Source organism: Watersipora subatra, chromosome 7 (assembly GCF_963576615.1).
Source record: "Watersipora subatra chromosome 7, tzWatSuba1.1, whole genome shotgun sequence".
Taxonomy (NCBI): Eukaryota; Metazoa; Bryozoa; class Gymnolaemata; order Cheilostomatida; family Watersiporidae; genus Watersipora; species Watersipora subatra.
In genome coordinates, this window is record NC_088714.1 from 21,669,285 (window position 1) to 21,731,471 (window position 62,187).

Consider the following 62,187-nt stretch of genomic DNA (forward strand, 5'->3'; position numbering starts at 1 on the left):
AAAATAGCATCAACTACATTTTTACTATTTGAAATGAGAAATTATACATTTCACAGGAGTGTATTAAAGCAGACCTAAGCAAAATGATTCAAAAGTGCTATGTAAAAACGACTTTCATGTACAGCAGAATTAAACTAAAAATCAATATACATGTAAAATTGATACAAATGATATGTTACAACATAGCAGCTGTACCTTTGACGGCGTTTTGCTATCCATCTGACCTAACTCTATTCCACCTTTTAGAGTTTGCGCTAGGTTTGGTGAAGCACTGTTGCCTTGCACAACAGCTGAGCCATTACCAGACAAGCCATTACCAGACGAAAACGTCACAACTTTTCGCTGTTTATTCATGGTGGCTCCCAAATGTTGTGAATAAACAGGGATTCTTCATTAACTCATGACTGCAACATTTAAATTCAGGAAGACTACATAGTGAAAGCTTAATAAAGCAAATTAAAAAATGTTCAAAAACGTTCGTACAGTACAACAGGTCTGAATATATACTTAAATTTAACAGCTAAAAGCAAATTTGAACAACTGGATATCACATATACACTGAATGAGAAAAAGTTCAAGTCCTAGCATTTTTAATATTTCATCCGTAATAGGCGTAGCTTTGTATTTTTTGCAAACATGAAAGTATGTTGTTAAGTGTTTCAAGCGACCAATTTGTTTTGAACCGTATAAACGATTGATAAAATTGACTACATTAATTACGCATTATTACAACACTTTTGAGCGGAGGGAGCGTTTGGCCGCCATGGAGCCAGGCATAGCTACGGGTGTTTCCGGTAAAGGCACTGACGTAAAAGTTCAGTGCAAACCCTCAGTAAAGCGTTACCCAATATTCTATGCTATAACCAGCGTTAACAGATGTTAAAAACTGTGTCCGAGTCCTAATGAGCACCCGATAAACCTATTGAACAAAAAACCACGATTAATATGCAAGGTGAAGGATGCATTACTCGTGGTTTCCCAAACCCTTTGGCCAACAAGATTAGAAAAGTTTTGCGTATTGGACCCGTAGTAGGTTTTTGTATATCATCATCATCATCATCATCATCATCATTTCTTATAGCTTAAATAAGTAAGTCGTTAATAAAAATAAACGTAAATTATACCCTGATATTAGACATATACATGCTTCAAATGCACTTCACCCTAGTATCACCTGAAACGAAGCCTAGCACATGTAAATTTAACGCTCTTCATTGAAGCAAAGTTTAGGAGTGTGCATACCTGCCAACTCTCAGGCATTGGGTGTGAGACTCACGCAATCACCCCATAGAAAAAATGGAAATGCGTGAGATTTTTGTCCCAATTTCCACAATTGTATATATACTATAATTGATACATCAATTGCCCCAAAACCAAATCTCACGCATTGCCCCACTCTTGGGTTGGCAGGCCTGGGAGTGTGTCTAGAGTCTAGACCATAGTTTGAAATTGCCTTGATATCGTCGAAAGTGTTAAATATTTAGACTTCGTTCAGTAAAGGCTTATTCTGATCAGTTGCAGTTAATTCACTTACTCGCCTTTCTGCTCTTTATGAAAAACCATGAAACACAAGTGGGTACTAAATGTTTTCGATTCTTGAAAACCTACTAATAATGGCTTGTGGCTAATTAGTGTTTAAATTACAAAAGTTTAATTCAAGTCCTCATACTTTCTATAAGAAATAAAACAATCGTTGTTACTTTCTTACTAGTTACTATTCACATGACCTTCAAGATTCTGAGCTGAACAATTGTTATATTTGAACATATTCACAGCCCTTCTTTTTGGTCATTTTTCATGAATATGATGAAGCCTTACAAGAGCATTTGTAATAATTAAGCAACCATATCTTTTGTTTATAGCTTGTTTGTCAGACAGTAATTTGCTGCTCGATTTAGCTATTAAATCAGACAGTGACTCGGTCACTGGTTCGTGAGATTTGCTGTGAGTGCGTGCATGCATTTAGTTGTGAGTGGAACGATGTAGTGAAAGATTAAAGGTTGACTTGCAACAAAATTCACATTACAGTTATTTGATATCAACAAATTCACCATATCTTACTATGCTGTGTTAAAGGTGCAAAATATGTGGAAATGCGATAACAAGCTTTTAAAAGCTCAAAAACAAACAGTTAATCGCAGCCATCACGAAAACGCCGTATATTGGAATCCCTTTCCAAAACAGTTCAAATGGGATGTAGTTGAACAAGATGACTTCTGTTTACACTTTCATGCAACCTCATTCGTCGAAATATTTTCACAAATATACTTCACGCATTCAATCAAACGATGTCTATTGTTCTTACGCGTCTATTTCATCATAATTTTAAAGCTGTCATTTGAGCACTGATATCTCAAACCCTACCGTAAAAATTCGTTTATTTTTTTAACCTTAGCTCGAAAAAGTGCATATCATCCTCTGATCAACACGAGCTGCCTGTTGGTCACCTGTGATAGTTGAAAAATGTTGCAGAAACTGTTCACGCGATTTGGCAAAAAATATGGGTCGCATGATCAGATTACGACTAGATGATTAGATCAGGCTGAAACCATACTGTGAAGTAATGAGCATTTATATTTGATACGGGTTTTTTGGTAGAACCCGAAGTATTTGTTATAAACTAGTGCATGAACTTTATTGGCCTTTAATTTCACGTGATAACATGACATGTCAAAACAATAACCAAGCTGTTGGAGTTCGTCAGCCAAATAAAGAGATTTCTAACTACGGCGTTTTTTGATGGCTGCGATTAACTGTTCGTTTTTGAGCTTTTCCGAGCTTGTAATCACATTTCCACAGATTTTGCGCCTACAACACAGCATAGTAAGATATGGTGAGGTGAACCTTTTGATATCAAATAACTGTGATGTGAATTTTGTTGCAAGTAAACCTTCAGCTGAAATGAAATCGATCACAGAATTTGTTTAAAACAAATCAATGTTAGCTTTTATCGCCTACGAACTCATCACTTTCACTCACCTTGTATGTCATGCTGGAATACCGAATATAAACATGGTCAAGAAATTATTGTACATCTCCTCCTTGTTATCACATATTAATTAAACTATGATTTGATTACCTTCATGCATGAATAGAAATATTTTGTTTTAATCTCCAGCAGCTTGCTCTTAAAGATGCCTTTGTGTTCAAAATATTGCTTTATTCAGCCTTTGCCGAATCTGATACAAAATAGATTAGAGTGCGCATTTTATTGATAGAGGGTAGATAGTTTTTATGGAGTTTATCTATAAACCATGAGTGGATGTCATGGCTTTGATTCGACATTAAACATCTTTCCTCACATTTGTAGTTGTTTTCTAACAATTATTCCCAGGTTTGGTTACACGCTTTCTATCGATTTTTTTCGGTTTGTCATGACAGAAAATAATAAAAGACTATCCTATTCATTGAAACCTTTACTCAATTATTTGTTAAAACAATCAAAACTTATAAGTTTACATAACAAACAAACAACTGCATATGATGAACCCATGATGTGCTTATCAATTTATGAAAATAGCTTCATCTGATACTTTCCAAGATTAACTATCCGTGATAAAACTTTTGCAATTATATCCAATTTTCATAAATCCATTTTCATTTTAATTTACAATCATCTCTACATGTATACAAATATTTCAAGGAAATATTTACTTTGGCTTATACAGTAATTTTTAACATACGCCTTGCGAAATCTTTCGAAACGTTAGTTTTGTAAATAAAAGGAAAAAAGCTGTTAAAATCAAGAAATAAAACAAAAATAATAAGAAATGCATAAATTATGCTTAAAGAAAATACAAAGATTATGCATTTCATAAATGCATAATTTATTAAATGAACACAACAATAAAACTAATCAGTTTTATTTTTGGGTTTAGAACGAATTTAACAAATTACAACGAATTTTTGTATGATTAATCGCTCAAACAAACAGCAGATTACAGTCACTTCTCAAGGTTTGACTGTAATCTTCAATTACCGTCTTATTTCCAGATTTGATCATAATTGCATTTAAACAGTGCCAGTGTGAGCCAATATAACAACATTAGCTTTGAAACTAAACCCGTATTCCATCTCTCTTCCTAGTTGACACATGTACAGCAGTCGACACAAGTACAGCAGTTGACACATGTACAGCAGTTGACACATGTACAGCAGTTGACACATGTACAGCAGAAGCTTTTGTGTATTTAGCTACATTTATCAGACGCATTTAATTTCCTTTTACAGCAGTATGTTTTTTTGTGTTGCTAATTTCTGGTAAAAGGTATGCCTGCCATGGTAGTTGCACACTTGTCTCTGGAAGATCTATAGTTTTAATTTCATTCATCTTTAATGTCTTTTAAATACAGTCAAACTTTGACATAGAAAATGAATCTGTTTTGAAATTTTTTTTGTTTCTCATAACTGTTCTATATTGGAGCAAATATTCCCATAAAAATGTACTATATTATCGTGTAATTCACTCAACAGCCCTAATTATGAATATTTCAAGTAATTACATATGACGTTAAAATAAATACATTACACATAAACTATGGAAACGACAACATTGAAAAAACTGGATTAGGTTCAAAATTAAATTGATAAAGTAATAATAAATAAAAAGGTTTTCTGTCACTTTACCTTTACATTAGAGACAGTCAAATTGAGGTGTAGCTTTTTAGGTCTCAAAAAGATACATGTCACGGATGTGCGTAAATAAGGATGGTAATAAAGATACAAAGCTAGTTTAACATAGAGTAGGTGAGCTTTAAATTAACGTAACTTATGTATCTTTTTTGGTTTCAAGATAGCAACGCAAAGTTTTAGTAGATTTTATCAGAAAGTATCAGTATTTTTCTATCATTTTCAATTGTTTTTTTTATGTTTGAGATGATCTGACTGCCAGGATGTTTCACGATTAAAATTGACCGAACTTCATCTCGTTTAAAATGCTCAGAAAAAGAAAATGTGCAAAATGATGTCACTATTTGCTATTGTTGATATAGTTGATATCACTATTGCATTCGAGTTGCAGCATTGTGCGTCTCTATTCTGTCAGTCTCTTCGCAATTATAGACATCATAATCACATTTTCACTTGATCTGAGCGTTTCAACTGCAATTCAACGATCAATTATTGTTTATTTTAATCTTGAAGCATCCTGGCTGTCAGATCACATCAAAAACGATTGCGATTGATAGGGAAATACCGACATTTACTGATAAAATCTATAAAAATTTTGTGTAAGTTCATCATCAATATTTTCATATTTAATGGCTCATATTTAAATATATATTAATGGTTGACTTGCAACAAAATTCACATTACAGTTATTTGATATGAAAAGATTCACCATGTCTTACTCTGTTGTGTTGTAGGTGCAAAATATGTGGAAAGGTGATTACAAGCTCTTAAAAGCTCAAAAACGAAAAGAAAATCGCAGCCACACGAGACCGCCGTAGTTTGGATTCTCTTTCCAAAACGGCTCAAATGTGATGTAGTTGTGATAGATGGTTTCCGTTTACACTTTCATGCAACCTTATTCGTCGAAATATTTTCACAAATACATTTCACGCATCAATAAAACTATGTCTATTGTTCTTACGCGTCTATTTTATCGTCAATGTAATGCTGTCACTTTTAGCAGTGATATCTTATAACTTACCGTAAAAATTCGTTTAATTTTTTAGCCTTAGTTTGAAGGAGTACATATCATTGTCGGATAATCATGACAAACCTGTTGGTCACTTGTGATAATCGAAAAGTGCTGCAGAAATTATTTGCGAAGTATTGGGTCATATGATTAGATTACGACTTGCCGATTAGACCAAACTGAAACAAAACTGTAAATAGCGAGCATCTACACGTATATTTGATACGGGGGTCTTCGGTAAAACCCGAAGTGTTTGTCATAAACTAGTGCTACGATAAGTTTTATATTGAGCTTTTTATTGGCCTTTCAATTCACGTGAGAACATCACGTGGCAAGACGATAACCAAATTTCATGGCTACGTCATCGAAATAAAGAGATTCCAATCTACGGCGGCTTTTCGTTTTTGAGCTTGTAATCACATTTCCACATATTTGACACCTACAACACAACAGAGTAAGACATGGTGAATCTTTTGATACCAAATAACTGTAATGTGAATTTTATTGCAAGTCAACCTTTAATATTTATTCATCTTTGCTATTTTTTAACATTTATCTGTAGTTATCATGTGTTACCACGTTTTTTTGTTTCAGACTTGCTTATAATTTTAATTCATATTTGGTATTTCTTTACATTTACCATGTGTTACCTCTGACCTTTTGTCGCTTTGGTTTTATTTTCTCTGCTCCGCTTTATGCTTTGTGATATTCACTAGATGGTTTCATAGATCTTTCAAAGAATTGATCTAAAGACATCAGTCTGTAAGTTTTTGCTTTAATTTCAAGAGAACTCTTTTTCCGCTTTTTACTACTACCACTTACACTAGTTTTCTTGGGTTCCATTGTTCTAAACTTTTCAATATTATTTGAGCGATATAGACTGAAAATGTGTTAATAGTTGAATACGTATGTATTGTTCTGCAAAACTCAAAAGTTTAAAGAAACTTACGGTGTTTTATGTAGGAAATCAGTTTTAGTTTAATTAGACAAGCTTTTAAGTCAAATATTTGCTCAGCCTGTTTGTTAAATCAAATCATGATTTTATTGATCAGCCTTCTGGTTTATGAATGGACAGCTGTTAAACCTTGCGTTGAGGTGTTTCCATTGCTTTGTTGTCAATAATTTATTTTCAAACAGAAATTTCTCCAAATTACGACATACAAGAATTATAAAAAAGGCAACAGGAAGTCAAGACATTTTGACTTGAACTTTCAATTGATGTGATAGGTGGAAATAGTGTTGCTGATTTGCTGTAAGTACAAGGGGTCTGTATAAGCAGAGCATATGTACAGCGTCAATCCATTCTTATGATGCGGCATAACTCGAATGGCATATGATGTGCAATCTGGAATACTTTGAATAAAATATGTACTGTAATTTTGTAAAGTATTTTACTATGGTAAGATGTGACAAATGGCATAAAAATATCAGGAAAAGGAAAAACAATTCTTTATCGCATGAATTAAAAGTGAAGGGCAAAAATAAAAAGTATTCAAACAGGTGAGAAAGCGATGGAATCAGCATGCCCAACCAAAATAACTAAAACTGAGGGCGCACTGGGTGTGTCTTTCTTTTCTACAAGTACAATGAAGGTTATTCATCCTGAAAACTAGTTTACTTTGCTTATCGCATTCTCAGTAGTTTTAAGATATCTTTGTTTTATGAGGTCTTTTTAGCAAATTTTTTGTTTTCAAGCTTTTTTTAGTTTATGTATTCGCATCGTTCATCGCTTAGAATTTGTATGAAACGCAATATGCTTATGTGACATTTTTGCCTCTTTGCAGTCAACTATCCACTTTAGTCTAAATATGGGCAGATAACAGCTGTCACAGCTAGCTAAGCTTTTCTTCATCGTTTGCAATTTATATTCAGTAAAATATTTGTATTATGTTATACAATTTCATCTATAGTACTAATGATACTACCTCACATCAACATCATGCCATAATACAGTTACTATGCATGTAAATATGATAGCAGATATGCTTAAAATTAAAATACATAAGTATGAGTATTTGACGATTCATAAAATCATCGATTGTATAACACTCTGACTATACAATTATTGAAGAATGGTTACAGCGGGTCGAGTACCGATTTATAGATATATAAAGTTTCCACAATCGGTTGTTTTCTTCGCCATTGGGAAATTCATAATACTAATATGTTAAATAGTATCATCCAAACTACTAATAATTTATCATGCACATTTTTTGTCATTACATAAGTTTGGTTTCTATACGCCTTCGTGGCGCATTGAATCTCATTGTGTTAGAACACAACCTGATCACTCCTGAACACTGAACCTGATCTCTCCTTAAATTTAACCACTATAACTATATGGAACTGTTTGCAGCTCTATGATTTTTCATGCTTCTCCTGTTTCCATCTCAGGACATGTTGATTTCTTCTGTTTCATTCGTCTGTTTTGAAACCATGTTTTCACCTAAAAGCACAAAGTTTTTTTTATCTATATCATGATTTAGACTACCATTCAAAATCTCTTATCACATGCTATCTATACTCAGGAAAAAAATGCACATCAAATACTTGTGAATCCAAAGTTCTTCTCGGTACCAACAGCATATATGTATACTTAGGTCTTCAAATGAAAGGTTTCTCAGTTTATCCTAACTTCTACTTAATACAATTAAATGGCAAATGACCTGTTTCTACTTGCAACAAAGCTTACAAAATGAGGATTTCAGTGATACGCTACATAATAATCTGGGCAATTATGCCTGCTGTGGCCTATTATAAGTGCAAAATAAAATACTTTTTATGCTTGTTTTGAACAAAACAATGACGTATGGTCACAAAAGTTCTTTGTAGCAAACGTGTTGCTGTCAAGTCTCTTTCACACCACCGGTAGCTGCCAGTGTCTGTCTCAAAGGTAAGAACTCCATACAGCACTGTACAAAGTGATGCTACAATTTATTGCTCATCATATCCACTAGATAAATATTTATTGCTTCTGGAGCGTATGTGGTGAATTGGAACAGTTAAAAATACGCTTTTCCATCGTAATATCCTGTTGTTAGGCGGGTTTTTAGAGGGTGTGATTGGGTTAATTCGTATATAGTTATTTTATATAAAACAATTGATTTGAGATACAAGAGAATTGACATACAAGCTCATATGTCGCGGTATGACTGTATTAAGTAAACTTGCAACACAATCAGCATTACTCTGGGCTCTGTGATTTTCTACTAGCTTGTACATGACTAGCTTCTCTGATTTCTTTCCGATGCAAGTGTTGACAAGTCATCGGTAAATATCTTATCTTGTATTTATACAGTTGTAGCAATTACATAATAGCACTTTTATTAGTTTGCTCATTTAAGCATCATCAGAAAAGTACATAGTGCACATTTGCATATCCTTAAATATTATTTAAGAATTTGTTTAAACCCGGGTTAAAAAGCATGTTATTAATGTCATTACGCATAAACTGAGACTACTTGCTGACTTCCCATTACCTGAGTATCGGATAGCTTGAGTTGCGTAGCCAACTCGATTCTCTCTGGCGTAGAAAGATACCGTTGTGTTTTAAATTTCTTCTCTAAGCCCTCCAACTGCCCATCACTGAACACTGTCCTTGCTTTGCGTCGCCTTGAATATTTGAGTGACTGGGCCATGTTGGTTAGGGTCATTTGAGCTATTGGGTCAGACATAGGGTGTAGAAGGGCTTTGTGGTTTCGAAATTCTGTTGCTAAAATATAATTAGATCTTTTATTGATTGCTAACTTGCATGTATATACAATAAAGGTGTCATTGACTTGCTGAATTCAGTTATTTCATTTGTCAAGCAAATAGATATTGTGTCATGGTAACATTTTTAAATGTATCAATCACTAAATTAAAAAAAATGCTGCTTAATACATAACTTTCATATATAGTTAATTTCAGTTAAATAATAGTTAAATTTCATCAAATAGTTCATTTTTGTCAGATATTGTTTTACAATTTCAAAACGATTATATTGATTTTTCTACAAAAATCTACTTACAGCACTCAAATTCTCACACTTAAATTCTTCTTAAAGCAGGTGTAATAAGTATCACAAGAGAAGATAGACTTGTGTGTTCGTTGACAAAGAAAATTAGTGGATAACGAGATTAACAAATTGCTCAAATAACTGTTTCATGTCATCTCTGATCTTGGTGATGCCATTCAGATTGGATTTTATTAATTCCAAAATTTAAAAATTTGGTACTAAGTACTTAGTTCCATTATACTAAAATATAAACAGAAAGCATTGAGGCCTTTGGGAGGTTTACGGTGATTATAAGGAAACGTGCAACTTTGCAACCATGTGCCACATTTAGTAACTACCTGGAAAATTGTACATAACAATCATGGCAATCTTTACATTATATTATTCAGTATGAAATCCAAATTGTTAAAAATTCTAAAGTATCTGTTTTTAATTTTAATATATATTACTTTTCTGCTAAGACTAAGCTGTAAGTTATTTTAATTTATTGTAGCCAAAACTATGCTCTCTGAAAATTGTGAGGCTTGCATCTGATCATTTTTTTTTAATTTTATAAACCACTGGACGCAATTGTCTTAGTTGCAGATAGCATACTGATGTAAGAGAGGAAGCCTAAGCACCAAAACTAGCTGATAATGAGAATAACCAATAAAATTGTTTTCTAGTAGAATTTTTAAGCTTCATCACCGTAGTTCTACATATTTTATATCACCGAATGCCACTATGTCTATATTTTTAGAATTTTAATGTTGTTTTTTATAGCTGCGCAATGCTTGAAAATGCCTTTTACATTTCTCAATTAAATGCTTACCCTGCATGCACAGCAGCTGCTGCCAAAAGGAAGGCATTTGTCTCATCTCCTCTAGTCCGAGATGGTCCGGCCTGTGATGTGTGGCTGGCATTGCAGTTGGCTACAATAAGTAGATCATCGACTACATGATGAAATATATGTTTTTATTTTTATATATCATTGGACCTACTTTGGTAAAACCAATCCTCAAAGGTCTCCATTTAAATATTTTTAGAAGCAAACGACACTTTTTCTGCATATTGATATTACACCAAAATGCAATCAATAGATTTCATATAATTTTTATATTTTTAGATCAGCTGTAGTATTCCGAGAAACTTTAGTTTAGGTGTATAAATCTTCGCTATATAGATTAACCATTTCAATACATCGTTATTAGATATTCGTTGGCTAGCCCAAAGGTGACTTTGTTTTCATCTCAAAGAGATACAATGTAATAAATATAATTATTTACTTTACCATTCCTTGATGGAAAGGCAGCTGACTTCTAGCAGCTGTTACATTGGCTGACTGTGTAGGTGGAAATGTGCTGCCAAAGCTGAGTAGACCTGTCGGAGGTGTCTGCAGTGACAATGCTGTCCATTGTCTGACAGTACTTTCCAATGATGAGCCAGAGTCTGCTGTAGTTAGACTCACTTTTTCACCTATTTCTTTAGGATTATTTTTGACCTTTGAACATAAATGTTTTGTAATATACAAACACAAAAATTGTCATAACATAGTTGCAACTTTTTTTCACATTTGTGAGTTTATAATAAATCAATCATGTTTTCGTGAATCTTTTGTCACTTCCAGCATCCTACTGGCTTATGTTTATCGTGACGAAAAACAAAATACAACCCAGTTCAGTCAGAACTGAAATGGATGTCTTACACCGACACTGCCAATTTACATTATAGAACATCAGTATGTAAATTTGTTTTTCTCATTCACTACACATAATTTACTTTATCCTTTGTTTTTTGTCGCTTGCCCTAATTTGCTTCAGGCAGTATCGCTAAGGTAAATAACATTAGTATCCATCCACCTTCGCGCCGGAATGATCTTTAATGTTGCGAATTTTGGTTGATATCAAGGATTATTGCCAAGTTCTTATAGCATGATTGATACATATAATAAGTGCTTTAAAGCTTAAAATTAATAAAAAATGGAAAAGATATATGTGAAGCTATTTCACACTAATTAATGATTGTCACATATAGTAAATAACTCTTACCGTTTGATTTGTGTGTAGTAAATCCTCAATAGAGAATCGACTGTACTTGGGCGGGCTCATTATCCTTCCACAACTTTCTTCAGTCCTCTCCAAATATGCTTTGAAAACTATTAAACTTAAGAAATGGATTTTAATCTTTACTATAACACTTCAAATGAGCCAGAGTGTCTCGCGAGCCTCTGCGAATGTCTGCGTGCTTCCTGATCTTTGGTCTATTGGCATCTGATTGAGTTACAAATGCCAATCATTTGAGTATGATATTAGAAAGCTTTGGAGTTTGAATTACCTCATTGGGGAGTCGTGTCACGCACGTCGACGGTAGCGCCGAGTCGCCCCTCTCTAGCACCTTCGCACCTGCCATCAACTTTCCTCCGCCTCGGTGTCAAGTGGCTAATTTTTCTATTTCCCATTATTTGGAGCAATTTTGTTTGTTTGATGCAATCATGATGTGCTAGGAGAGTTAATTTATGGGTGTGATTGTGATGTTTGCTAACTATTTATAGCATATGGTCTATTTCGTTTATGCAAGTAACATTTTAATGTGCACATATGGGTCATTTAGTAGCAGTCTTTGGTTGATTTTACAACTTTAAATGTCATCAAAATATTAGATGAAATAACCAGACAATCACGGATTTGATAAGATTTCGTAATTTTGCGAACAAAAAATTATTTTTAAGTTTCATTTGTTTCACATTTAAGTTGTAGCTTCTGCTATCAGTCATACTTACTGTCTATTTTTGTTGGTAGACAACCGCTTACCAACTGACAACCCTTACTGCTTGATTTTTTTATATCAACTACAATTATATGAAGAATAATTTTTATTACATTTCGCAAGATTTATGTTAATTATTTGTATCAAGGCCTTTTGCAGATTAAAATAAAATGCATGATAGAATTTAGGAAATATCTTACAGTGATTAAGCTTTGTAAAATATATTCTGTAGTAATTTTTATCTTTGGCAAAACTTGAAAAAACTTATGTCAAAGTAAAAAAAAAATTCCTTAACATTTGCGATACTGATATGGCAACCAACAAAATTCTGCATGCCTTGCAATCTGTGTGTTGGCAGGTCTGACAGGGCCGCTAAGTATCTGCACCTCGTAATCCCAATGTAAATAAGTGATCATACGATTAACTGAGCATTATAATGTTGATACAACATGTGCCACACACATTTGTTTGGCATTTTTCTGTCTTTCATCTTTTCGGCGAACCAATTGAAAACTTGAATATTAAGATTTTTGTCGCTTAACTTGTTGAAAATAAAGACTAAAAGCATACACAATCAAGCTTTTATGTGGTAATATTTTGTATTGTCATAAACCATTATTTAGCTTGGGTGTGATTTATAGTCCATATATAGACCAGTGTGATGGTTGTACGCTGTACCTTGCACGTCATTTGGTGGCTTTCCTCATTATTTTGATTATTAATCATTTCACTCTGGCATCTGTTTAGAACTGAAAAAAACTTCTTAACCCTCTGGGGCCCCTTGTTGCACTGGTGCAACATAATTTTCAAAACTAGATAGAGCAACTACAAATGTTTTATAGCCAAATATTATTCTCAAGTGGCTTCTTACATATCTTTATGCAACCCTAAACCCAAAATTGATTGGATGTCATGCTCGTGATGTCATCACATAACTCTAGAACATTCCATGGAATTGAGAGTTGACCACACATGAGGAAAGCAACTTTTTAGGCAAAGATTTATAGCTCTTTGAGGTAAGTTAGAATAACTCATTTTCTGTTTTTTGGTACTATGTTGACCATATTTTTACACACATTAAATGTTTCGAAGAAGTAAATTTTTTTCTTCGATCTATATGACCTCAAAATTTCTTGTGCAGGAGTGCAACATTGGGCTCTACATAGCTAAGCTGCAAGCCAAGGGGTTAGTATCGGATGTTCCAATAGACCATTGTTAGGGCTAATGCTCTTCATTCTTGTTGATGTGCATAATACTTAGTGTTGTAAAGATGGTAGTAGAGGTACACTGACTACCATTGAAGTAATATTACCAGGTTACCTTCACTGCTACTAGTACTACTGCTATTAGTCATTTACTACCAAAGCAAATTGGTATTTCCGAATGATACAAAATTGTGCAATTATTTCACTTGATATAGCATGATAGTTAGGTGTGTAGGCTTTCTTTTGGGCGATTTTTGGTGTTAGATGAATAGTATTTAAAAGTATTCTGTTTTAGTTTGTAGATACAAAATGCATTCAAAGCCTTCCACTTCAAACAGCAACGGCAATTGCCTTCGAATGAGAAGCAGAGTTGATGGAATGAATTTGCTAGACGAGCTCTGGAAAATGTGACGAAGGATAGGTGCCACATGGAATGAATGTCTATAAATAGAACCCGACAATACATAAAGAGTAAGCCACATCCATGGCGCTTCAAGATCTAGCATCGAGCCGGAGTCAGTGGCATTTTGCATGACTGAAGTATACCAAGGTGGTGATGGTAAGCAGATGGAGTTGGACTAAGAAGCTGATGTTGTGCTCAAGCTAACATCTACTCTACAAAAGAACTGGAGGTACAAAATTGTCGGAGGCAACTTGTTTATTGCTATTCCCTTCATCTCTGAGCTAAATAAAACTGGGATGTTCTATACAGATACTGTTCGAACCAACAGGGTTCAAGAATGCATGCTCAATAATGCAAAGTCCTCAAACGAGATAGTAAAGGATCTTATGACAGCTATGTAAAGGAGGTCAACAATGTGGTTGCTGTCAAATAGTGTGACAACAAAATTATCACCGTTCTCTCCTCATTGACTGGTGTACAGCCCTTTGCTCAAGCCAAACGGTAGGACAAGTTGTCAAAAGAGCATCGTTTCTATAACATGCCTGCTGTTATACAACCACATAAAAATATGGGAGGCAGTGATTTGTAAGATTTATTTTTAGCAGAGTATCGTTTTGCCATGAAGAGCCGGTGATGATATCTCTACCTGTAACGACATTTGTAATGGTAGCCGAAATCAACACTTGGAATATCTACAGAAGTGATAGTCGCCTTCTCAAGCTACCATAAATAAAGTACTAAATAGCAGAGAATTCCAAGCTGAAGTTGCCGGCAGTCTCATCCATGTCAATGGTGCTGCCAAACAAGGACGACCAGCTGCAGCAGGTGATGCTAGTCTATGCCTTACACCAGCTAAAAAATTGGAAGAGGTCCGTGCAATGTTCACTATGACCATTTTGCTCATTGGCCAATAAAGGCTCCAAAGCGAAGTCACGGCAAGTTGTTCAAGAAAATAACTACTACAAAATGTGAAATAGTCTCTGCTTTCTTGATGAACGAAATTATTTTCGTACCTATCACTGCAAGCGAATGGAGAGCTATAGTTACTTTGGAACAGTTGATATTGCTCCAGGATTTAGTCCATTTGTACCAAACAGTGATGTAAACTTATATGCTTGTGTTATATATATATATATATATTTATATATATATATATATATTTATATATGTATAGATATGTGTGTGCATATATGTATGCATATATACAATATATACGTATATATGTATGCGCATATGTATGTATATATACAATTTATATATACTGAATGTATATATATTCAATATATGTACTATATATATGTATATGTATGTATCTGTATACATGTATATGTATATAAGTACATTTACCATTTATTTATTCAAATAAAGTTATTTTACTGGTTCAAATACTTCATAACACTTTTGTCTAATGCGTAATGTATATAGGTAGCATTAAAGCCCAATGTTGCGTGAGTGCAACATTTAATATCTCAGGTCAGGGTCGTTGTAGAAAATAAAAAAATTAGAAAAACACTCATACATATATCTGGAAACTATCCAAAAAGTTTGAAAATTTTTAGAGCAAAGCTTCTGTGTATGGGCCTCACAGGGTTAATTGTTCTTATGTGTGCTCTGAAAGCTTTTGATACACATGAAACAGAAACATATTTTGCTACAGATGCATAGATCTGACTCACTTCTGCGTATTTTTGACAATAGGTAGAGCCATAAAAAATCACAGATTCACTTTTTAGCTGGTAACTTTTACACCATAGCTGACAGTCTTGTAGCATTTCTGGTGTTTTTAAGTGACCTTTAGAAGTGATCGCTAGAGGATTCATAAAATTCATTTTCTCCTACTTATAATCACCAGTAATTACAGTGGCTAGATTGTCTGTTACTGACACGCTCAGCAAGTGCTTGCGTGTCCTTTACGCCGTCAAATTTCACACAAACTGTTCCAGTAATTGTCTATTAATTACACATGCCTAATAATGGAATAAAACATTGTTGGAGATGATGAGAACTTTTATTATAACTTAAACATCTGTGACAAAATCCTGAGCATTTGTGCTCCAAGACTGTCGACCAGTATTAATACATCTATAATTAGCGAATTATTTCACACGGATGCTGTAAGTGGTAATTGCACTGTTTGTGTAACTCAATGATAGAGATTGCTTCTATGGGTGACCTGCTTCAATAAACTGCTGGAGTGGCCTCAACATAATTTTACTAATGCCAGCCGATAGACCAAGATTTCCATTGTAGTCTTGAAAAGATTGCCATTTTTGGCAGTATGTTTACTTGGCTGCAAATAAAGAAGGTGAATTTCTATTTTGAATCCGTCTGCTTTGAGTTTTTCAAACTGCTATCATAACTGACAATTGTTATTTTCATAATCAAACTATTGAGTTGACCTATCTAGCTTTAAAGCTCCGTGTACATATTGGATTATTATTTTTTGAGGACATTAATGCAATCGCATATATGCATTCCAAATTTAATTTACACCATCTCTACATACATACAAATATCTGAAGCAAGTAATTGCTTTGACATGTGCAATAATTTTCAACATGCGCCATTCAAAAACTTTTTGAAAGATTGCACCAGTTTTTTAAGTAAAACTATACATGCCGATTAAAATCAGAAAGTAAAACAAAAGCGATAAAATATACATAGATTAAGTCAAGCTACACTATGTTTAGTGAAAGTTTGGAGTAAGTTAGGCCATTCTATTACCAAATTTAAGCATTCCTGAGTCTACAATTTTGTTCTCTCTCAAGTAAACTAACAATAAAAGCATCATTGTCTACACCCCAGATTCATATTGCATAAGTTAGTGCAAACTAAATAAAATAAAATATTTCAAGTTGTGTTTTTGTGGTGCAACGGAAAACTTGCATTATGTTTAGTTGCTTTTTTATTATTCTGTTGGTGAGCGCCTCAAGCTTTTCAAATACGCTTCAATAAGGATAATTCAACTCAATCATTCAATGTTAGTTTCGAATGAAAAAGATGATCAGGCCATTAGCTTTGCTACACCAAACCACTATCATTGTGTGATCAAAAAATTGTGTGAACTGTTAATGGTTTGCGATGAGGATGGTCGGTATGATCAAAGGCATCCATGACTATATTGCACTCCAGAGTTAGCCTGTTGCCTTTCATGTGCTCACTGTCAAGCTGAGGCTCAGGCCATTTGGTAATTACGTACGTAAATATTTATCCTCAGGTCTCAGAATGGTTGAAGACGTCTCTAGCGTGATACTCTTGTCTGGCCTGAGCAGGCGGTACGTAGTGGGTGTGATTACACGCTACTCATGCCGAGTGTACTTGACTCGACCAAGCACCATTCGATCCCATTGAATGGCATTAATTCTAGCTAACTGCTGCCTATCCTCTTCATATTTTGATGCGATTAATTTTGACACGACTTGCCAAGAATGACAATGATGTTTGCCGAACTGTTTTAGGTGAAACAATGGAATATTTAGGGAGTACAGTAAAGTTCTAAACAAAGTTAGAGCTGAAGGCCTCCTATTTAAATGGGCATGTTACGCATCGGCCTGAGTTTGAGAATTAACGCTCCGGAAGCTTATCGGTAAACCTTTGCAGAGCTAGTTGCTTAAAGCATTTCTTCTTTTTGTAACTCTAACCATGCGCAAGTAATATTTAATGTTTTCAGACACTTGTATTAGAACAGCTCTTGTGTCAATTTATTTCTCTGCAAAATTTTATTTTGTAAAATTGCGCCAAAAATTCTATATGTGCATTAATATTTGCCAGTTAATAATAATATAAATAATTAGAATTATTTGTAAAGTAATATTTGTTATTAATAAATAACAAATAATTATGAATATTTCATGTAACTATTGGGTTGACTTCAGATAATTCAAACTTTTTTAACTTATGCTATATTCATACTGAGTGGACTTATGGGTTTGGTAAAAAGTCTGTTGTAGTGTTACCTCTTCACCACCGGTTTTGTTGACAGAATATCTTGTCTATCTTGTGGGTTGTTATCTGTGATCGATTTATATTTTGTATGATATAATCGGTGACAAATGGACTTTAATAAGTTCACTATATATTTTATATGACAACCGAAAATGTCAACTGAATTTTGTTTAGTACAGATTCCTTAAAGCTTTAGTATGTACCTTTAAGAGACGAGACTGTTTTATGCCATTTTGTTACTATCACGAGATCCTGTTAGCAACTGTCACCTTGGAACATTCTGCTACAGAATATGCTAGGATTTCTTTGCATATGTGCATTGATTTTTCACAATTTTGTTCGCGCTTGTAGTAGCAGCTCGTTTTGTTGTACAGAATTATTAATAGTTGTGTATTTATGTATTGGTTTTATAGTACAAACTTTCCTAGGATCTAGGTTCCTCCTGCTATTAAAGGAATGTGTAGCATTAAGGAGTTAACTGTAATGGAATGAAGTTGCTTTGAAGATGTTACTAAGCAAATAGAAGTTGAACTAAAGGCTGTAATCTTGTTTATGAATAGCGGCTCATGAATTATCCTCAAGTGGAATCTTTTCTTTTATTCTTTCGTATTAGCATTTATCTGAGGTGCCTCCTGCGTTTTGACAGGTCGCTTTTGTGTCATGATGTAAGGCGATCATTGAGGTGGCCATATCTTTTTCTTCGGCTGTCAAGATGATAGAATATATTATCATTGTCTTTTAACCTACATACCATTAAATGTTCTCATAGTCTAAAAATAGTTATATTCAAACCTTCTGAGGTGTCTACTACAATTTGACAGGCCACTTTTGTATAATGCTGTAAGATGGTTATTCAAGTGGCCATATCATTTTCTTCAGGCTTTGCATTTATAACATATGATAGTATTTTAATCCACGTATCAGTGATTATCTAAAGAGCCTAACAATACATTCCTTATATTCAACCGATGTTTTTGCTACCGTTTGGTAAGTCATTGTTACGTAGTGTTGTAAGATAATCGCTAAAATAACCAGATTCTTTTGTTTTTCAATCTGCTTAAGAGATAGTACCACACATGTAATTGTATAAAATGTATAGATTTAAAGTTTTTTATCTGCTAGCAGCTACTGCTATCAGATCAAAAACTTTTAAGGTTGACTTGCAACAAAATTCTCATTACCGTTATTTGATATGAAAAGATTCACCATGTCTTACTCTGTTGTGTTGTAGGTGCAAAATATGTGGAAAGGTGATAACAAGCTCTTAAAAGCTCAAAAACGAACAGAAAATCGCAGCCACACGAGACCGCAGTAGTTTGGATTCCCTTTCCAAAACGGCTCAAATGTGATGTAGTTGTGAGAGATGGTTTCTGTTTACACTTTCTTGCAACCTTATTCGTTGAAATATTTTCACAAATATACTTCACGCATTCAATAAAACTATGTCTATTGTTCTTACGCGTCTGTTTTATCGTCATCGTAATGCTGTAACTTTTAGCACTGATATCTTATAACGTACCGTAAAAAATCGTTAAACTTTTTAACCTTAGCTCGAAGGAGTACTTATCATTGTCTGATAATCATGACGAGCCTGTTGGTCACCTGTGATAATCGAAGTGCTGCAAAAATTATTTGTGAAGCATTTGGTCACATGATCAGAGAACGACTTGACGATTGAATAATGCCGAAACAAAACTGTAAATTAGCGAGCATCTATATTTGATACGGGGGTCTTCGGTAAAACCCGAAGTGTTTGTCATAAACTATTACTACGATAAGTTTTATATTGAGCTTTGTATTGACCTTTCAATTCATGTGAGAACATACGTAACAAGACGATAACCAAATTTCGTGACTACGTCATCGAAATAAAGAGATTCCAATCTACGTCCGCTTTTCGTTTTTGAGCTCTTAAGAGCTTGTAATCACATTTCCACATATTTGGCACTTACAACACAACAGAGTAAGACATGGTGAATCTTTTGATACCAAATAACTGTAATGTGAATTTTGTTGCAAGTCAACCTTTAAATCTATAGATTTTATACAGCAGAATCAGAATTTTATTCGATTTCCTAAAAAGGTCTGATATCAGAACTTGTACCAACTTTTGCTCTACCAACTATTGCGCTATACATTCCTTCAATGGCAAGAGTAACCTAGACCCTAGAAAAGTTTGTGCTATTCACTAATACATATTTGGCCCTGCACCTTGATTAGACCTGCTACTGTGCACGTAGGCCTTCATCACTCCCTATTGTATTATGATTGCTTATTCATATATATGTATATTTATTTAGTTTGTGTCTCTGTGTGCATCTGTTTTTATGATGAAAATAAATTAACATAACATAAATACTTAACTATTAATAATTCTGTACAACAAAATGAGCTGCTACTACAAGTGCAAACAAAATTGTGAAAAATCAATGTACATATGCAGAGAAATGCTAGCATATTCTGTAGCAGAATGTTCCAAGGTGACAGTTGCTAACAGGATCTCGTGATAGTAACAAAATGGCATAAAACAGTCTCGTCTCTTAAGGGTACACACTAAAGCTTTAAGGGATTTGTTCTAAAAAATAACTTGTAGAGTCTACAGGTTATTGTGAGGTAAAACCTAAATCATGATTTGCTTACATTGAAGTTTTTATCATTAAATAGTTATTGTTGTCGTAGTAGCCAATCAAATTGGTTACTATGATAACTATTCCTTTCTGGTGAGTTAAAGCAATAGTGCCTGTATTTCTAATCCCTGGCTCACTATTCAAGGGCATCAGATGAAGCGTTTAAGAGTTTGTGTATTTCAAATAACAATTGGTTTAAAGAAATCCAAAAGTTGGATCTGAATTGTGGTCTAAAAAAATTGTACAATGCACAAAGGACATTTTTTATTTCATGGTTATTTAATACTTTTATGGCGTTCCAATAGTCTTAAATAGAACTGCCTTTTAGACCAGTGACATGATGTGATGTGCATCACTCACTCGATCCTCGCTGGAGACTATCTAATAGCTTACACGATCATCCTTATTATTTCCTATCCTCAAAAATGGTGTGCCAGGCTCACACACCGATCTAATTGATGTCATAAGAATGTTTATGTGGTGCTTCATAGGTTTGAGCATGTCTCTACAGAACTGGGATTTAGATGAGGAGAACCTTCCGGAAACGGAAAACTCAAAGATTACACCCTTGAAAAAAAAGAAGAAGCATACCAATCCTAAAGAAGAATCTATTGCGCAAGGTTGGAGTTGTGATCTTATAGTTCTAAGCTATTGCTATTTGCTATGGAACAGTATGTCAATGTGAATTCTGTGGCCATTTTATTTTTGGAATAAAACCCGCTTTCTTTACTAAAGGAATTCAGGACCTGTTCTTCACACCCTCTGATAAAACATTTTTAGTAAATTTAGGTAGTCTCAGTAAACAGGTCACAAATCTACCACACAACGACTATCAGCATGAAATTAAAGCTTCCATTCACCTTTACTATTAACTATTAAGGTCTTTCAAAAGTATGCAAAGTTGGAGAGTAGGAAATTTCTAATTTGGATTATATCACACTTCAAATATTATGAAAACAACTCATAAGGTCTCTCAATTTCGGTAGCGCCAAAAATATGCACTATTGCATAGTTGACTTTACAATTGTGTCATCAATAGTGTATGCACTTAGCAGACTCAAGTAGGCAAATATCACTTTAGTTTTGACATAAATATTAACAGATTATTACTGAATACAGATTGCAAAATTTTAATGTCACTCCCACTTGAAATAAGTTTTGGATCAAGGGAGGCAAATCTATCTGAAACTGAAATTAGAAGCTAAACTTGTCCATTATTGAATGTTATGAGAATTTTATGCCACACCTTTATTAAAAAACAGTTTTAGACCATTTTAGAGTTGATTGAATACTTATATTGGCCAAAGCCTAATAATAAAATGCAGCATCGATGTTAGTTATTTTACAATTTTTCAGAAATGTATCAAGTAAAAAGTAAATGTACTTATACTAAAAAATGCAGATTTAAGCAACAATATAACCATGGAAAAAAATTTTGAGAAATTTTTTTCTGAATTTTTTTGATTGCAATGCATTTAAATTCACTCCAGTTACAGTACATTTTCTACCTCTTGCCTACATGATCCACATGCGTAGATCTTTTTGGAAATTGCTGAGCTGCACTGGCTTCACATCTCAAAGTTTCTTATCCTTCTGATAATTTGTTGCAAGATTTCTCGTAATCGCTTTAGCATTTTTTCCGAATAACTGTGAGACTTTGGGCGTATGATTAAGGAATTTTGTGTTTCACCTTTTTTCTGCAACTACAAGTCCTTTTGGTCTGCTGAAAACTTTATTTTGGTCTTTTCCAGCTTCAGCAAAAATTATGCAATTTAAACAGAAACCGACCAACTCTTTATTCAGTTGAGGTCTTTATATCAGTATAAACCTTTTTGTTGTAAAAAACTTGAAAAAATGTTAATATCGTCATTTGCAGTACCATCGCTTACTGGTTCCGATGGAAATCTTTATAAAGTTGATTAACTTATTAACTTCAAGTGTATTAACTTGGAATTTAAGCAATCAGCAACATTATTAGTTTATATTTAACCCTCGCTTTAAAAATGTCGCTATGCAGGCATAGCGACATTTTTGTCGTTTTGCGATGCTGATGCTAGTGGGCAGAGCGACTGTTATGTCGCCACACCAACGTTTTTTATAAATTGATTTCTGGTTAGCTAATTGCTTTTTTTTGTTTAATTTTTTTCACTAATAGTAAACTATGATAGACTGGTCTCTGTTAGCAACAAAAAATAAGCCATTTTGAGAAGGAAAAACGATCGTTTTTGCAATACTAAATGAATGAAAAATCCGAAATAAAAACGTATTTAAATAAAATTGGGATATTTGTTTTGTCTCTTGTTTCTGCTTTTGTTTCTGCTTTCTGAATGTTTTCCCAGAGTGCAAAAAACTTTCTTTTACTGCCATGGCGTCCTCCAAAAGCTATAGGCAAAAGCGAGGCTATAGAGGAACAAGAATAAGCACATGGTGTCAAGACTGCGATGTAAGCCTCTGCAAGGTCCAATGCTTCCAAAAGTACCATAGCTAGAGAAACAGTTATTTGAAGAATTGACTTGAAACATGTTTATTTGTATTAACCTGTATCATAAAAACATAAAACATGTATACAATATCATAAATAAGAGTATCAATGATTTTTATTAATCGATTTGTGAAAATTAATTTGTCCGTGGGGTTTCAAATAGCCCAAAAAACTCACCTGCAAAAGGGTTAAAATCAATATTACGAAAAATTTGTGTATTTGTACAAGTCAGTGCACTACTGCCTCGAGTTTGACTCGGTTTTTTACCAGACAATGAAGGAAGTCATTTTATATTGAAAAACTAACCCCTTTTGACAATATTCATGAGCCTATGTGTTTATCGATTGTTAAAGTTTAAAAAACACATGGCGTTATCCGCAAATGCGTTGAGACTTGAGTCATCAATGTTTAGCCCCTTACAAGTGTCGGCAACTCGGTAATGTTTCCTGTGGATCTCTACTTCTTACCACTAGAATATATTTACATTTTTTGCCTCATCGCATGACTTGGTACATGCTTACCACAGCTTATTTCTTGTACTTGTTTACATTGTATTTTATGCAATCTGTTTGGGCTGTCTGCACTTTCTATTATCTATGAGTGTTCTATACACATTCTGGAGTATGTGATTATCATGTTTTTTTACTGCGTCTAACTGTCATTTTCACGTTTCATATATCTGAGTACCATCTCTACACTCTGATATATCTGATTATCATCTCTACACTCTGATATATCTGAGTACTATCTCTACACTCTGATATATCTGAGTACTATTTCTACGCTCTGATATATCTTAGTACTATCTCTACACTCTGATATATCTGAGTACCATCTCTACACTCTGATATATCTGAGTACCATCTCTACACTCTGATATATCTGAGTACCATCTCTACACTCTGATATATCTGAGTACCATCTCTACACTCTGATATATTTGAGTACCATCTCTACACTCTGATATATGTTAGTACTATCTCTACGCTCTGATATATCTGAGTACTATCTCTGCACTCTGAAATATCTAAGTACTATCTCTATGCTCTGATATATCTGAGTACCATCCCTACGCTCTGATTTATCTGAATACTATCTCTGCACTCTGAAATATCTAAGTACTATCTCTATGCTCTGATATATCTGAGTACCATCCCTACGCTCTGATTTATCTGAATACTATTGGTACGCTCTGATATATATGAGTTGGATCGTAACTTCCTGCCATTTTTAGTGTTGTTTGTCGCATTCAGTAACATGCAAGTGTTGTCTTTCCTTTCTGCTATATTTTAGTGCCATCTTTACATTCTACTATATATTAGTGTCATGTGTACTTTCATCCTTGAGTCTTTTCCGTACTCTTTGCTGATTGCACTGCGTTTTTCAATTCATAATCCTAGTCTTTTTCAGAACGCACACCTTGCATTTTATTCATTTTTTGATCAAATGTTGTCACTATGTATATGACATCCTACTTTTACATGTACTGCAGAGTCAGTGAGTGCTTCTATAACAGAGAAAGAGAACGCGGGAGATTCTACTGTGAAGAAAAAGAAACGGAAACTAAAAGAAAAAAGTAAGTAAAACATGACTACTATATAAAGATGTTATCACACATCACCCATCGCTTTGACGATTGCATGCTATGTTGATATGGAAGGTAGGATTTACAAAAGTGTAAGAGAGTACGTACAAACTTAGGTACAGATCACTGTGTCACATTCAATCCATTGAACTTGAGTGAAGGATAGATGAGCTGCAATTTGTGCGGCTATGTGTACTCCTGAACATGCACAAGTGATTGTTTATTGTTGCTGCCATTCGTAAAGTATCAGTAAAGGCTACATATTGGGTGTTAATTTTTGCCAATATGCTCCATGCAACCCTGTGGAATTGCAAATACAATTACAATGGTGATCTTATGCATAAAATCAATATTTCTATGTATTAAGATATTTGCCTTTCATTCAAGGAATGCTTTATTGCAACTTTGTATATTTTTGATTGCCCTGTTGGAACAGATCTTAAGTGTCTATCAACTGCCCTGAAACATTAGAATAACAATTTCCTTCTCTTTCTTATCAGCATTAGGGCGAGAGTAGACAACTCTTTGTATCATTGACTTGTATTCAATTGTTTACCTACATGTATTTCGTTTAGATTAGAAACTTATTTAATACAATATTTAAGTCATTCTGTTAAATTATTTGGTGAAGAGATTACTAATCTTCCTGAGGCCACGTGATATTGTGCCTATTCACCGGAGAGCTTATGATATGTTAAAACGCCTGCCTAAACAAGTACGCAGCTACATGGAGGTCTGCAATAGACAGATGTGTCTTTAACCTGTTCTGTTATAATATAGTTCAGAAAGAAAATGTGAGTTAGGTGACTTTTATCTCGAAGATGAGGAACAGTGATAAGGTTGTGCACATTTATTTCTGTCTTTATTCGCTGCCTTCACTTCTTCTCGCTTTCAATTCTTTTATCCCAAGTTCAATTATAACTGTTATCATTATTATCGTTGTAATAATATCGATCATTATCCTTGGTGGATTAAAACTAGTCTTTCGACTCTTGACTCGCTGCTCATACATGTAAGTGTCGATAAGTTTAATTTGCTCTCTGTGTAATTTGTGTCCATGAGGTTGTGATAGAAGTTAGGTCATTGTAATAACTTCTAAATCACTTTTTATAAAGCAGATTTTATTGCATTCTGCCACCTCCTCCTGGTGTTTCCTATACTCTCTCATTCTCAATTATAGCTTTTATCAGCTGTTAACAAGCTTCTATTTTGGTTGCCAACAAAGTCGTTTCTCAACAAAGGATTAAAAGAATGCTGCCAACATTGACTTAGCGATAGAGCGCACTATTATCAACATTGTCTTATGCCTTGAGCCTAGATCAGCGTTTCAGTTTGTCAGCATTTTTAGACATACTATCTATCCTTTACAGTTTGAAACAGTTTTTTAACGCTGACTGCTTGTACTGCCTCCAAAGTTCAATATGAACCTTGCGTATGACACCTTATGTTTACATGTACAGCTGAGTCGATGAATGGTTCTGTGACAGAGAAAAAGAATGCAGTAGACGCTTGCGGGAAAAAAAAGAAACGAGATATTGAACGTGAGTTGGAAAACAATGAGGTCTATCTTGCTCTGTTTAAAGCTTTGATAAATCCATTTACCACGTACAACTACATCAAGCCCTGTATGATGCTTTATGTTATAACTACGGTTTTATTATTTGTCATAAACAGTTAGTCCTGGAAAAGGTACTGCAACACAAAAATCTCACAAAAAGAAAATAAACCCAACTACAGAAGACACTCTGATTGGTAATTCAATTAAAATTGGTGAGTAGTATATAATAGTAGTACTATATAGTAGTACTAGTACATAGTAGTAGGAATAGTAGTAGTAGTACATAGTAGTAGTACCATATAGTAGTAGTACATGTTAGTTGCATCATATAGTAGTCGTAGTACATAGAAGGAGTACCATATAGTAGTAGTAGATAGTAATTGTCCCATATAGTAGTAGTAGTACATAGTAGTTGTACCATATAGTTGTAGTAGTACATGGTAGCTTTACTATAAAGTGGTAGTACATAGTAGTTGTACCATATAGTAGTTGTACCATATAGTAGTAGTACATAGTAGTTGTACCATATAGTAGTAGTACCATATAGTAGTGGTACCATATAGTAGTGGTACATAGTAGCTGTACCATATAGTAGTGTTACGTTGTAGCTGCAGCGTGTCCGTAAGACTCCATATACTCAGGTTTAAATCATTTTAAGTATTTGTCAATGGCCTCTATCTTGGTTTCATTTTTTCACCAGAAGGTAATGGTTACTTACTATTATTGCACTAAGACATCATCAACATAAAAGAAATATCATTCAGGTATAAATAGTTCTCTGCTTGTTTTCTCTTATATATATGGTATTATTTATTTTTTGTTTGTTATTAGGCAAAAAGTTTCGTAAATCCACAGAGGCAAAGTTTAGTGTATCCTCAGATCCTACTGAAGAATCTGTTGTTGCTTCGGAAGTGAATAAAGACGTGTCCACAACTGACGAGCAAGACAGCGAGAAACCGAAAAAAGTACATAACCTCTCATAGATCTCCTTTGCTACCATACATGTGGTATCTGTCTGTTCGATTGTAGGTAATAGACATGATTCTAAGTGCAGCTCATTATGGAATCATCCGCATAGTTCAATTGTCTCAACTTTGTTTGATTTGGTCTCATGAACATGGGCCAGAATGAACATGGACCAGAATGAGCATGAACCAGAATGAACATGGGCCAGAATGAACATGGGCCAGAATGAACATGGACCAGAATGAGCATGGACCAGAATGAGCATGAACCAGAATGAACATGGGCCAGAATGAACATGGACCAGAATGAACATGGACCAGAATGAACATGGGCCAGAATGAACATGGACCAGAATGAGCATGGACCAGAATGAGCATGAACCAGAATGAACATGGGCCAGAATGAACATGGACCAGAATGAACATGGACCAGAATGAACATGGGCCAGAATGAACATGGACCAGAATGAACATGGGCCAGAATGAACATGGACCAGAATGAACATGGGCCAGAATGAACATGGACCAGAATGAACATGGGCCAGAATGAACATGGACCAGAATGAGCATGGACCAGAATGAGCATGAACCAGAATGAACATGGGCCAGAATGAACATGGACCAGAATGAGCATGGACCAGAATGAGCATGAACCAGAATGAACATGGGCCAGAATGAACATGGACCAGAATGAACATGGACCAGAATGAACATGGACCAGAATGAACATGGGCCAGAATGAACATGGACCAGAATGAACATGGACCAGAATGAACATGGACCAGAATGAGCATGAACCAGAATGAATATGGGCCAGAATGAACATGGGCCAGAGTGAACATGGGCCAGAATGAGCATGAACCAGAATGAACATGGGCCAGAATGAACATGGACCAGAATGAACATGGACCAGAATGAACATGGGCCAGAATGAACATGGACCAGAATGAGCATGGACCAGAATGAGCATGAACCAGAATGAACATGGGCCAGAATGAACATGGACCAGAATGAACATGGACCAGAATGAACATGGGCCAGAATGAACATGGACCAGAATGAACATGGGCCAGAATGAACATGGACCAGAATGAACATGGACCAGAATGAACATGGACCAGAATGAACATGGGCCAGAATGAACATGGACCAGAATGAACATGGACCAGAATGAACATGGACCAGAATGAGCATGAACCAGAATGAATATGGGCCAGAATGAACATGGGCCAGAGTGAACATGGGCCAGAATGAACATGGACCAGAATGAACATCGACCAGAATGAACATGGACCAGAATGAACATGGGCCAGAATGAACATGGACCAGAATGAACATGGACCAGAATGAACATGGACCAGAATGAGCATGAACCAGAATGAATATGGGCCAGAATGAACATGGGCCAGAGTGAACATGGGCCAGAATGAACATGGACCAGAATGAACATGGACCAGAATGAACATGGGCCAGAGTGAACATGGACCAGAATGAACATGGGCCAGAGTGAACATGGACCAGAATGAACATGGACCAGAATGAACATGGACCAGAATGAGCATGAACCAGAATGAATATGGGCCAGAATGAACATGGGCCAGAGTGAACATGGGCCAGAATGAACATGGACCAGAATGAACATGGACCAGAATGAACATGGACCAGAATGAACATGGACCAGAATGAGCATGAACCAGAATGAATATGGGCCAGAATGAACATGGGCCAGAGTGAACATGGGCCAGAATGAACATGGACCAGAATGAACATGGACCAGAATGAACATGGACCAGAATGAACATGGACCAGAATGAGCATGAACCAGAATGAATATGGGCCAGAATGAACATGGGCCAGAGTGAACATGGGCCAGAATGAACATGGACCAGAATGAACATGGACCAGAATGAACATGGGCCAGAGTGAACATGGACCAGAATGAACATGGGCCAGAGTGAACATGGGCCAGAATGAACATGGGCCAGAATGAACATCGACCAGAATGAACATCGACCAGAATGAACATCGACCAGAATGAATATGGGCCAGAATGAACATGGCCCAGAATGAACATGGGCCAGAATGAACATGGGCCAGAATGAACATGGCCCAGAATGAACATAGACCAGAATGAACATGGGCCAGAATTAATATGGGCCAGAATGAACATGGGCCAGAATGAATATGGGCCAGAATGAACATGGGCCAGAATGAACATGGTTGTGCATGATGATGATTTCCTTTTACTTACGTTTGGTGCCTTTTTTGCTGCACTCAGTATGAGTGGGTGGCAGAAGGCTTGAGTTTTATTACCGATTCTGCAACTTTAGTACCAACTCATTTGCCATGGAAACACATTGTTAGGTTGCTTCATGTTTGTAACTCTGTAATGGAACTTGAAAGGAAATGCCCCAATCTAATAACTGACTATTCTTTGAATTATTTCACAATAATTATATTTTCGACATGTGTCATCATTGTTAAGCAATATTTGATCGACTGAAATCAAACATGGTACGGAGACTATTGCAAGATTTACCATTGCCAAAAAATCAAACAGGAAGAGTTATAAGGAAATACTGGGTAGTTATTTGCAAACACTTATAGTTATTTAGGGCAGTTGTCAAACGCTGTACTTTCCTCTTATGATCGACATAAATATTTTTAATTCTATCAGATTCCCAAACTGCTCTAAATATTATTTGCCATGGTAGAGGTCATATTGAATGTTATAACTTATGTTATAGCATGTTATAACTTATAACAAGTATAACTTATAACAACTTATGTTATAACATGTTATAACTTAATGTTAATAACTTTAGCCCAAGTTACTGCTCTAAATATTATGTGCCATGGTAGAGGTCATATTGAATGTTATTAACTTTAGCCCAAGTTATCAGCATTGAAAAGAAAAAGCCTCAAGCATAAAGAGAGGAAAAGGAAAGAGAAGCTAAATAGACTGAGATCTACGATGCCCCGAGAAAAGTTTGAAGAGTATTTAAGTTCTGGAACATCCGGCGAAAATCCCCAAGTTGCTGCCCTAAATTATCTCAAACTTTGGAAAGATTTCCGATCAACGTGGAAGTTTAGTAAAGTGAGTCTATGAAAAGAAGCTAGTTGTGTGGATGTACGTGTAGGTAAGGTGTAATGTGCAGATGTATGTAATGTGTAGATATATGCAAGGTGTAGTGTACAGATTTATGTAAGGTGTAATGTGTAGATGCATATAAGGTTTAATGTGTAGATGTTTGTAAGGTGTAATGTGCAGTTACCTTATATACAGTCAAATCTCTCTGCATGAATTTAGTTAGGTTAGAATATGCTTCATATCGTAGAACTGCTGTAGTTTGTAGTGAATACTTCTATTTGCTCCACAGCTCTAGATCCTCTGATAGCTCCTAGTTACTACATACTACCGGTTCTTCTACCTCACATTAAAAACCATATAAGAAAAAAGGTAAGTTTATATAAAAAAAGATAAATTATTAAAATTATTATCAACGAATAGAGGTTTTTATTACACGCTTACAGGTTATTATTTCTAGACGCACATCAATTGTGGTATAAGCTCGGTGACCCATGGATTCAGAAGTAAAGGTAGTAATAGAGGTTTTTTGGTGGTTCCAGAGACATATTTGTCATTAAAGAATAGAGAAAGCATAATATTATTATGATTTATTAGTTATCTTGAGGTGTTGACTGATGTTCTAAAAAAAGAATCAAGGAGATTGACCCCCTAGAAGCTGAGATATAGACAGCCAAACACAGGTCTACCTAATAAAGAATCAGAGGAAAACCCTTCGAAAATCCCGAAAACTATGACGTATAAAATCGACTTAATGGTCATGTGCCGGAGTTGCACACCCTTACCGCCGTTACTTATAATGATTGTTTTGGCTACGAGATGTGAAACGCTTCTCGCGATAGTAAATAATTTACATACTAGCTCTGGTTTCTCAGGAAAATCATCCAAACATTGTGTGGTAAAGGCATTTGCCCACAACCCCTCGTCATGATTTTTTAAAGCAGAAGAGCAGATTTTGACTATTGTGCTTCAAATTTTAACTCGATCTCCACGGATATGCTCCGAAGATCATCTGTTCAACGAACGGCGCGTGTATAGTCTATATGCGATATCCGCGATTGCAGTTTTTTTAGAATACGAAATAGGAATGGGACTTTTTGTTCCTTCATAATTTTTCTACTGTGTATCTACTGCAGCATTCAGTTGATTTTCATGATTATCGTCACTATTAACAGACTGGAAGTTCACTACAGCCATAATCTTAAAAAGACTAACTTGACCGTGCTGCTCTTGCTATAAGAAAAGAAAACGATAAATTTTGCTTTGATTTTTCTATTGATCTATTATCTTATCTATGATTATTTTTTATGATTTATATAATATTCATAATGCATATTATACAAAATAATAATATAACTGCGTATAGAATAAATGATGTAACTAATATAATTTGTAGAAAATTCCAAATGATAACCGAGATTGATTTAATTGATTCTATTTATTAGCTATAGTTAAAAAATCTGAACAACGCTAAAGATGAGTCTGAATAGGGAAGCTAAGTAGGAGAACAACAAAACTGAGCTGAACTAGCAAGATAGCGAAATGTTGCGAAATAATAGATGCGTGTAATTATTTTATGCTAAAACTAATCTACACGTCAGAGGGACTGGTTCGGAATTCTAGGAGCGATGATTGTTAGGCCCAATTTGATTGTTCTATACTTCCAGGGATTAAACCAATTAAAACGCCGTGATTGTTATAGGAGAGCGCATTAGTTGGCTTAATTGACCAATGACACACAAGTCGATTTCATACGTCATATATTGATGATTACCAAAACACTTTTGTTTTTTGGTAAACCTGTGTTTGGCTGGCTATATCTCAGCTTCTGGTTGGTCAATCTCCTTGATTCTTTTTTTAGAACATCAGTCAACACCTCAAGATGAATAATAAAGCATAATAATATTATGCTTTCTCTATTCTTTAAATATTTTTATACATTGTTACGTTTGTTTATAGTTTTCAATGATGGCTTATTAAACTGCAATGTTTCAAGAAGCTTCAAAAATTACTTCAAGTGTAGAATCTGCTCAATTTTACGTCGTATGTTGGAAAATTCACATGCTAAGGGGATCATAAGTGTAAATTCGACCACATATTGCTGTTGTCTTAAAATATTACACAATGTCATATCCTCTTTACTATTTCATGCCAAGCCGGCTGCACTTCACATCTGCAGCAAGGAAGCCTCACTAATCTATCACACCATCTAATCTAGCCAGCCTCTAATGATTCATATCATATGAGTTCTTCTCATCACATGTTTCACATCTCTGAGCTTGTCTATTTGTCAGAATAGTGATCTTTTCCCTTCCTGCACACTCCTCCTTCATCATAAGATTATATAGTCATTCACTGATGGAACATTCTCTGTTTCACCGCTCAGCAAGGGCTAATCTTTGTCTCAACAGTTTCCTCAATGACTGTTTTTCTGTATCTCTGGTTCCTCACGCATCTCTCTGTATGACCAGTGAATGTGTTTAATCTTGTTATTTTCGACAGATAAATTGATCATTTCCTTTTAAAGAAAAACTAAGAGTTGATTATTGTAATATTTCTTGGACAGTGTTGTGATTTTATCGCCAACTGAGTGCTTGTTTTTTACTACGCTTACCTGCAGTACTTGTTCTGTTTTATTACTACAAGTACGCTCTCACTCCCGTACACCAAGGGAGATCATGATATGTAATAACTATACGCATAACTATTCCGAAATGCAGCAAAGTGGCTGCGTGGTTTGGTGGTAGTGTGTTTGCTTTCAAATCCATGCACCCGAATATCCAGGTTTGATCCTTGTGTTGTGCAATCTTTTTTCCGAATGCTTTTAATGTGGATTCAGACAGACGGAAGGGCAGACATGACTATTATTATAGTAAAGGTTACTCAAATTTTATATCGTTAGTATTTTCTGATAATGGAGTTGTCAACACTACCTTCAAGTGTACACAATAATGAGGTATTTTTAAGACAGAATAGGTGTCACGTTGTGATTATTATGTTATTAATTATGTATTGATAGTTTTTGGAATAACCTTCAACTAGTACCATTTTTTCACAAAATAGTGTTTAAATCTGCATCCTTCTCAGAAGAATTCACAATTTAGATGAAAATTTCTATTTGAAGTGTTTAATTTTGAAAGCAACTATTTTTAATGCTTGTTGTTTGACAAGCCGTTATACTCAAAGCTCCCTGTATCATGAGACCACAATGTGTAATATGACGCATGTTCGGTCATATCTCAACATACATGCATTCCGGGACTGAGTTTGTATGTCAATATGCTTGTATCTTTATGTAATATTTCTTATATAAAGTAACTAAATACAAATTAATTCATTTTCATACCATGAAAAACCACCTAAAACAGGATAATATGATGGAAAATTTATTTTACTTGTAATTCACTACCTACACTCACAAAGTAACAAATACCTAGCGAGTTGTTATGATCTGCAATAAAATGTAACATTAGTATGAATAGTACTGTGTGAAGTTCCCACCTTCGAGACAAACATGGTGGATAACGACGGTGTGAGAGAGGCTTGACAGCAACTCGATCGGTACACTAGACTTGTGACACAACGTAACATCACAAACTTGAAATTTAACTTAAATTAATTTAGCTTACTAAACTTCGCGCTTTTAATCTTTTACTTAACTTCATTTGAATTTTGTTTTGTCTAAATTTTTTATTATCTGTTTCCATCTTGGCACTTTTGGCCACACCTTCACTATACCTTTTAGCCGACCTTTTTAAAACTTTTCTCAAACTGCTTCGACGGAAAATACTGAGTGATGCTGTTCTCAAAAATGCCCTCTCATATACTTGGCCATTTAGTGGCCATCGAGAAGCGGCTCGTATGCTCGCTTCTCAAAGGTTTCTCGTATCTCAAGGCAGAAGCTTACTCCAAATTTTGCTTGTATCTCAACTTTTTCGTACGTAGAGGCACTCACACATCGAGGTATGACTGTTGTGTGTGGGCAGTGCTTGTCATAATTTTTTTGTGTAGTGATCATGGGAATTTTGTCATTGTCTAGTGCTTTTAATCTATTGACGAGATAGGTGTTGGTTGTATAATCTACAGAGATATTTGTAATGTATGTCTAGTGCTTTCAACTTTCATAACAGGTAAGGCAAACATGGCTGCTGCGACACTGGTCCAACACAGAAATCTTGGATGATGAACGCTTTGCAGTTCTTCTGGAATATATGTCCGCCTTGAAAGGTCAGTCGATGATATTTTCCACTTTCTGTTTTATTCTAGCTGCGAAGGTTCTCTATGTACTGTGAATGATAAACCTTATTGCATGGATGTCCAATAGTTCATTTAGGGCTTTGCCTGACAAAGCTACTTTGCATACATACTTGGTGAATATGGTTCAAGTTTTATTGAACTAGAGTTTAGTGATCTGTATGGGTGCACTCATTGGCTCATTAGTATCTTACATAAACAGAGATTTTAGTCTCTGTCACGTTTTGTGTCATATTCAGACTTCTTATGGTATTACCTGAATATTTCTTGAAAAGAAAGCTCGTTTTTCGAATATTTCTGTTGCTTTAAACAGAAAGATATTTGTACATAAACTTAAGGTTAACAGACGAACACTCAAAGAATGGAAGGAAAGGTAAAGAAGCTATGGAGTACAGGCTATGTAAATCTTATCCATTATCTAGCCTTAACAGGAGGGGAAGTGATATCTACTTGACTTATTTCAACATGTAAATTGGTAGGACTTGAGGAGTATGGATAATTCATTTTATTTCCTCGATGAAGTAACATTGCTCAAGCCACAAACAATGTGAAGTATTGGTTTGGTCATAAAAAAATTAAATGATAATTGCATTTGTAGTTTTTGTACACAATATATTAACAAACAAAAAATGGAGGTAACTGATCAAATTGACCATGACTTAAGCTATTCAAGTGCTTCTTTTCAAGCCAGTCCGATATTAAAAACTTCATTTTAGTTTCACCAACTGTAAGCCCGGGATGTCTTTCATTTTCGATCAGACACACCGCAGGTAGATGTTTAAGAGGCTTGTTATTACGAACCAAATGGAGTTTCGTAACCAAATACTTTTGGTGACCTAGCAGAAGGCACTGAGCACATGTGTGTGAAACTTGGATGAAACAGACGCACACAACAACAATGTAGGAATTATTAATATAGATGCAGCAACCTCGTTGTAGGTTCAATCATCCCGCTATATGCTATAAAATCGAGTCTAAACATACCAAGATACTCTTTTCCAGTATATGTTAAGAAAACTTTGGTTGATTATATTTTATGCGAATCTGTGCGCTTGTTTATCGCTTCAATAGCTCCAAAACTTCACGATAAATGCTTTAGGTAACTACACTGGTAACTATGTACAACCATGTAAAAAGTGTTTTAGTTTTACCCATGCATATGAAAGTAAATAGATGAAGTAGCAATAAATGGCCAGAGGTTTTTATCATTGAGATGTAACTTTGGCTATCGAGATGTAACCTTGGCTATCGAGATGTAACCTTTGCTATTGAGATGTAACCTTCGCTATCGAGGTGTCACCTTGGCTATTGAGATGTGACCTTCGCTATTGAGATGTAACCTTGGCTATTGAGGTGTAACCTTGGCTATCGAGATGTAACCTTCGCTATTGAGATGTAACCTTGGCTATTGAGGTGTAACCTTCGCTATCGAGATGTAACCTTCGCTATTGAGCTGTAACCTTGGCTATTGAGATGTAACCTTCGCTATTGAGATGTAACCTTCGCTATTGAGATGTAACCTTGGCTATTGAGGTGTAACCTTCGCTATCGAGATGTAACCTTGGCTATCGAGATGTAACCTTCGCTATTGAGATGTAACCTTCGCTATTGAGATGTAACCTTAGCTATTGAGATGTAACCTTGGCTATTGAGATGTGACCTTCGCTATGAAGATGTAACCTTCGCTATCGATATGTAACCTTCGCTATCGAGGTGTGATCTTTGATATCGAGATGTTACCTTGGCTATTGAGATGTAACCTTCGCTATTGAGATGTAACCTTGGCTATTGAGGTGTAACCTTCGCTATCGAGATGTAACCTTGGCTATCGAGATGTAACCTTCGCTATTGAGATTTAACCTTGGCTATTGAGATGTAACCTTGGCTATTGAGATGTGACCTTCGCTATGAAGATGTAACCTTCGGTATCGAGATGTAACCTTGGCTATCGAGGTGTGATCTTTGCTATCGAGATGTAACCTTGGCTATTGAGATGTAACCTTCTCTATTGAGATGTAACCTTCTCTATTGAGATGTAACCTTGGCTATTGAGATGTAACCTTGGCTATTGAGATGTAACCTTGGCTATTGAGATGTGACCTTCGCTATGAAGATGTAACCTTCGCTATTCAGGAAATGTACTGTGCGGAGGCAGAGCTCCGTATTTTTAGACAGAGATACAGAACTATTCTGAACCTGACTGTGTGAACTTTAAATTAATTTAACTTATATGTGTTTTCGTATTTGATATTTATGGTAATTTGGTTTTTAGTTGTCACAGCCGGCCTTTCCACTTTCACTCGGTTCAGAGTGAACAGAAAGTCTTCTCGGTTTTTCCTCTAATTCTTTGTCACTATAGCTCCTAGACATATTCAGACTTCTTGTAAAACATTATCTCAGGATGTTTACTCATTATGTTTTTTTATGTTGTTGTTTTTTTACAAAAACATATACATGTATATTTTATCACTCTATCACTACTGCTAAAGCTAAAAAAAGAAAATTATAAAGTACTGATCAGTATCCATTTCGTATTAATCAACTATTAATTAAGTATTAATTTAAATCAAACTGCCATAAAGAGAACTTTGTATGCATCTACTGATATTTAAACCTGCAATGTCTTAAAAATTCTTGTATTTTGTACACCGAAAATTATATGTTGAGACAAATTTTGCTGAAGCTTTATGTCAGGTATTACCTAGTAAACATGTTGAGGTGATACAGTAGTATAGTTTAGAATTTGGTAATATTTAATACACACGTTAATAACATATCACTATTTCCCTGCATTATTTGCTCCCCCCAGCTCTGTTTGAGGACTCATAGCCTATAGTTGTCTCAATAACTCTCTCTGAATTGTTACATAATAATCAAGTTTGCAATTACCAATGATTGTACAATGCGTACTCATCATCATTCATACAGCGGTTTCTCTACATTAGCTTTTTATATTACTATGGTTTATTGCATCATTAGTTGTGACACGACCATCATTCATTAAGCATGCCATCGGTATCCTGGCACTAAGTTGACACTGGTTTGTTGGATAACATGGAAGGAAGGAGACCTTTCCGTTGCTATTGCTATCAATATAGTCATTGGTTAAGCTTGCAGCAACGCAACAGGTTTCTGTGTTCTCTGTTGGTGCAATCGCATGCTTCGTCAAACTTGTGCCAATTTCTTTGGTTATATTTATTTTGTCGGAATTGAATGTAATGTTGTAAAACTCTGCCCATGAGTCAACCACCGGTTCCATTTTTTTGAGCACCAATTTGTTTCTACAGCTGTCAGTGCAGTATATTTAGCCTCTATTTCAACTTGGTTTTTTAAACGATCATATTGCAAAATGCCGAGCCACTATAATAATTTACAGTAAACCTGATAACCATAAAATATCTTTATCACTAATATATTAATGACTATCAGTAAGGGCGGATTGTTTGATTTGTTTCATATTCAATCGGATCGCCTGCAGCATGCGTTAAATTTCCAACGCAAATTGCTACACCCCTTTCTCAACAACCTATTAACACAGTCATTAAAGAATAGAGAAAGCATAATATTATTATGCTTTATTAGTTATCTTGAGGTGTTGACTGATGTTCTAAAAAAAGAATCAAGGAGATTGACCCACTAGAAGTTGAGATATAGCCAGCCAAACACAGGTCTACCTAATAAAGAATCAGAGGAAAACCCTTCAAAAATCCCGAAAACTGACGTATAAAATCGACTTAATGTTCATGTGCCAGAGTTGCGCACCCTTACCGCCGTTACGTATAATGATTGTTTTGGCTACGAGATGTGAAACGCTTCTTGCGATAGTAAATAATTTACAGACTAGCTCCGGTTTCCCAAGAACATCAAGCAAACATTGTGTAGTAAAGGCATTTGCCCACAACCCCTCGACGTGATTTTTCAAAACAAAAGAGCAGATTTTGACTATTGGGCACCAAATTTTAACTCGATCTCCACGGATATGCTCCGGAGATCCTCTGTTCAACGAACGGCGCGTGTATAGTCTATATGCGACATCCGCGATTGCAGTTCGTTTAGAATAAGAAATGGGAATGTGAATTTTTGTTCAATCATCATTTTTCTACTGTGTATCTACTGCAGCATTCAGTTGATTTTTATGATTATCGTCACTATTAACAGACTGTAAGTTCACTACAGCCATAATCTTAAAAAGAAAAACTTGACCGTGCTGCTTTTGCTGTAAGAAAAGAAAACGATAACTTTTCATTTGATTTTTCTATTGATTTATTATCTTATCTATGATTATTTTTTATGATTAATATAATAATCATAATGCATATTATACAAAATAATAATATAACTGTGTATAGAATAAATGATGTAACTAATATAATTTGTAGAAAGTGATAGCAGAATGTTGCGAAATAATAGATGCGTGTAGTTATTTTATTCTAAAACTAATCTACACGTCAGAGGGACTGGTTCGGAATTCTCAGAGCAATGATTGTTAGGCCCAATTTGATTGTTCTATACTTCCAGGGATTAAACCAATTAAAACGCAGTGATTGTTATAGGAGAGCGCATTAGTTGGCTTAATTGACCAATGGCACACAAGTCGATTTCATACGTCATATATTGATGATTACCAAAACACTTATGTTTTTTGGTAGATCTGTGTTTGGCTGGCTATATCTCAGCTTATGTTGGGTCAATCTCCTTGATTCTTTTTTTAGAACATCAGTCAACACCTCAAGATAAATAATAAAGCATAATAATATTATGCTTTCTCTATTCTTTAAGGGCATTTGTTCTTATTGCATACGGCCGCCCATTCTTGAGTTTGTAATCATCTAGACCGTGAGTGGCACATTTATACGGAAAAGGACAGTTTTAAGGCTGCCAATTAAACTGTTGTTGCATGGAGTTGGCCGGCTTTTTGCATTATATAAGCTGTCGGTAACACGTGGAGCTCTGGCAGTCTGCCCTTACAACTCTTCCCAATGCAAGAAGTTTTTTTTAAAGCTGTGGAACACCGACCTTATTATGGTAAAGATTATTCCGGAAAGCCAGAAGGCAGTCGATTGCATATAAAACTCTGTGAAATGTTAATCTTGCTCGAAACTTTTCTACTTATTAAAAATAATATAGGATGTAATTGAAGTTCTTCGTATTAAATAGCTTTGTGCGGGACTCGACCTGATGACATTCGGCTTAGTATATCGACAATCTGGTACCTGCACTAATCATCTCCCTTTTGGCTTACCGCCAGGCTAGCAGTAAGAACTCAGAGGCATCACCAGACTGGCAGTCAGCCTGGTGATGCCTCTGATTTCTTTTATTTCAATCAAATATCCTAGCTGGAACCAGATGGAGTTTTGAGACCAAATATTTTTAGTGATCTGGCAGAATCCTCGGAGCGTATGCGTGTGAATTTTGGGTGAACTCGGCCAAAACGTGTGGAACCGCACAACGTTTGCATGGCCTAACAGACACAGGGCAAAATGGAATTTATTAATATGGATTTGTGTTCACTTGTTTTAGAAGAATGGCTAAAAGTACTTTTGTAACATTATTAAGTATAACTGGTAACTTGCGTTCTCCATATTGTTTTGGGAGAGATCTGATTTAGTCAACGATGATTTCTTACTGTTTTATTTTATTTCTTCTACAAAGCGTTTTTAGTTGTGTGGTTGAAATATGCAATCCACTTTGTTTCTTTCAAGTGGTTCATCCTGTTCAAACCATTCCACTGTTATATCTGTATATCAAACAACCAGATAGATTGATTTGTTTTCTATATATATATATATATATACAGTAATCTAAAGATATTGCATGCAGTAATGATTTATGTGTGTATTTGTATGATCTAGGCCAGGCCAGAGAGACCACTAGCAAAGAGGCTTCAGAACTCTTAGAGAAACATAAAGATGCATCAGAAGCAAATAGCAAAGTTGTAATACGACGGGCAACACAAATTCTTCAGATGTTAGACTGATACACAGTGGTAGTTAACTCTATGTTAGCTATAGACTTCTTTCTGTATATTGCTGTTGCGGACCTATACACTGTGGAAGTTGACATACATTGTGACATACAAGTTGACATACCTATACATTGTGGAAGCTAAAAGATCTTTTGTGTATAGTGCTGTTGGTGCTCATATGTCTGTTCTACTCTTATTGGCCTAGTGATTTGTATTTTAATGGATGGAGCCGGTAGCTAAAATTAATGAATTTTAGATGTTATAATCTGGTTTGACTATATCTGATCTGTTGCCTCTATCCTCTACTAATGACAAATTGAACTGTTTCATACCTATATGCTGTTTTAATGCTGACGGTTTTGCAATCTTGGATACATTGTATGGTATTGCGCATTTACCTCTTTAAATGTAATATTGAATCCAGCAGTTTATAACGATATTCATATGTTTATTAAAATATCATCAGAGATTGAAAGTTTTGCTTAAACTGTCATTCAAATATTGCAGCTTATCATGATGTATACCGTAATGATATATATTATAGCAAAAAAGTTTGCTATAATAAGATTGGTGTCCATTCGTCTGTTTAGAGACATGCCTAGAGATTAGGAAAAAAGATTGCATCAAATGGGGTTTGAACTCACAACTTTCAACTTTATAGACCAACCCACTATCACCTGCATCAATCAACCCTGAAGTTACATTTTGGAATAATCGTGCATTTACTTGTTATACCTGATGCTCTCTCATGGCTCATCAGACTGCCATGGCACTAATTGTAATTATATCTATTACCATGAAGTAAAATTGTTATTATAAGAATGTGGTACGCGTAACACCTTTCAGTATATCCGGTTATATATTTCAGGTTATCAACCAACTAACAACAATATCAATTTGCATAGTTGATATGGCACTACTATCTGTAACCTGTCTGATAAATCTATATGCTAATTTTATATATTATAATAGCTTATAAAATCACACAATAATGTTTATTATCGTAACATCAAAATAGCATTTCCTGTGTTAGACAACAAGTGTGAAAGGGCAGGAATCGTATGATATCCAGTTGCTGTTTGAAGGACAGTAGAGTGGTTGAAACCAGGGCAGCTCATACCACAAAACAGTCCCTGTAACTGACAACAAGTGTGGAAGGGCAGGAACACGGGCTAGCCGGGTCACGCACTCAAGGATTTTCGCCACGCACATACAAAACAAAAACAACAGGGTAGACACACTTTTCGCGGTCTTCCGCACGAATATTCAAAAATACTAACAGATGTCAATTTTATCGGCCAAAAACAACTTACTAATGGATGAGCAACCTATTAATGTATCCGAATACCTCATATAAAATAAGCCAACAATGTTACATAATGGTTAATACCCACTTTTTCTCTGGAAATATGCCTGCCCGCGGTTTATGGCCAAGAATAACCAGGGTTCATTATACACCAAAATGTCTCTCACGGGTTCCGGAGGTAGCCCGTACTGTAAATTAAGTTCGGGTGTCCATATAAAGACCTGGCCCGAAATGAAGGCTACAATATATAAAAATAGTTTATGTTTCGGTACGGGAGCAATGGACCCACCCGATAATGCCAATAACGGGCTACCTCCGGAACCCGTGAGAGACATTTTGGTGTATAATGAACCCGGGTTATTCTTGGCCAAAAACCGCGGGCAGGCATATTTCCAGAGAAAAAGTGGATATTAACTATTATGTAACATGGTTGGCTTGCTTTATATGAGGTATTCGGATACATTAATAGGTTGCTCATCCATTAGTAGGTTGTGTTTGGCCGATAGAATTGACATCTGTTAATATTTTTGAATATTCGTGCGGAAGACCGCGAAAAGTGTGTCTACCCTGTTGTTTTTGTTTTGTATGTGCGTGGCGAAAATCCTTGAGTGCGTGACCCGGCTAGCCCGTGGGCAGGAAGTGTACGATATCCAGTTGCTGTTTGAAGGACAGTAGAGTGGTTGAAACCAGGGCAGCTCATACCACAAAACAGTCCCTGTAACTGACAACAAGTGTGGAAGGGCAGGAAGTGTACGATATCCAGTTGCTGTTTGAAGGACAGTAGAGTGGTTGAAACCAGGGCAGCTCATACCACAAAACAGTCCCTGTAACAGCATGCTTTCTCTTTAGTGCACAACGCTGTCCTCAGGTGATTTACACTGAACAAGCTTAGGAATGGCCAGAGTTTTACATTCAGATTAATGGTATTTTTATTGCTAGATATGCTAAGTAGAAAATAAAGAAAAAGACAAGTGAAAGGGCAGCATTTTGCTATACACATGAGTAACAAAGGATTACATAACAAAAGTATAAATAAAATATGTGGTTCTGAACCAAACACAAGATACAGAACGTTAGCATAGTTTGAATATTTTATGTTAATTCTGACAGGTAGAAGTATATAAGAAAACCGACGATTACAACGTAATAGTGTCACTGTAACTGATGGCATAAAAGTCCATTGAGTGTAGAAAATAAAAGAAAGGCAGTTGTAGCAGCTGGCGGATGCAGATGAACATATTGATCAATATATGGTCACTGAACAATATTCTTAACGTAGTACCATGGTAGGAAGGGAGAATGATAAATATTGCATGGCATAATTAATGCATTGTTTGGTTGTAATGGCTTTGAGATTAGCGTCATAGATCTGAATTATTTTTCTGGATTTGAATGAATGTTTATGGTGAACGTGAGGTAGGCTTATCTTGCATATGCAGTTGTACAGCGTTCAATACGCTGACTTTACAAGACAAAAAGTCATCTAACTACAATGGAACACACTTTGTAAGCCTGCTCCGGTTTAAAGTTCAGTTCTGTTGAGGATGTTATTATTCTAAACGTGTTTTTAAGAAACGCGAAAATAGTACTTCTTATATCTCTCTATGGCGAGGAATTCCTTACGCATTAGCCACAAGGATACAAAACTTTGTTTCGATTATGTTATTAACCTCATTTGGCGCTGCAGCCAATAATTATTGTAAGGAATTGTTATTACTAAATAATCCCATCAGTTTCGTAACAGGAAGTCGTAAAAAGTTTAACTTTGCAAAAAAAAAACATCCAATCACATCGGGCATAGGTTCAAATCCAAGCTTGAAGGAGATCAATGAAATAGAGAGCAGAAACTTGAGGAATAAGTCATCGATTGCATATGCAAAATTCTAAAGAAAGTTCATGACAAATATGGGATGTGGTCCTTGCATAAAAATGCATATCAGCATTGTGTGTTTTGTTACATTGACAAACAAAGAGAGCAAAAGGAAAAACAACATGCTAATTTAGCATCATATTTTAGACTGGGTTACACGTGAAATATTTGAGTATGGGTTCATAGTGTGGAACTCAAGCTGAAAAGTCCTTCCAGTTCTCTCCTTGTTAAACCCATGAAATGGTTCTTTAGATATTCAACCCTTATTCTATTGTGGGACTTATTAGGTTTGTTATACCAAATGCCACCAGCAAAAAACTTGAGGTCTTTATTTATCATGAGCAAGCAACTCCTTCTTAACCAGCGTTAATGTGTTCTGTACTAGTGATACATGTTGTCAGCTAAACCTCAAACTTGGGCTACATCTTGTTTCATTTACTATGAGTGAGCAAGTTTTAATTAAACTAAGGATATGAACTAGGTAGAGACTACAAAGTTACTGGCTCAAGAAGGTCACTTCGCCATTACAGACCAGTGATGTGAGCAATAGAAAGGTTATGCTGTTGCCTGGTGAATAGATTATTTCTTTGTAAGCTCACCTTTATGTCATTCTGTAATGACTTGATTACAATAAAAACAAGTGTTGATACCACTTACATACAACCTCTTACCACAGACATAATCGCTCCTAAGAATATTTGTGTTCATTTGTGCTCACTTGAATGGGTTTTTGTTTTTTAATTTTCAGCATTTTTATAGCAAGCTTTTAATTATTTTCTGTATTAACAAGTCTTCGCAATTTTCGCTAACTCTGAACTACGGAAAAGCTAATGTGGTATAAGGTGCATGTTAAATTAGAAAACCTGAACACCTAGTTTGTACTCACGCATATCATAACTCATGTGCATTGTGTTGTTCTCAACCTTACGTGTTGTTTTTTTGTACAAATTTACATCACTATATTTATTGTCATTATTGATTTTTTCTTTTATTATTGATTTATTGTTTGCTGTGACAATATTTTAGTAATAGTTATAGTTTTCATCTTTATCTGAGTTAATTTTAATATATATCAACAGGAAGTTTAGGCCTACTCGCAACGACAACAAAACAGTGTGAAGCTGTGTCTTTCAATACAATATTAGTGTCAGTCATAGTATAATAGCAATCATGTTGCTCTCATCGATCAAAAGAAACGATTGCCACAACTTACATGCATATTAATCTCAACTGCCATGTCATAATAGCTTACTGGTCATCACAATTCAGGGATAGGCATCTTCAACAGACGGCGCTGAAAGTTATTCATTCATGGATAAATTTCATTGGCTATAATTGTTCCGAACATTTTTACTTGTCTCCAGGCTTTGCGTCTATTTAAACAGAATTCGTATTTGTAAAACCAATCTTTTCCTTCATCTCAGAAATGCATACTTTACTACAGCGAGTGCCAATTAATGAAGTATTGAATTCTCCTTGAGTGCAGAACTAAAAATAACAAAAACCAAATAAGCAAAATTCTCAACAAAATGAAAGTTCTATTGTATGCCATGATGATGACATGCAGAGATGCAGAAGAACCACTCTAGCTACACTAATTATTTTTCCTATTACATATTTTGTGACTCACAAAAATCATGAATGTGTTGAATTTATCTGTCCAAATTTATGGTACCCTTGGCAGTTTTCAACTTTTTTTAGAGATTCCCCATCTTTTAAAAGTTTTTATTATTAGTTGTTATATCTTTACTATAACTGCAACTGAGATAGCTTTACCAACAACATTCTTAATATTATTGCTAAGATTGTATTTTAGTTTTAGAAATAAAATGACAGCAATAATTGTATATTAGCCTCAAGATTTCCGAAGCATATTAGAGTCAGAAATACTTACATGTAGGTACTTCAACAGCAGAACATGCAGTAGTAGTATGTAGAGAGCAGATCTACACAAAAAAGTGACGGATCCAGCGGGGGGATAGAAAAAGGGGGTTGCGAATTAAATTGGCTAGGGGTGTAGATTGAATTGCGTGGAGTTGAATGAGATGTTGGGGTTTGGGGGGAAATTGTGGTGTAGAGTAGGGGGTTGAATTCGAGGGGGTATGGATCCACTCCTGGCGTAATCGGCGGATTATCTGTGGATGAGTCATCCGATTAGTGGGGGATGAGTCATCCGATTAAACGTGGATTATCACGGGATTAGTCGGGGGAATCGTTGCGGATTAGTCGGCCGAATCGTCGCGGATTATCGGTGGATTAGTGGGGGGTGAATATCTGGGACATCGAGAGCTGGTTGGTTTTCCGGAGTGGATCTCGCGGATTATCGAGGAGAGCGAGAGATTACCGGATGAGTGAGGGGGTTAATATCTGGGACACCGAGAGGTTGATTTTCTGGAGATTGTTATATATTTGAAACATTGAATATATATGAGAAAGTGTTTATGTACAAAGCTATTTTTTGAAGATTTGATGTTTTTGTAATGTTGAAGCTCTTGAATGGTTAAGAATTTTAAGGAATTTATTTTCGGTTTTTTTTTGTATATATGTAAGATTGAAATTTGTTGGAGAAATTAATATGTTGAATGAAAGATCAGTTTTATTACAAAATTATTCACTTTAAAAGATATATTTATATGTATTATTCATTATTTCCATCATCATTTTGTTTCAATAAAAATAAAATAGTTTATGTTTAACTTGAAATATATGAAAATGTTCAAGTAGATAGGTCACAATAAAGATAATATAGTATAAATGAAACATTGAATATATATATAAGAAAATGTTCATGTACAATCTTTAAAACGAAGTTTGTATCGAGTTGTTCATCAATCACTCATCGTCATCGGAAATATCTATGATAGCAGGATCCTTTTTGCATTGTGCCGAACTCTCGTAAAATCTGCTGGCTTCTTCATGTCCCATGACTACTACATCATAGTATTCGCGAGTATTGTGAGATGTTACTAGTCCCTTGTATATAATGATACCCGAATAATTTTCTTTCAACGAAAGGGCATATCTCGAAGGCATCGTTAAAGTTCCTTGAACTTCCTCTCCATCAACTTTGGTTGAAAATGCTACAGTTGGTACCACATTCACCTTGCCTTCAGCATCTTTGTATTCACTTGTTCCAACATTGTGATAGTAGAAAATAGATGGTGCTTTGAACTCCTTGAGATGACGAGTCTCGAAAAGTTGTATAAGTTTTTCAAGTCTCTTCGTTCTCAGATTGGCTAGAGTGCGTTTCATGTCCAAGGGAGTTGAGGTTCCTTCTGTTACTCGTCTTAAGTCATGGTAACTTCCCTGTCCATTACTCTTAGGTTTTAATCCAAGATATACCATAATACTTGGATAAGACAGCGATTCATCTAGAAATCGTTTTGGAGCAAATACAGCAGTAGATTTACTAATCCCATTTTCCACATAGTTGAAGTGAATGATACAGCACGCTCCATGGATCGAATGAGCTTCTTCCGTTTTTGTCACCTCCATAATCAATCCTACTGAAAGGTCTGTCATTTTCTGCAGTGATTTTGCTTCCATTAAAGTATCCTTACTTAATGTTCTTAACTTGTCTGCCACATCTTTTGCCCTTTGCTCCAAATTCGTTTCGATTTGGTTGGATTTCTTCTTCTTCGTTGGAGGAGTCGTGTTAGAAAGAGTTACAGGTGAAATTTTCTTTTTCGACATCTTCACTGAACTATTCGATCCAGGTTTTATCACTCCAGATTGAGTATTATCCTCCATAGTTGTGTAGTGTGTTAATTCTCTGAGTTTGAATGAAGAACTGATATCGTTTTAGTAAAATTCTGCTGGTTATATACAATTCTCTTCATCAAATGATTAATGAGTTTTGATAAATTTAGCTGCATCATCCATAATATCAGAAGACTTTTCGCGAAATTGAAAAATGCGAAATTCAATTTCACGAAAGTTGACTATATAATATATATAATGTGTAATTTCGCGAAATCCAATTTCGCGAAATTCACTTTCGCGAAATTCAATTTCGCGAAAGTTGATTATATAATATATATGTGTAATTTCGCGAAATTGGATTTCGCGAAATTCACTTTCGCGAAAGTTGACTATATAATATATATAATGTGTAATTTCGCGAAATCCAATTTCGCGAAATTCACTTTCGCGAAACTCAATTTCGCGAAAGTTGACTATATAATATATATAATGTATAATTTCGCGAAATTCAATTTCGCGAAAGTTGACTATATAATATATAATGTGTAATTTCGCGAAATCCAATTTTGTGAAATTCAATTTCGCGAAAGTTGACTATATAATATATATAATGTGTAATTTCGCGAAATCCAATTTCGCGAAATTCACTTTCGCGAAACTCAATTTCGCGAAAGTTGACTATATAATATATAATTTCGTGAAATCCAATTTCGCGAAATTCACTTTTCGCGAAATTCAATTTCGCGAAAGTTGACTATATAATATATATATAATGTGTAATTTCGCGAAATCCAATTTCGCGAAATTCACTTTCGCGAAATTCAATTTTCGCGAAAGTTGAGTGAGACAAGATGGATTAGAAGTGATTTATAGCTTTTGTCCGGGTTCCACCTCCTTGAACTTGACTAGTATAAATACAGCCAAGTTTGATGGGCTCACCATTATCGAGACTTTTTTTTCCTGGAGTTATTATACATGAAATTCTCAGAACTTCGAACTATTTCTATACCTAACTGGATTATATATCTCACAAAAGTTTGGATTAATTCTACAATTTGGATATCTACGTATAATCTTCTCTCAGAACTTTGGATTATATTTCTCCGAACTAACTGGATTATATATCTCACAAAAGTTTGGATTAATTCTACAATTTGGATATCTACGTATAATCTTCTCTCAGAACTTTGGATTATATTTCTCCGAACTAACTGGATTATATATCTCACAAAAGTTTGGATTAATTCTACAATTTGGATATCTACGTATAATCTTCTCTCAGAACTTTGGATTATCTCTGTTTCACTGGATTATATTTCTCCGAACTAACTGGATTATATATCTCACGAAAGTTTGGATTAATTCTACAATTTGGATATCTATGTATAATCTTCTCTCAGAATTTTGGATTATCTCTGTTTCACCGGATTATATATCTCCGAAATTTGAATACAACAAGAAAATGTATCCGGCATCTTCCCATTCAGAAGGAGACTGGAGCAAATCTGATGAGGTAAGTTGATTTACAATAATTGGTGGAAAAAATTTTTAATGAATGATTAAATGTAGAGAGAATAGTAAAATGAGATTTTTTAATTCTTGGCAGCTGGAATTCTTCCTCAAAGATGTTCAAGCTTTCACGAGAGCATAATTTAATTTCATCGGAAAATTCTGCTCCTTCCACTTCAATTGATCATAGAGAAAGAAGCAGAAGTAGGGAAAGAAGTGCATCATCCGTTTCAGCTAATAAATATATCTGCTTAGAATGTTCGACTTCATTTAACAAAAAATCAATCCTCAAAAGACATGTTAAACACATTCATCTCCAATCGAATGAAAGTTCAGAATCGTTTACAACATCAACTAATGATTCTTCGGAACAATATCACGAATATGATGATGATGATGATGCCTCGATTATTGTACAAGTTTCCAATCCCCCTTTCATTTTCGAAAAAGTAAAGAATGTTTCTCATCATTCTTCATTTCGTTCTGCTTCAACTCAAATTTGAAGAGGAGATCCTAGTCGATCTAAGATAACAGTAACTCCTATTACTCGAAATCTTGCTGATGATGAATCCGATCAATCAGATGTATCAGAAGAAGAAAATACAAATGAAATCGAAGAAAATAGATATTTATCTGATCAACCTACAAAACAAAACGAAAGAAACGAAAATGAAGTGGACGCTGATGATGACAATTTAGTTGGTATTAATGATAGAGTCGAGCCCATCGTTCCTATCGAAAATGAAAGAGAACAAGTTAATCAGGATATCATTCCTGTTAATGATGATGAGGCATGGGATGAGTTAATAAGAAGATATTGGAATGCTATGAAAACAAAAAGACGACGAGGAAGAGTTGTTGAAACGTTAAACGTAAATTTATGGAATGGAAATATTCCTCAAGCAGAACTTCCAACTCCAAACCATTCGGAAAGAATATGGAACGAAATGTTGACAACTTGGAATGGGTTACAAACAAGAGCTAAGTTAAATTGTAGTGTGGGATGCATTCTTGAACATAAAGCCTCAGGAGAATTAAGATATTTTCATGCTTCATCGAATAATGCTACAATTTTCAAAAAAGCAAAACTGATTACAACAAGACAGGAACTACAGAATTTCTTTGAAGAATTGACAAGACAAGATCTTGCTGCTATAGCGATTCGAGAACGCCCGAATACAGCTTGGAAATTGAATGTAATTACCAATATTTCATTCTATTTCTATAAATTGATTGGAATGGGGCAAATAGGAGTGGCTTCAGATCTTCCGACTCACATTCTTAACAATCGACATGTAATCACTATGAGCTGCACTCCTTACACAGACAATCTCTGTTTCTTCAGATGTTTAGCATTGAAGGTGATGTGTGAGTGTTCAAACCGATGTAGTTGCACCAGACAAAGACCAAAACAGCAACTTGTGAAGATGCTATTTCAAAAGTACTCGAAACACATTTCTTCTTCTTCCTCATCCTCCAAAGATCTGATGAAGAATTTTCCTGGAATTGAGTTAGGAGACTTAATTTCTCTTGAGAAATGTTTTGACATCCGTATAACCGTATTATCTCTGAATGCTGATGAAACCTCAACAGTCATCTGGACATCGACCCAAAAAGAGGGAAAGGAACGCTTCCTCGATTTGCAGAACTCTCATTTCAGTTTCATCAAGGATGTTAATGCTTATACTAAAGGGTTTAGTTGTCCTTCCTGTGAAGTGAGCTTTACAAAAAGAGGAAATTTCAAGAGACATAAATGTAGTCAAGAAACAGTAACAAACTTCATCTTCGAAGGAGGAAAGTTTAAGGCAACACCTACAATTTTCGAACAACTGAAACGAGAGATAGGAATATCCGTGGCTGAGGAAGATACTTATTATCCTTTTTTAATCACCTATGATATCGAGTGTTATCTTCCAAAATCCGACCTTCCACCAAATTCCAATTCGGTTACATTCACATCGAGACACGAATTGATGAGTATATCAGTTTGTTCAAATGTACCCGGATTTAAGGATCCAAAGTGTTTTGTAAGTGAGGGAGATACTGATTCTTGTATATCTTTTTTTGTTCAGTATATTTCCCAAATTGCTGATGAAGCCCAGGATATCCTTGAAGAAAAACTTTACTACATTAGACAGTTGATGAAGGCAAAAGCTGAAAAGCAAGGAAAAGTTGAAGAAAGATTTAAATCCTGCAAATTTTCCAATCCTCGAGTATACCATTCAAGAGAGGGATTTCGTCATTTATTTGAACGTTTCGACAAATTCATCTCATGTATTCCGATTCTAGGATTTAATTCACAAAACTACGACCTGAATGTGATGAAAGGACCTCTACTTCGATGTCTTCAAGACACAGAAGATGAAGATTTTGATTTTGTAGTGAAAAGAACAAACAAGATGAGCTGTATTCAATCAAGAAGATTCAAATTCTTGGATATTTCCAACTTCATTGCTCCAGGATTTTCCTATGCAAAGTATCTCAAAGCTTTCAAATGCTCTCAACAAAAAGGATTCTATCCTTATGAATATATAGATGATCTTGAGAAGTTGAAACAACCGTTTCTACCACCTAAAGAATGCTTTTACAGTTCTTTGAGAGATGAACATATTTCGGATGCTGATTATGAAATCTGTTTAAACATTTGGAAACAAGAGAAGATGAAAACGTTAAAAGATTTTCTAGTATGGTACAACAATCTCGATGTAGTACCATTTGTTGAAGCTGTAGAAAAACAAAAAAAAGTTTACAGAACCATGGGAATCGATATGTTGAAAGACGCCATTTCACTTCCTGGATTGGCAGTAAAATGGATGTTGAAACTTTCAGATTCACCTCCTCATCCTATGAGTTCTCATCATCAGACAATCTCATCACATCATTTCAAAACTTGTCAACCTGTCTGTCTGATCAAGGAAAACGATAAAGATATTTACTTTACCATCAAGGACAATATCGTAGGTGGACCTAGCATTATTTTTCACAGACTTCATGAGTCGAAGAAAACACTGATTCGAGAAAGAAAGTTTGGAAAGGAATCCAAACTTTGTGAACTTATTCTAGGAGTTGATGCAAATGCATTATATTTGTGGAGTATGATGCAAGAAATGCCTACTGGAAACCCTAGAATAAGGCGATTCGAAAATGGATTTGCATACACTCATCCTCGAAAAAATAGCAAGGCTGCTCATGGATGGTTACAATTTTTGACTTGGAAGGACAATATTCAAATCTTACATGAAAACAATGATAAAGAATTTAGAATTGGACAACATAATCTTCCTGTTGATGGATATTGTGAAGAATCGAATACAGTGTTTCAATTTCATGGATGTTTCTGGCATGGACATAACTGTAACAAGACCAAAGGAATAAGTATACATCCATATAAGAATCGACCCATGAGTGAAGTTCTGGAGGAAACGATAAAGAAGGAAGAATATGTTAAAGAACTTGGATATCGTTTAGTAAGAATCTGGGAGTGTGAATGGGACAAGATGATTGAGGATAACACCGAGATTAAGAACTTTATTAGTATCTTCAACGAAGAGTTTTATCCTTCCAATTCCTTTGCCACCGAGGATGAGATTATTCAGTAGATTATAAAAGGGGAGATATATGGATTCATTGAATGCGATATATCTGTTCCTGAAAACTTATACGAAAAGTTTTCAGAAATGAGTCCCATTTTCAAGAATACATCTTTGAATAGAAATCATCTTAGTGAAAGTATGAAAGAATTTGCTGAAAAGGAAGGAATGCTACCTCAAGAACAACGAACTTTGGTGGGGAGTATGTTTGGAGAAAAAATTTTACTACTCACCACTTTAGCAAAATGGTATCTTAATCATGGGTTGATTATAACCAAAATATATCAACTCATAGAATACACCCCTAGAAGAGTTTTCCAGTCATTTGGAGAATCTGTCTCAAATGCTAGAAGAGCTGGTGACAAAGATCCTGACCAAGAGTTGATAGCCACAACCAATAAACTCATTGGAAATTCATCGTACGGGAAAACAATCACTGAGAAATTAAAACATCGAAATGTCAAGTATATTCAAGGAGATTATGAAGCATCCTTGAGAATACGATCACACAGATTTGAATCTTTGGAGGAAATCGATGATAGCTTCTATGAGTTGACTCAACACAAGTCTTCGGTTAGTAGTATATATTTATTATCTTATTGATATAATTGAATCATAATGAAAAATTTACTTGGACTAATATATGTAAAGGAATCTAATAAGACTGTATATATATTTATTCAGATGAAGATGGATATACCTGTACATATCGGATTCTCCATATTACAACTGGCTAAACTTCGGATGTTGGAGTTCTACTATGACTTCATGGATAGGTAAGTAATCTCATTTGTATCTTCTAGAAAAAATATGTATAACGGTAAACATTTGAATGATAAATTTTTGAAATGAGAGTATTATAATACTAAGATAACAAGAACTAAGGATTGAAATTTTTTTTATTTTAGATACTTCGACAGAAAGGACTTCCAGTATGTGGCGATGGATACAGATAGTGCCTACATGGCTCTTTCAGCACCTATGGATAATATCGTTAGAAAAGAGATCGCTGATATATACTACAAAGAATATGGAAAATGGTTTCCTAGGATGTATTGCGATCGACACGCGGATGATTTCCAACTCTGTAAATCTGATCCTACAATGTTGTGGGAATTACAAAATTGTTGCAAAGAAGTATATCAATATGATATAAGGACTCCCGGTTTATTCAAAGTAGAATTTTCAGGTCATGGAATAGTAGCCTTAAATTCTAAGACTTACTTTTGCTGAAATGATGAAACTCATTCTACAAAGCATAGCAGTAAAGGATTAAGTAAAACTACGAATAGTTTTACAAAAGACACTTTTTTAAAAGTATTACAATCAAGATTTCCTAAGGAAGGGATAAACAAAGGCTTTGTAAAAAAAGACAATAGAGTGTTCTCATACACTCAACTTAGAACCGGATTAACATATTTTTATTCAAAAAGAAGAGTATGTAACGATGGAGTGAGCACAGAATATATTTTAGCATAATTTTTAGAAGTGATTTTGTTGCTAAGTATATATGATAGTAGAGTTTTGCTCCTCGATGTATTATTACTATAAAATTTTATTTTCTTCATTGACTCTTCTTTTCGTATATACAATATTAATAATATATAACTAAGCTCATATAAATTCAATATACTATCCAATGTAAAATCATTTCGAATGTAGACTTTCTCATAGTAACATGGCTCAAAACATTCTGATTAAAGATTTTGTTCCATTCGAGGTTGCAGAAATAATCCCGGATAACATCTTGGTTCAACTTGACGAAAATGAACAAATTCGTACACATCTTACCGAGGAATGTTTATACTACATTCTAGGAACAGCTGCTTTTAGAAAAGTTGTGTCATTGAAAAGATTAAAGTCCAACTGTGTCTGCAGTGCGTTGGAATGCAGGGAATGTTTGGAATCAACAATATGTGTAAAAGAAATATCGATAACACCCTCAGATTTGAAGATGATCTTTGAATGGGTTGATCTTGAAGCTACCATTCGAGAAGGTAAAATTGGAAAAGAGGTTGATTTAGAATGGATTAACAGATTTATCGCAATCGATTTTAAAACGATGGAAGAAAAGATTTTTGAAACCGTGCTTTGGAATAGAATTCGGCACTACATGACTCATCCTACACAACGTGATGAAACGAAACAACTGCTCTTCAGAAGACTCCTTCATATAGCACAATTTCCATTAATCGGAGAAAGACTGGAAGAGGAAATCGAGCATGAAATTGATGATGTAATTATAGATGAAAAAACTGTTGGATGAAAATAAAAAAAAAGATTCGGAATGTTATTAAGTCTACGCCTCTAGAATTCTCCACCATTCTTCAATTTAGCTCTGACGGTGAAGGAACCAAAAACGAAGAAAACAGAAACAATGTCAGTTATATTTCTAGAGGAGTTTATTCCAGCTCATCTTAAGGATGGACAATTATCAAGAGTGGTTGTAAAGAAAAACACAAAAAAATTCATCAGAAGAGTTACTGAAGAAACTTTTTACTATGTTATCGGATTCTATATCTATAAACGATTCGTAACATATTTAGAAAGTCAGTGTAGATGCTTCGAGGGAGCTCGAGGATGTCAACATTGTATTAGAATAATGCAAGTACGATATGGAAATGAAGGATTGACTCGACAAGAACTTCATGAGACTTTTGCCGAACTCGATATTGGAACGTGTTTGGAATCTGCTCAAATCGGACCAAGGAGTGACAAAGTCCAACTATCATTATTATCCTCACTTGATTGGCACACACCTTCAAACATAATATTAACCGAATCAAGACTTTATCCATATTTGAGAGGAGAAGCCAATGATCAACAAGTTACAAATCATTACTTCAGTGAACTCCTACATATCAATGGGAAGAATTGATAAACATCACAGTTAGACTTTGCATAATTCTTTATATTTAATCACTTCATATCCAAGAAGGATTGAGTCATCAAACAGAATTGAATAACTTTTTTGTATAGTATTTCAAGATAATTTTGAAGAATGAACTATATATATTATATCGACATACTTTTTATTCATTTTCTTTGCCTACTTCAGTCAAGAGAGTAGTATTTTAAAAAGACACTATGACTATAATGAACTTGCACATTATAATATTTCTCATTTTACGGTTTACGGGAATAATAAATGGAAATCAAAGAATTCAATATGTTACCGATGCGAATAACTGTTTAATCAGAACACTCAATGAATTTGAAGTTTCATTACTACTTCCATTCGAAGAAACTACTTTATATCACAAGAATAATGAAACATGCGAAAGAATATTTCCATCAGACTACTTTCATTGTGGTTATCCATTACCAGACAATCACAGATTTGCGTGCAAAGAACTACTAAATGAAGATGAAACAGATGGAGAAAACCTATACCTTAATCCTATAGTGTCAGCTTCATCGGAGCAAGTTCTAACATATTCTGAATGTGAATATTCAGTTCAAAATTCCACAATCGATATTCTAATTGATTTCAAATTATTCTACAGAGGAGAATTATGTGGATATAACTCTACTCTTTCAATGTTGCAATGTCCTCCAGGATCGAATTTTCAAGATATTGACTTTATCTGTAATCTTCAGCCTATTTCAAATTCTACTACACCTAAAGATACCTTCATTTATGATAATATTGGAAATAATGAAGGGTTAGATTTGTTACTTCCTGTTCAGTTTCTCAATTCTTTGGGAAAATCAACTCTTATTTTAGTTCTTCGGTGTGACACAGAAATTGATGAAAGATGTATTCCAAAACTTTCCTTTTTAAAACGAATGACAGAATGATTTTGAATTTTTTGTAACATTTATAGTTTATATTTTATAATAAAAACTTATCTCTCATTCAACCAAATATATAACAATCTCCAGAAAATCAACCCCTCGGTGTCCCAGATATTAACCCCCTCACTCATCCGGTAATCTCTCGCTCTCCTCGATAATCCGCGAGATCCACTCCGGAAAACCAACCAGCCCTCGATGTCCCAGATATTCACCCCCCACTAATCCACCGATAATCCGCGACAATTCGGCCGACTAATCCGCAACGATTCCCCCGACTAATCCCGCGATAATCCACGTTTAATCGGATGACTCATCCCCCACTAATCGGATGACTCATCCACAGATAATCCACCGATTACGCCAGGAGCGGATCCATACCCCCTCGAATTCAACCCCCCTACTCTACACCACAATTTCCCCCCAAACCCCAACATCTCATTCAACTCCACGCAATTCAATCTACACCCCTAGCCAATTTAATTCGCAACCCCCTTTTTCTATCCCCCCGCTGGATCCGTCACTTTTTTGTGTAGATCTGCTCTCTACATACTACTTGCAGTTTTGTGAATACAGTGACTTGACAACACAATAAACCTTAAATATAGAGTATACCTAACAAGACTAAATTCATAGTTATTTATATCTACAAAATCAATTTCGATTACCAAAAACATTTCCATGAATGGACAAAACATACAAATGACGGATAGCATAGCATTTTTAGGCATTATAATAGATGTACACTAAACTGGTCAAGACACATAGAACTATTGAAAAAACAACTGCAACAAAGCTTGGGACTTATTTACAAGGCTCCATTGATCTTACCAGAAATGCCTCCTTTGCTTTTAAAATAGTTTGTTGCTTGGAATCATGGGAAATGCTCTAATGAGCTACTTGAACAAACTTTTGGTCATCCAGAAGCAATTGCTTAAAATAATATATCACAAAAACTCTTATTTTCCATCAACTTCTTTGTTTAAAAGATCTCGTGTTTCGCCTATCCAACAACTATACCAACTAAGAATAGGGTATGTCTTTTAGCCTTAACACAATTTAAATCTCAAACTAACTTGTCAACACATTATAACACTTGTCATTCCTTATTTTCATTACCTCTTCCACCCTCCTCCTTTACTACTGACCATAGATAGGTTGCCTATCGTGTGTCATCAGCATAGAATTCCTTGCCAATTTGGCTAAAGAAATTTGATAGTCATTATGGTTTTAGGGCTAGTTTGAAGCAGTACTTGCTGGAATCTCTGGAATAGATTTGTTCTGATTTTTTGCTTAGACAACAATGTTTTTTTCATTAACAATCTCATCCGTTAACACCGGCTCTGCGCCTCGAATAGCCAGGCTACTGTGCATATGGGCCCTCATTGCACTTTACCTTTTTTATCATCGTGTTACGTTATGATTTAATGTAAATAAAACAAACCGACATTCAAACCTAGCAATAAAGAATACAATTATAATCTGTGGTAAACATGCCCAACTTTTCTTCGTGCTTCAATATCTATCCAACTTTTAAACTACCCACAGCAGACTTTTATCACGATGTTTGTAGTATTTTAGACTCGTTGTGAGATGTAATAAGAACATCTGAGAGTTCAACACACGGCATTAATATTCTGGTTTACAGGTGCTTAGCTAATGCTTGTAAGTTAATATTGTATGAAATTATTCAAAAGCAAGTTTGGTAGAGTTCATTTTTATATTAGTGGACTTAAAAAACTATATAAAACATTCAACAGAAAATAACAAATATAACAAAAAAAACAAAAAAGAGATTTTAGACATGCATAAATAAAATAAATAAATAATATGTTTGTTAGCAAACATGGAAATAAGGAAATAATCTTCTGAATTTATGATAGATGGTTGACTAATAATGCTTTGTAAACACCCATGTACTGCTGTTGTGAGAGTCTGCAGTTGCTATCTAGATGTTTATACATCAACATATTAGTTAAGTCAAATGTTGAGACCTTATTTTGGTAATTCTTCATTGTTATTTGTGTCGATAGCCTGAGATCTCTTGTGTGGAGCTGGGATGACTTTGTAGGGTAGACCTTTGTATAAGAGAACTTGTACTATTTCTCCGTCGACCATTCGGAATAGCTTTTTGCATTTTTCAGGAGCCACTTCCTGTGGTTCAGCTGATTGTTGTTTCTTCTTTGACAACATGTTCAGTTCTGTAAGATGTAGATGTATATAATAATTGATACTGCATTAAATAACATGATTTTATCTACCATCTAATAGTTTGCAAAGACAAACATGTTAATTTCGGTAAAGAGAAAATGAACAAGATATAGAAGGAACGTATTATGTTCAGTGATATGAATTGTTGTTCATTATGAATGTGAACTTAAATGAATGTTATATCGTACCTTTATTATGAGATGTTGACAGGTTTCACAAATTGCAAGAGACTGAGAGCTGAATAGGGTTGTATTCGTTTGCAGTGTTTGAGTGATTTGAATAAAACTGGAAACACAAGTTCCTTTTATATGGAAATCTTTATCCAAAAATGGTAATGATTTCCAAGTACCATATGATGTAATACTTTTTGTATCAACAAGCCCAACACGCTTCTAACCTCATGGCTGTTTTATTTTTAACCTAGAGGGAAAATGGAAAATCCGTCACCATAATTGTAATGCAAAGTAGAAGCAGTGTTGCAAGCAATGACACGAAATATAATGGGTAAAGTCCCACCATCATGGTGAATGAGTCATACTTTGTTATACACAAGAATAACTCAAAGAGCAAAGCATATTGCTAACAGAGTAAATGGTTTGCTAGCTGCGCATGGTAACTGAAGGCTGAGACTCATACAGACATAAGATTGATTTGTTTAAAGCTGAACTTAAACAAAATTTAGATTTTAGATGTAGATTTTATTGGAAAGTGTTGGTATTTTTCTGTCATTTGTGATTGTTTTTGAGTTTTGAAGTGATCTGACTGCCAGGATGTTTCAAAATTAAAATCGACAAAACTTGATTTTGGTTAAAATGCTCATATTCAAAAAAGCGCGATTTTGATGTCATTACCAAGCCCCCTACCACTGATGAATGCTATCTCACATTCCCTTATTATAATACAAAAAAGTCTCAATACATAATGAAAAACTAACATATTCGGAACATATAAACATTCAATACAATATGTTATTGAAAGGTCATTCTAAGAAAAGTATGATGTTTTCACACAGCAGCAACATTTAAAAAATAACTCATTTTATGATCTCTGATGTTCTTCCTGCCATTCTCTGTTATTATCTGATCGAAGTGTGGTTCCTTGTGGACAAGCGAAATGCGCAGCTCATTTTCAGGATTGATGACATCACAATATTTATTTTGGATATATAGAAGAGATAAAAATCCAAATTCACATAGCCAAGTTTTTGCAACTGGATCAAGAACTTTCTATGCTATTTTCAAGAGAGTTGAATAATGAATCTTAATAATTGAGTCTTGTAAACACATGTACAACAGTTTGCATGCCTAATTAGGAAGCTATGTGATAGTGGCTGAATAAATAATATAACTTACATTATAAGAAACAATAATGTGTTGTGACATAAAATATGTCATTTTAAGGCTGTGTACTAGCCAATTAAAATTTGAGACGAGATAAAAAGGAGAGGCTTCACAAGGGAAATTTGGCTGATGGTAATTTTATGCCTTGAAACTGAGAAGTTCCTTGTATGATTGTTGCCTTTGACTTGAAGAAAAAAACTACAAAAGCGAGCTAAATATCTCTGATGAAAAACATCTGTTTGGTCATTCTCAGATGATAAAAATTTAAAACTTTATTGACTATACCTTGCTCTTTTACTGTCCATTTACCTAAGTTCTTAAAAGATGAGCATAAACTGTTTCAATAGATTTTTTCAAAAGATATTGGAATTTTTCTATCGATTGCGATTGTTTCTTATGTTTGAGGTGATCTGATTGCCAAGATGTTTCAAGATTAAAATCAAAAATTCTGGTTTGCGGTTGAAACTCTCAGAAGATAAATACATGGGGAATGACGTCACTAGTTGCTATTGCTGCTATAGTTGATATTGGCGTTCCAGTTGCAGTGCTATGCGTTTCTATTCTGTCTGTCTCTTCACATCTATATATAGACATCACAATCGCGCTTTTTTGAAACCAAGTGTTTGAATGAGTGTTTAAACCAAAATCAAGCTTTGTGGATTTTAATCTTGAAACATTCTGGCAGTCAGATTACCTCAAACATAAAAACAATCGCCAATGACAGAAAAATACAGACATTTTCCGATAAAATCTACTCGAATTTTGTTGAAGTTCATCGTTAAGCAAATCAATCTCATGTCTGTCATGTCACAATCGCGCTTTTTTGAATCTGAGCCTTTTCACCAAAATCAAGTTTTGTCAATTTTAAGTCTCAGCCTTCAGTTAGCATGTGCAGCCAGTAAACCGTTTATACTTTGTTAGCAATATGCTTTGCTCTCTGTGTAATTCTTATGTATAACACTGTATGATTCATTCACTATGCCGGTGGGACTTTACCCATTCTGTTTCGCGTCATTGCTTGCAACACTGCTTCTACTGTAAATTACAAATATGGTGATGTCTTTCCCATTTTCCCTCTAGGTTGAAAATAAAACAGCCATGAGGTTAGAAGCGCGTTGGGCTTGTTGGTACAAAAAGTATTACATCATATGATTCTCGCAATTCATTACCATTTTTGGAAAAGATTTCTATATAAAAGGAACTTGTGTTTCCAGTTTTATTCAAATCACTCAAACGCTGCAAACGAATACAACCCTATTCAGCTCTCAGTCTCTTTCAATTTGTAAAACTTGTCAACATCTCATAGTAAAGGTAAGATATAAAATTCATTTAAGTTCACATTCATAATGAACGACAATTCATATCGCTGAACATAATATGTTCCTTTTATATTTTGTTTATTTTTTCTTTACCGAAATTGACATGTTTGTTTTGCAAACTGTTAGATGATAGAGAAAGTCATGTTATTTAATGCAGTATCAATTATTATATCTATCTATATCTTACAGAACTGAAGATGTTTTCAAAGAAGAAACAACAACCAGCTGAACCACAGGAAGTGGCTCCTGATAATTGCAAGAAGCTATTCCGAATGATCGACGGAGAAATAGTACAAGTTCTCTTATACAAAGGTCTGCCATGCAAAGTCATCCCTGTTCTGCACAAGAGATCTCAGGCTACCGACACAAATAACAATGAAGAATTGTCAAAATAAGGTCTCAACATTTGACTCAACTAATATGTTGATGTATAGACATCTAGATAGCAACTGCAGACTCTCACAACAGCAGTACATGGGTGTTTACAAAGCATTATTAGTCAACCATCTATCATAAATTCAGAAGATTATTTCCTTATTTCTATGTTTGCTAAGAAACATGTTATTTATTTATTTGATTTACTTATGCACGCCTACAATCTCTTTTTTGTTGTTTTTGTTATATTTGTTATTTTCTGTTGAAAGTTTTATATAGTTATATATTTTTTCTAAGTTCACTAATATAAAAATGAACTCTACTAAACATGCTTTTGAATAATTTCATGCATTATTAACTTACAAGCATTAGCTAAACAACTGTAAACTAGAATATTAATACCGTGTGTTAAAATCTCAGATGTTTTTATTACATCTCACAACGAGCCTGAAATACTACAAACAGTATGACAAAAGTCTGCCGTTGGTAGTTTAGTTTAAAAGTTGGATAGATATTAAATCACGAAAATAAGTTGAGCATGTATACCATACACTATATATTCCTTACTGCTAGGTTCGTTTGTTGGTTTGTTTTATTTACATTAAACCATAAGATTACAAGATGATAGAAAAGGTAAGGTGCGATGAGGGCCCATATTGCATGGCTATTCAAGGCGCAGAGCTCGTGTTAACGGATGAGATTGTTATTGAAGA

At 34.9% G+C, this 62,187-nt stretch overlaps 2 protein-coding genes across 2 annotated transcripts; one reads left to right on the forward strand and one right to left on the reverse strand.

Annotated features, from left to right (window-relative positions):
* Positions 1–970: 970 nt before the first annotated feature.
* Positions 971–40,916, forward strand: LOC137400082 (uncharacterized protein C7orf50 homolog). Its single transcript, XM_068086392.1, has 9 exons — positions 971–1,090; positions 21,052–21,180; positions 24,535–24,618; positions 26,088–26,168; positions 26,302–26,397; positions 27,017–27,150; positions 30,041–30,247; positions 34,369–34,465; positions 40,345–40,916. Exons 2-9 carry the CDS (start codon positions 21,060–21,062, stop codon positions 40,467–40,469), a joined length of 945 nt encoding a protein of 314 aa, XP_067942493.1. The 5' UTR covers positions 971–1,090; positions 21,052–21,059; the 3' UTR covers positions 40,470–40,916.
* LOC137400539 (brain-specific homeobox protein homolog) lies at positions 8,007–12,023 on the reverse strand. The gene is made up of 5 exons (XM_068086865.1): positions 11,949–12,023; positions 10,906–11,115; positions 10,447–10,546; positions 9,118–9,350; positions 8,007–8,084 (listed from the first exon to the last, which is right to left on the reverse strand). Exons 1-5 carry the CDS (start codon positions 12,021–12,023, stop codon positions 8,007–8,009), a joined length of 696 nt encoding a protein of 231 aa, XP_067942966.1.
* Positions 40,917–62,187: the final 21,271 nt, after the last annotated feature.

What these genes read in the sequence shown, in the direction of transcription:
- LOC137400539 (XM_068086865.1), bottom strand. Translation starts at nt 12,023, where the DNA reads ATGGCAGGTGCGAAGGTGCTAGAGAGGGGCGACTCGGCGCTACCGTCG. An exon ending in TGACACGACTCCCCAATGAG is followed by an intron (nt 11,116 to 11,948) that starts GTAATTCAAACT and finishes TTATGTTCAAAG; the next exon opens with GTCAAAAATAATCCTAAAGA. An exon ending in TGCCTTTCCATCAAGGAATG is followed by an intron (nt 10,547 to 10,905) that starts GTAAAGTAAATA and finishes TACTTATTGTAG; the next exon opens with CCAACTGCAATGCCAGCCAC.
- LOC137400082 (XM_068086392.1), top strand. Translation starts at nt 21,060, where the DNA reads ATGTCTCTACAGAACTGGGATTTAGATGAGGAGAACCTTCCGGAAACG. An exon ending in AAAGAAACGAGATATTGAAC is followed by an intron (nt 26,169 to 26,301) that starts GTGAGTTGGAAA and finishes TGTCATAAACAG; the next exon opens with TTAGTCCTGGAAAAGGTACT. An exon ending in CAACGTGGAAGTTTAGTAAA is followed by an intron (nt 30,248 to 34,368) that starts GTGAGTCTATGA and finishes CTTTCATAACAG; the next exon opens with GTAAGGCAAACATGGCTGCT.